General features: G+C 46.2%; 2 protein-coding genes across 15 annotated transcripts; both read right to left on the minus strand.

Moving 5' to 3' along the window:
- Nucleotides 1-2,206: 2,206 nt before the first annotated feature.
- On the minus strand, nt 2,207-32,628 carry SECISBP2 (SECIS binding protein 2). 14 transcript variants are annotated; one of them, XM_066257533.1, is made up of 18 exons: nt 32,474-32,628; nt 31,587-31,732; nt 28,489-28,738; nt 27,797-27,911; nt 26,293-26,522; nt 23,482-23,551; nt 21,336-21,544; nt 19,130-19,252; nt 17,460-17,549; nt 15,821-15,953; nt 13,827-13,993; nt 13,008-13,146; nt 11,144-11,294; nt 10,355-10,575; nt 3,938-4,092; nt 3,435-3,627; nt 2,923-3,032; nt 2,207-2,750 (listed from the first exon to the last, which is right to left on the minus strand). In XM_066257533.1, exons 1-17 carry the CDS (start codon nt 32,507-32,509, stop codon nt 2,929-2,931), a joined length of 2,532 nt encoding a protein of 843 aa, XP_066113630.1. In that variant the 5' UTR covers nt 32,510-32,628; the 3' UTR covers nt 2,207-2,750; nt 2,923-2,928. The 14 variants fall into 14 exon arrangements, with proteins under 14 accessions (XP_066113630.1, XP_066113634.1, XP_066113633.1 ...); XM_066257537.1 differs by having other exon boundaries at nt 2,207-3,032; nt 21,336-21,427; XM_066257536.1 differs by having other exon boundaries at nt 2,207-3,032; nt 21,336-21,430.
- A 2,772-nt stretch (nt 32,629-35,400) lies between these two features.
- CKS2 (CDC28 protein kinase regulatory subunit 2) lies at nt 35,401-40,248 on the minus strand. Its single transcript, XM_066254766.1, has 3 exons — nt 40,039-40,248; nt 36,986-37,113; nt 35,401-35,732 (listed from the first exon to the last, which is right to left on the minus strand). The coding sequence occupies exons 1-3, from the start codon at nt 40,095-40,097 to the stop codon at nt 35,680-35,682; spliced, it is 240 nt and encodes a 79-aa protein (XP_066110863.1). The 5' UTR covers nt 40,098-40,248; the 3' UTR covers nt 35,401-35,679.
- Between the last annotated feature and the right edge of the window lie 31,086 nt (nt 40,249-71,334).

Consider the following 71,334-nt stretch of genomic DNA (forward strand, 5'->3'; position numbering starts at 1 on the left):
TTGCTTTTCTATCTATGAGTTTGGTTTGTTCATTAGATTCCGCATGTAAGTGAAATCATATGGTGTTCGTCTTTCTGTGCCTTTTTAGCACAATACCCTCCCAGTCCATCTTTGCTGTCGCAGATGGCAAGACTTCATTCTCTTTTTAAATGTCAGCTTTACTAAGGTATAACTTACACACGATAAAGTACAATGAGGTGATGTTTAACAAATGCCCAGTCTTGGAACCATTCTAGACTCATCTGGGTTTTTTTTAAAGAACTTATTTATTGATTTTAGAGAGAAATAGGGAGGGACGGAAAGCATCAACTCATAGTAGTTGCTTGCCCTATGTGCCTTGACCAGGCAAGCCTGGGGTTTCGAATCAGCGACCTCAGCATTCCAGGTCAACACTTTATCCACTGTGCCACCACAGGTCAGGCCCTCCTTGCCACATGGAATGGAACCTCTCCAGTCCACATCCACCCCTCCTACTGGTCTCCATGTGGCTTTCTATCCTTAGACGATGTATATTCATCTAGTCTTCCGGTGATTGTCAATGATGAGAGTTCTGTAATTTAGTTGTAATTTTCATCATGGGAGGGGCCATCTCAGAGTCTACCTGCTCTGCCATTTTGACCAGAAGTCTGTTTGTTTATTTTTAAAGAGACAGAGATAAAGGAACATCATACTGCTCCTGTATATATGTGCTCTAACCAGGAATCAAACCAGCAACCTCTGTGCTTCCGGACAATGTTTCAACCAACTGAGCTATCTGGCCAAGGCTTGCTCCTTGCTTTATTTATTTGCATGAGAAAGGAACAGACAGGAAGGGAGAGAGATGAGAAGCATCAACTCGTAGCTGCAGCTGCGGCACTTGAGTTGTTCATTGATTGCTTTCTCATATGTACCTTGACTTGGGGGCTCCAGCTGCACCAGTGACCCTTGCTCTACCCCTTGACCTTGGTTGGGCTCAAGCCAGCGACCATGGGGTTTTGAACCTGGGTTCTCAGTGTCCCAGGCCGACACTATCCACTGCACCACCATGCAAGCCCAGGTTTATTGATTTTTAAGAGAAAGAGAGCAAAGAAAAGGATAGTGGGGAGGGGGAAGGGAAGCATTCATTTTTTAAAAATATTTTTTAAGACTATTCATTTGAAAGAGAGAGGAGAGAAGTGAGGGAGGAGCAGGAATGCCTTGACCAGGCAAGCCCAGGGTTTTGAACCCAGAACCTCAGCGTTCCAGTTCAACACTGTATCCACTGCACCACCACAGGTCAGGCAGGAAGCATTCATTTTTGTTCCACTCAGTCATGTATTCGTTGGTTGCTTCTTGTGTGTGCCCTGACTGGGGATCGAACCCGCAGCCTTGTCATTTCGGGACGATGCTCTAACCGATTGAGCTAACCAGCCAGGGCCCAGAAGTCTGTTCCTTAACTTTTTGATCTATCACTTTCCCTATCCTCAGCAGCTTAGTGCAGCTGGAATGCTATTTCATTTTCTCTATATAAATTAATTTGGAACCTTCATTCTCAAATAATCCACTACTCTCAAACCCAGGACAGTTGACTTGCTACCTGTTGATGTGGGGAGGGCAGAAAAGACCTTCTCGATGCTGTTCTTCCTGAGCCCAGAGAGATGTGTGGACAGAACTCAGGGCTTCGGAGTTTGGAGCTGATCGACCGAATCCTATGTCCCCTTAAAACGGCTCAGTATGTGTTTGGAGGGGCAGAGCGCACACTGGGAGTGACCAGTGTCACTGACAACAGGAGAGGCAGGTGCTACACACACACACACACACACACACACACACACACACACGACCTGTCACACATTGTCAGCCCCGCCCACACAATGCTTCTGACTCGTTAGTCTACTTTCATTGCTCACCACAGACCACCGGGTTCTCAGATACCACGTTGGTATGACTGGGCTCAACCACCAGTGTTTTCAGAGCCAGCAACACATGCTGGGCCTGACGAGCATGAACCAGGGACACTCCACCCAGCCATGTTCTCTGTGACTGCAGGGCCTGAGGTTGGGCCTGGTGACAGCAGGTTTCAGGCTGGAGACCTCAATGGTCACTGCTGCCAGCTGCAGGAGGCCTGGGTATAACAAACCTCTCCCCGTGCAGCCCCTTCCTTCCATTCAAAGTCCAAAGCACAGATGGGGACAAAGGAGGAACTAGAAAGAGCAAGGATAAACCCAATGACCAGATGACCAGAGTCTTCAGGGAAATTAAATAATCACTCTTTATTCAAAATAAATATGCCTTCTTACTTACAGAAAAATAGGAAAGTAAACCTCTTATCTCCTGGCCTCTGTGACAGAAACCATACTCAAAGAGTGTGTTCATTTACAAAAGAAAGATCTGTAGATTATCAAAACTGAAATTTAGCAACTTTAATATACATTGTTTCTTTAAAAATTAAAGACTAAAAGAAATAATTCCTGTCAAAGGTCACAGATTAGAAACTGAATTTTCTGCTAAGGCTCATTTTAGCAAACCCTCCACATGTCCCCAAATCTTCCCACTGAGAGGCCGTGTCCTAAGGAGGCTCTGCCCTCCTGAGCGAGCACTGGCTCCCGAGGCGACAGTGTCAGCCACAATGCTCCCACTCCACCAGCCCGCTAGCTGAGCTGACGCCTCTGCGATGTGCAGGATGCATCCTCCAAGCAGGGCACCCACCACGGAGGGCCAGGTTTCCAGTGTTGTCCAGGCTCACTGCTCCCGGGGCTCCCAGGAGAGGCTTCTGTCAGTATGCCCAGCGCCTGCTCACAAGACCCACAGCTCTGATGCCACAAGGCTGCCTCCCTCATGCCCTCCACGCTGCCAGCGCCCCAACGACAGCATCACAAATACATCAGGTCAGTGGAGAACTAAGAAGGGCCACAATGTTCAAATCTCCCCGTCCTTACCCCAAATACACACACACACACACACCTCTTCTTATAAATTCAAGTTCATCATCTGAGAGGTGGAAGCCTCCAGCGACGCTTCGAGCTCCAGGGCACCCTGATGGTATGCATTCAGGTGTTTCCTCCAGATCTCCACTGGGAAGGAGAAAGCAGCACGGCTGAGAGGGGGTGGGCAGCGGGGCTCTGCTGGGAGCCAGTTCAGCGCTATCTCAATGGCCTGCAGTCTCCACCCGCCACCCCCAGGGCACCCCCGCCCCTGTGCGCAGCGTTAGTCACACCTCACTGCTTGCTGACCTTGACAACCTCCCAGGACACAGCTGCCCTTGCAGCCACCCTCTGTGTGAGACACTCACTGACAGGTCCTTGCAAACTCCCAGGTCTGAGAACACACTCAGACAATGGCCGGGCCCTTACGCGGCCTTCGGCAGCCAGTGCTGCTGGGCAAGCCATCACTCCGCCAGGCACTGGACTTTTCATCCAAGTCCATGAAGACCCGAAGGACATTTAGCCCAGACTCAGACCCGCCCTGGCACTCACTGTAGTGCGGCTCTTCTGACTTTGGAGAAGCTGGGGGGCTGTCCTCTGCCAGGCAGCCGGGGCCCTGCGCAGGCTGGCCGGCAGGGGCCTGGGACCCAGGCTGTCCCGCCTGCTCCTGCTGCACGTTCTCCAGCATGGTCTTGTATGCTTCCCGCGCCGCCATCGTCAGCTCAACCATCTTGTGGAACTGGTCCTTGGACAGACGTGAGCATACAGGTGATGTCCCCGGACCAAAGAAGACATGGGTCTTCTACAAACCCCAAGGGCACCCTCCACAAAGCAAAGGGTGACACCCACCTAGGGTGCCGCCTCAAGAGAGAACAGGGCACCTTAGGTACCTCTGTAGCAGCAGGGAGCCCAGAACTAAATTTGAAATCACACTTCCCTTCTGTGTATTGAGGACAGCAAGGCCCCTGAAAGTGAGTGTGACTGACCGCCCACGACCTCCACCTCTTCTCTTCCCTCCCGAGCCGGCGGCCAGACTGGGCCTCTTCCCTGCACACCTGGGCCCCGTCGTAGCTGAAGATGCCCACCACACTGACAGGAACAGCCTTGTTCAAACTACGCCCCAGGGCTTTGCGGTTGAGCGCAAACACGAAGGGGATGTTCTGTTCACAGGCGTAGTTGATGATGGTGTGCAGGGTGTCATCCAACCCACCTGCAGAGGACAAGGACAGGACAGGAGATGTGTCACAGGGCACAGCAGGGTGCTGGTTGCCAGGGTTCCTTGCTACAGACAGCAACACTGCCCAGATACCTCCCGCCCCAGCCCAGAGGCCTGTGCCAGGGGTGCAGGGGAAAGCAGGTTGCTGCAGCACCAGTACAGGATTCCTCCCAGAGTGTGGAATAAGTCATCGCCAAAAGACCATCCCTCCGTGTAACAAAACAGTCCACGCTGATGCAAGGGTGGCCTTATACCTGTTGAAGTCTTTGCAAATATTTACCGAAGCCAGGCCGCTGCTTCAGCTGCCTCACACGTGCTATCATACACTGAAAAGGGGGTACACCTCACTTACACATGGGACTCTAGCAGAAAGCCCCCTCCAACCTGACCACCCACGGCACCACCCTCCATCAGCCACCAGGCTCCCAGCGCTGTGCGAGGGCACGCACAGGAGGGGCAGCATGAAGCAGCTCCACATGCATGGCCGACCTGCCTGCCAGAAACCCACAGCACCAGAGAACCACTGCCAACAAAAGCATCACCCACGGAGTCTGAGCAGATAACCCAGAAGCTGCTGCACACCACGCAGCCAGCTAGCGGGCACGACAGAGAAACAGCTGCATGCAGGACAGCACCCAAACACCGCAGCAGGCAGGAATCTACGTACCAGCACACACTCTCAGAGCGACTTCCATGTGCTACTACACACAACAGGAAACTCCAGCACACAAAAGACGTCTCTACTCTCAGCCAGGATGATCCAAAATTATAACAAGTCAATTCTACATTAGCCTAGAACTTTGAAACACCATGATTTACTACAAAATAGGACTTTTTTTTTTTAATGAAAAAAGTACACAAGTAGAAACCGCATTTTTTAATAAATTAAGTGAGAGGGTGAGAGGCAGGGAGGCAGAGAGAAAGACTCCCATATGCGCCCCAACCAGGATTCACATGGCAAGCTCACTAGGGGACAATGTTCTGCCTATCTTGGGCGTTGCTCTGTTGCCTGGCAATCGAGCTCTTCTTAGCAACCGAGGTGGAGGCCATGGAGCCATCCTCAGCATCTGGGGCTTGAACCATTTGAGCCATGACTGAGGGAGGGGAAAGGGGGGAGAAGGGTGGAGAAGCAGATGGTCACTTCTCCTGAGTGCCCTGACTGGGGATCAAACCCAGAACCTCCACATGCTGAGCGACGCTCTACGGCTGAGCCAACCAGCCAGGGCCAAAACAGCATTTTGAAAAAGGGAAATACCAGGGTAGCACCACCGGGCAGTACAAGCATGCTGTAAGCTACAAGAATGTAAATAAGGGGATGAGAGTGACAGAACAGAGAGGATCCAGGATGACTCAAATGCGTAGAATTGGCCTGTGAGAAAGTACCCGAGGCAGTGGAGAAGGGCCCAGCAGATGCCACCCCAGACACGGAAGCACGGAGAACAGGGAAAAACAGAACAAATCCATCACCATGGATGGAAGGCCGAGGGCTGACTGCCGTAAACCCAGCTGTGACTGATGTGGGAATAAAAAATACTCCCTGCACGATCAAAAAAGGTGAAAAGAAAACAGGCTACTAACAAACCAAGAAACATTTTCTACTCTTACCCAAAGGGCCTCCTCTCTTGTAAAAAAAAAAAAAAAAGGTAATAACTATATTAAAATGAACATCCCAAACGACAAATGAGCAAAGAAAGTGAACAAAAAATACCATGCTCTAAAGCAAATCAAAAGATGCTCAATCTCCCTCCCAAGTCAGGGCACCGGGAGGGCGAGCAGGGCCCGAGGAGGCGGTCAGAAGAGGGGAGGGCGCGCAGGGCCCGCGGAGGCGGTCAGGAGAGGGGAGGGCGCGCAGGGCCCGCGGAGGCGGTGGGGGGGGGGGGGCGCGCAGGGCCCGCGGAGGCGGTCAGGAGGGGGGGGGCCGCGCAGGGCCCGCGGAGGCGGTGGGGGGGGGGCGCGCAGGGCCCGCGGAGGCGGTCAGGAGAGGGGGGGCCGCGCAGGGCCCGCGGAGGCGGTCAGGAGAGGGGGGGGCGCGCAGGGCCCGCGGAGGCGGTCAGGAGAGGGGAGGACGAGCAGGGCCCGCAGAGGCGGTCAGGAGAGGGGAGAGCGCGCAGGGCTCGCGGAGGTGGCGGGCACACACTGTTACACAGGCACACATCTTCCATTCTCAACATGGAACCTGTGGAGATGCTCACACAGGTACATCCCAATGTGCAAGTCACCGACAGGCTGGGGTCTGGACACTACTGACACACCCATCAGTATGCATAGGGCAGCCTTTCCAGAGCAGCCGTGCAATGTGTCAGCATGACAGAGGACCCTGCGACTGAAGCTAAGGAACAGGTGCACACCGTGTTCACACCCAGGCGGAGAGTCGAGGACACAGACATCTGGCAGTGTGGCTGTCGCTAAGCAACTGGAGGAAATCTGCAGGGTTTACTTCCCAAAAGAAAGCAGTAAAACAGTGGGCCCCACCCACATGGTGAGCTGCCTTCACCTATCACAGAGAAGGGTCACAGCGCCTGTCACACTGCTGCTGTCCTCAGCACGTTGGCCACTCCGTACAGAATATACAATGTCTGCATGAGAGGAAGATTCCTCAGCCTCGTAATGACGATTCCTGACTTTCCTCGAGAGAGACTTTCCCAGTGCACACCACGGTGAGAATGGGAAGCACCTTCTGCAGCAGGTGACCAGGCAGAGTGTTAAGCCCCACACCCTGCTCCAGATCTACCAGAGGACCACAAGAGGTGACAAGGACACCACCTCTGGGGACATAAATTTCAAAGAAAAACAGCAATTCTGGCTGGACTGGGAGAAGGGGAGATGGCAGAGGTGGGGCTGAGAGTCTGTTCCTGACATGTAACTATGTGTCACTGAGTCCCCTAGGGCCTAGTCATCAACTGAGTCGTTTCTCCCCCATGTCTCTCTGCCCTGGGGCTCATCACAAGTGCTACTTCAGTGTGTGCAAAACAGAGCAAACCCAGCTGGCCAGCTGCTGGACTAGCCACAGAGGGGGTGTAGAGAGGGCCACCTGCCTGATCACAGTGGCCACGTGTCTCTGCCGCTGTGGGAACACTGAGGTTTATGTTGAGAAAGGCTCCTTCTGAGAGTTGGTACAGGCAGGCAGAGGGTGCCCACGTGACCAGACCCCAGTAAACACCCTGAGCGCTCAGTTTGTACCCAGAATCCCTAAAGAGAACAGTTAACGCGAGTTGTCTTTGCGCCCTGTGTGACCACCCAGGAAAAGATGCAGAGTGTGTGCCTGGCCCACGGGCTTCACCCCACACGCCTTCCCCTTGTCTGACCTGCTGCCTCCTTTCACTGCAGTAAACCCCAACTTGAGGAAAGCACTGCGTCCTCAGGTACTGAGAGTCCTCCCGGCACATTCCTAAACCAACGCGGGCTTGGGAACCCCAACACAGCAGCCATGTCGAACACTACTCAACCAACCTGCTCACCAAGGTCACTCGTGAGAGTTGAGAGCAGCCCAGTGCCCTTGTCACAGCTCCACACTGAGACAGCCTGAGACGGGCAAAACGCTGTCAGGGAGACAATCCCATGAGGAGTTTAAGTTCAAGTTCGAATGACCAGGTGAAAGGCCACACTGAGCAAATGCAGAGCTTTAACATAACCTACAACTTGTGATGTGGAATTTACCTTTAAAGTGACTGCAAGCATTAGTACCTTTCCCAAGAAATGTGTTAAGAGGCACAATCAAGTTCCTGATGCTGCCTGGCAAAACACGCAGGAACTGATGATGTTTCAAGTGCACACCAAATCCTCAAGCTGCCTGTCGGTGACATCTCAGCCTGGTTCTCCAGCATGGAGAGGAGGACCTGCACACCACTCGTTTGCTGCTGGAGCTGGAGCACCACAGGAGGTGTGAGACCAGAGCAGAAAACCACCAAGAAGTGGAAATGTACACACTTGACTGAGCTCACCAGCCTAAGGCAACAGGGAGGAAAGCCCAGATTAGACCCAGCTGTCTACACCCCAGAATTAACTCCCTAGAGTGCAGCAACTATCCACACTGGGCAGGCACCTCCAGAGGCAAGGGGTTCCGGTCAGGAGGGCCGGTGACAGTGTGTCTGTGTCCAGACCCACGTTACCATCAACACCAGGGCACTAGCCCTCCAGGGAGGTGAACGGCATGTCTGCAGGATGCCAGGTACCACTCCTCTCCTGGTGAGGAGGACAAACTCCAGGGGACGTCAAGACCCCGAGCCCTTCCTATGCAGGAGGTGGGAGATGGAGAGCCTTCCTTCCCAGTGACATGCCCCAGGAGTCAGGGACACCCCCAGAACACTTCCTACCCAGCTGTCCCAGAGCAGAGGGCTGACTGGGTCCTTGGAGCAGCAGCATCACCAAGAACTCACTAGGAACGCACACCCTGGGCCCTCTGGATCCAAATAAGCAGAACCCAGTTCCTGGAGACTCACATTCACCAGTTTAAGAACCACTGCCCTCCAGTGCAGCCCGTCCCCAGACGTCCAGTCAGCCTCTGAGAAGCTGCTCGACAAGCTGACCGCCAAGGAAACCTCCACCAGAGACCCACATGGCAAACCACCACAGCCAGGGAGGCCATGTGGGGATAAGGAAACTTCAATCCCCAAAGAAGTGACACACCCACGGGGCAACCACAACTGCCATACACACACAATCTCCAAAGAACAAAACAGCTCCCAGAATTTAAAAATAGTGGAAATGAAAAATCTGACATAAAGTTTAGAAAACAGAACCAAAAGAAGTGAAGAGTCAAAACTGGGTGCAGTGCAGGCAGCCCTGCAGGCCCGGCAACTGAGCAGCGGGGCTCCGGATGCCGACAGAGGAGTGGCTGGAGGGGTTCACAGCACAGACCCAACAGGGCGTCCCACACCTGAGGGCACTGGTGCAAGCTGTCCCACCTTCAGAACTGTGGACACAATGAAGTTCTCAGACACTTCCAGAGATGGAGAAAACAAAGGAAAAAAGGTCAAGAAGCAGAAAGACTGGATTTCGAGCACCATCTCTCACATGTGTCCCACACCATTTCCACACCAGCAACTGATGACAACGTGCTCAAGCTGACAAGGTGAGCCCAGGGCAAGGGAGTGGGCAAGAGTTAAGATATCACCTGTAACAGGGGTGTGGGGGCCATCCCCACAACTACGGGCCCAGGTGGCACACAGGGCATAGATGATTTTAGAAGACAAAGCCGCAGAATGCCCGATGTACCGACTGTCTTAGGAGGCTCCAGCAGCTGGCTGAGGGTGTGCAGTGATGACCGTTAGGCTGAGCTCCTGCCTCAGGATTGTGAGGGGCACTACCACCACACAACCAAGTGGGACGTCCCTAAAATCGCTGTGCTATCTACTCCAACCGGTAAAGATCAATCTCTGACCCGAGCGGGATACGGTGAGACTGCCAGGCTGGCACGGGCAGGTCCAGCTACTGTTCTTGGGCCTCTGGAGGCCGCAGAAAAGTTGGGAGCCTCAAGTCTGAGATGTGAAGTGGCCACTGGAAAGCTCAGTGTAGGAGCTGGATTCATCACCTGCAAGGGCAACCCCATGGAGTTGAACTGCATGGGAGGACAAAGGTCCAGGACGACCCAGCTGTGGCCTGGAGTGCTGACTCCAGGTGCAGAGGGACAGCTGGTGCCTGCAGTGCCCTCTCCTGACTGCCATCCCTGCCCTGCAAAGCCTGAGGACACACAATGGACAAGTTGGAGGCCACTGGAGCGAGGTCACACACCAGAGTTCACTGTCAATCACTTCACCCAGCATTTCATATCCCATGTTGTCAATCACTTCACCCAGCATTTCATATCCCATGAAACAGAGCCAACCTTCCACTGTCAGAAAGATGGCCATGTGCTTGGACAAACCCACACCTCTAATGAGTGAGTGGGCCCAGGAGTTAAGTCACAGAAGAAAGGGCATTTAAAATGGACAAAGCCCTCTGCCTGGCAGCCATTCACAAAACCTCTATGGTGTGAGTGACCAGTGACCCTCTGTAGCTCCAGGGCAAACCCACACCATGTCCAGCATGCTGCGTGATGAAGACATGTCCTTTGTGCTGCCAGAGGCCCGCAGGGCCACCCAGAGCCATGCCATGAAGACCACAGGGGCCAAGCTGCCCTGCAGGGTCAGGCACATGGTGGGCAAATAAACTCTGGAAACAAATCAGTCAATTAAAACAAAAGGAAACGAGCCACACTGCCCATGCTTAGTTGCTGGCGGCGTGTGGTGGGCCGTCCACCAGGGAGAAGGCACATTACCTTTCGACTGTATCTTCTCACAGTTGGGGGAGATGATGACGCACTTGAGCTTCCTGAGCCGCAGGTGTTTGAGCACCTCCCTCAGCCCCAGCACAAGCCGGCGTTTGGTCTTGGCCTTGACAGGGTCTTTCTGGTACATTCGGTCTTGGAAGCGGACCAGCTCCTTCAGCAGATCTATCACACAGGCGTCTACCTCCTTGCTGAGCACCTGGCTGCAGTAACTGAGAGAGACATCGAATGTCACCAGCTTCCTACTGACTGTGACTCTGCAGGGCTGCTGCTCAGGAGGAACGCGACGGCACGGTCCCTGAATGGCTGGATTTAATGAATGGTAGGAACCAAAGCACCCTCCCCCGATGCCACCTACAAGAGACAGAAGCTCTGTACCCCACCCCCCAGAGGCTGCCAAACATCCCCCACCATGGCCACTCCCCATGCGCCACTCCTGAACCACCTGGAGTGTGCCCCAAAGGAAAAGAGGCAGCACAGCTTCCCAAGAAATTCTGCAGAGAAGTCAAACCGCATGCTGTGCACTGTTCCTCACTGGCCATTCCCCCAACTGAGAACCTGGACCTACGGGCAGCTCTGCCACCACCAGCAGGACGAGAGAGCTTGTGGAAGCAGCTTCAGGAACCCTGTGTGGCATGACGAGACATGTGGCTCCCTCCACCAGTAGAGAAACAGACCCTCGCTCTCAGCTTCCCAGTGAGCACGCCAGGGTATATGAGAACTCCGCCCCCATAGCCAGAGCAAGCAGTGCCCACCCCAGGCCCCTAGGGGGTCACTCACTCCCTGAATCTCCGGCTGTGGATCTTGGGGCAGCTGGAACCTTCAGGGGCCAGGTAGCAGGTCTCTGCCTCCTTGTGGATCTCAGCTTCCAGTGGCTCTTCTGACTGGCTCTCCACAGCAGGAGTGAAGCTTATGGACACTTCTGCATCCCCTGGAATGTCACAGAAAAGTCACGGCACAGCATCCACATGGCAGGGGCTGGGGCAGGGTGTGCCCCACGGCAACATGCAGAGCAGTGTCACCAGGGCCCCAAAAGCGACCCAAACCCAACACATTCAAACATGGTTACTGAGCACCATAATGGCAGCAGAATGATGGGAATGGTCTGGGAAAAACAGAAGAACCTGGCAGCTTCCTATTCTGGCCTGCCAGTGGTGGCGCAGTAGACAAAGCATCGACCTAGGAGGCTGAGGTCCTGGTTTGAAACCCTGAGGTCACAGCTTAAGTGCAGGGTCACTGGCTTGATCCCAATGTCGCTGGCTTGAGCAAAGGGTCACTGGCTCAGCTGGAGCCCCCAGTCAAGGCACATATGAGAAAGGAATCAGTGAACAACTAAAGTGAAAGCAACTACGAGTTGATACTCTCATCTGTCTCTCCCTTCCTGTCTCTCTCTCTCTCTCTAAAAACACAAAACAAAAAAAATGATCAATGTCACCCCGTTAAATTTAATCTTCTAAATAAAATTAAAAACAAACAAAAAACCTTTCCATTCTAGAGTTATCTTCCTGACCCAATTTAGTTACTTATATTTACTACAGCAAAATATTTACAAAACCTATCATTTTAACCATTTTAGGTGTGTTCAGTGGCCAATTTATATTTTAATCTTGAAATTAATTTTTGCACTTAAATGCTTGAAACTATTCCTTTACTAAATAATCCTTAAATAAGAGCTAAAGTCAAATATCTAAACTATGAGAGCCTCAAGGGGTGTGTTAAACACATCAGACAGGATTCAGTAATCACTACAGTTCCCAAACATTCCTTTGAGAGACTTTCAAAGTGCCATGAGGTGCCAGCTCACCTGGGAAGAAATTCAGGGCATGCATCACACAGCCAGGGTAGGTGGGACCGGTCACTCCTGAGAGCCTGTCTGGCAGGAGCCTGTGAGGATGAGTGGCAGTAGACCCCAGCCTGCGCCCCGCCTAGGTAATGCCAGCAGGAGTGTGCTCACACCCTTGTGCATTCACCACACTGCTACAGTGACTGCACCTAATGGCTCCATGGCACACTGTACACCTGGACGTAGTACAGTAATGACAATGGGAACTGCTCCTCGGGGCCACAGACACTGCTGGCCAGCGAGGCACCCATGGCAAGACTGCCTGGGAAGGAAGCCCAATGCTCACCAGCAGGCTGTGGCTGGACCAGGACTTGGGCGGGAACTAGGGAGCCCTGGGGCTGCTCTGTTCCTGAGGTCTGTGCTGCGTTCACTGTGTGAAGTCCACAAGTTCCATGCTTATGACCTGTGCACTTTTCTGAGTGTATTACTCAATAAAAACCTTAGTGAACACGTCCTCTTTATAACTCTACATCTTGCACACTCATGGGAAAGCAGCTTTGCAGTTAGTGGGGTTAACTCTCCAAGATACTTCAATCCATGAGGTCCATCTAAGACCACACAGATCAAACCCAGGGGCCTCAGGCTCTGCCCCTCACAGACCCCAGAAGCAGGGGCATCAGAGGCCCACTGTCTGTTGGGACACATTCTACTGTCAAGTTGGCAATCTGAGAACTCTATTCTTGTGGTTTAGCACTGACTCGCTTTTACCACAAAGTGGCCAGAGGCTGGCAGAATTCTGGGTGGTGTGCAGCACACAGCTGCCCCCTGAAGGGTTAAGATGCAGCCAACAGAGACATGCACCTGAGGGCTCACCCTGCTCAAGTGCTAGGTCGTCCCCAACGCTCTCTCCATCTTGCACATCGTCATCGACAAAAGCTGGGCTCACTGTATTTTCTTGGAGACGCTGCTGCTTTCTTTCCTCCCGTTCTTTCAAAATAATCTTTAAAATTGAGTAAATGGTTAAGGCACCTAAATATTGTACTTACAAACAAGCTCTTCTGCAAAATAAACCACCCAGGTCAGCTTACTGGCAGTACGCCCATCTGTGCCTTCACAGCCACAACTTGCCCCACCCTGCCCAGGGGTGCCCAGGAGCCCAGGAAGAATGTGCCCCACCCCACCCCGGGGTGCCCAGGAGCAGCACTGCCCCTCACTCAGGTGCATGCAGCAGAGTGCAAGTAAAACCTGGATTCTGAGGCAACAGGGCAGCTTGTCACCTGGCCCTGGGTAAGACACTTAGCTCCCCACCCAAGCCTGGCCACACACCACAGGCTGCTAAGTGAAATGAAGGGGTGTGTGTGCAACAGCCATAAGGGAATTTCTCCAGGACATGTCCAGTACCCCCGAATCTGGGCAGCAGACACCTCACTGCAGGCAGGACGAGGCTGTTGAGTAGAGAGCATAACTCACTCCCCTACTTGTTTCCTGTCCCTGTCCCTGCAGCTTATAAAACGGCGTCCCTCTCTAGTGGATGAGGCCATCCCACTGTGCACACCCCAGGTGTCCCTTGGGGAGTAAGGGACTATTTCTCAGAGAACCCCAAGCCCATCCTAAAGCAGCAGAGACAAGAGCAGCAGCCCCACAGGCCCTCTGGCCCCTGGTGTCCAGGGCAGCACTCACCTTCTTCAGGGAGGTCGGCTTCTTGGCCTTAGGGACCTCCCTCTGCTTCCCCTTCTTCATCAGGGGGGCACTGGAGTCCAGTGGGTTGTGTGGGGTCTTCACCTGGCTGAAGCAGTGGCCCTTCTTCCCCGACATGGCTTCTTTAGAGAGAACGGGAACGGCCCCGACTGCAACACAGCGAGGACAATGCCTCAGGAGGGCTCCCCGTGCCGTCTTAACTGTCCCCACAACCTTACTTGTCCTCATGGAACTGTCCATCAACATCTTCAAATTGGCAATGACTGTAAGTGAAACTTAGAATCTTTTGGTAGAGACCCAAAAACATCCATTAACTTGGGAAGAACTCTCTTCCTGTCCTTATCCTGAAGGCTCCTGTTTCTCAGTAAGTCTTAATGTGCGAGCACATTTTTTGACTGAGGCCATTTCTGGTAGTTTGTACTTACGATGGCCCTTTTGGTTAAATCTCTCCCCACCACTTCCAGTGGCTCTACCTTGGTGGAAGTCAGCTACTGGTTTCTATATGCATGTCTTCTTGGAAGGCCCTTTTAACAGTCTAGCAACATTTATAGTTGATTCTCTGGTGTTTTTCACACATAACCCCACTTCCCAAAATCTCCTCGTGGATAGTGATAACAGTCCCTCCAGTGAGCACATGGTTATGACCACTCCTCAACACCTCCAGTCTGCCCTGACTTCTGCAAAGGTGGTGCCCACTGGAAGTGGTGGGGAGAAACTTAGCCTGAAGGGCCATTGTAAATACAAACTACCAGAAATGGCCTTAGTCAAAAAATGAGATCACAACCCCCCTCCCCAAAAAAAGAAAAAAAAAATGTGATCATTCACTCATAGACTTTACTAAGAAACTTCCAGATAGGGATAGGAAGATGGTTCAACTTGCACCAAAACAGCTGGATTGGCCCCTGCAGACCTTTCTTTACCAAAAAGATGAGCTGAGGAAAGACCATGTAAGGGGGCAGAGATCCCGAGCTTTGGTACACAGTAGTCCCTTGTCATAAAGTTTTCCTGGACCAGTGGTGGTGCAGTGGATACAGCATCAACCCAGAATGCTGAGGTCCCTGGTTACAAACCCTGAGGTCGCTGGCTTGAGCAAGGGATCACTGACATGATCCCATGGTCACTGGCTTAGCTTGAGCCCCCCAGTCAAGGCAACTATGAGAAGCAATCAATGAACAGCTAATGAAGCAACTACGAGTTGATGCTTCTCATCTCTCTCCCTTCTTGTCTCTCTTAAAAAAACCACCAACCTGTTTGTGGTTTTGCTTACAGCTACCAGAGTAAATATGAAGCACTACCTCATTGTGGTTTCAACCTTAATTTCTGATGACTAATGATGGCTATTTGTGTATCGTCTGTGGAGAAATGTCTTTTCTAGTGTTTCTATTTTTTGAGTTTATTATTAAGTAATAAACTGAATATTAAAGGTTTATCACATATGATTTTCAAACATCTTCTTTCATTCTGCAAGCTGTCTTTTCACTTTCTTGATGTTATTTGTTACACAAATGTTTTTAATTTTGATGAAATCCACTTCATCTATGATTGCTTTTCTCGCCTGTCCTTTTAGTGTCCTATCTAAAAATTCACTGTCTAATTCAAGGTCATGTGAGTTTACCTCTGTTTTCTTCTAAGAGCTTTATAGTTATAGCTCTTATGTTTAGGTTGGTGATCCATTCTGAGTTCACCTTGTTTATGGAGTGAGGCAGGGTACAGCTTCTCTCTTTAGCATGTGGAATCCAGTTGTCCCAGCACCAATTTTTAAGAGACTATTCTTTATTTTTTTAATGAATACATAACCTTGTCAAAACCCACAGGCCACACACGAGTTTATTTCTGAACTATCATTTCTATACCCTTAGTCTATGTCTATCCTTATTTCAGTACAACCCCCCCCCCCAAAAAAAAAACCCTGCCAGCCACAGAATAGTCTATGTGAAAAAGACATTCAAACATTTGAGATTAAAAGACGCTTTTACCTGAAAACACAACTGGCCCGGAGGACGGCTTTGCGCCCTGGGAGTGCTGCTTCCTCTCCAGCGCGGTCAGCATTCCCCCCAGATCCAGCTGCACAGGGAGCTGGCTCTTCTTTCCATTACTTTTAAAATTACTCTAAAAAGTTCAAAAATAGGAAGTTTATAAATACATCTCACAAACTGCCCTTTTCATTTTGTGACAAAAAATCATATAAAGATAAAAATGAAATAGACTTAGAGACTATAAAAATCTTAAAATGAAAAATCAATATAATTAAAGAGAAAAGCCCAATTAATCCCATGCTACCTGACAATACTGTCACCAGTGACTCACCCCCATTCTTTCACAACACAGGGTTCACGTTCAAGCACTGTGTCTCCCACCTGCACCGTGGGTAACAGTGCGCTTCTGCAGACAGGAACCCTTCTGGAACATAGTCTCTGTTGTATGGGAGGCTCACTGGTTAGCGTTACCGCCCCATTGGCCCCATTCATTGTCCAACTGCCTACGTGAACCAGCCGATTGCCATGAGACCATGGCAACAGGGTCAGAAATGTACACAAGCCCACGTTGCCCCAGCAGGTAAGTATTATGCTCAGACACTAAGTCTGACACATTGTGGACACATGTCAATGCTGACCAGCTGTGGCCTGGGTCTGCGGCAGTCTGAAGGCTATGGCAGGCAGGCCATGCGCAGGCCTCAGTACTCCCTCCTGCTCTCCTGCCCACAGCGCTCCTTCCTGGCATCAGAACCCCACTGGCTGGAGGCTCACACCAAGATGCAAGCGCTAAGGACAGCACAGGTAGGCGACATAGACTTCCCACCACCAGGGCGGAGGATGTCCGCATATAACACGACAATGCAAAGTTAGTTCACACCAGGGTTTAGAATTTTACTTTTCACAAATGTGAAAATACTCAAGTACCCTACTTTGAAAGGCAAAAATGACAATGAACATGCCCAATGTGCAAGTTCTCCATGTAGAGTATGAGCCATAAGTCCATTCCTGAATCCTCAGTGGGGCTGGGGTACAAGAACCATTTCTTCCGCTATTCTGACTACTCAAAGGGACATCTGAGTGACTCTGCTATTCTCTGTCAGACACTGCTGCCTCACAAAACAATTCTTGTTCCCTGGACAAACTGAATCAACACTTTCTCTTTAAGTCGAAGTTTCATAGGCAGTATGTTCCCCTTCTTTCTGATATAGCAGTGGTAGTCACCAACAGTCTTATTACAAAAGTGACAAAGTGAGCTCAAAAGTAGTCTGCTGGAACATACTGAACGTCCTCCTCCAAGGAATAAATAAAAACAAAACAAAACAAAACATCGGTCTCCAGGCAGGATGGGTCAGTGGATAGAGCATTGGCCCTGGATGCCAAGGTCACGGTTTTCACCTGGTTAGGGCACTTACAAGAAATGATCAATGAGTACAGAACTAAATGAAACAACTAAGTGAAACGTGTTGATGCTTCTGCTTCTCTCTCTTACCTCTCCCTCCCCTCTGAAATCAATGGAAAAATTAAAAGAAAAAAAAACACCAGCTTCCAAACACAAAGAAGTGTGGAAAGCAGGTTTATATCAAAGAGTTCAGTTTAGCAGGAAAAGTTAAGCCTAAAGTGGTCTCATTCTAAAATTTACCTGTGGCTGCTGTATAGATTGAAATTTCGGTGACTCTACTCTGTCTCTTCTTTCAGACGCAACTGCCAGATTGGGGAACTCCTCGGCATCCTAAGTAAACCACACACCCTTTAGCACGTCATGCATCATGAGACTCAGATGTGCCCAAGTGAGACCTCTCTCTGTTCATATTTCCAAGAAGAGCTTCCATAGAAGTGCTCAAAGGGAATACAAAATAGCTCCCCAAACTATAACATAAGAGCTTCAGCTTAACTTTACTTAGAACCACTTTAAAGACCCCAGTTCCAAAATCCTGCTCCAGAGAGCAACAGTGGGGCCCCAAAGAGTCTACAGAACTGCCCCTAATGGCAACATGAGTGTGTCCAAGCACCACCCTTCCTCATGCTTTGCATTAGGGAAACCATGTCCTGTCATTTGTGCTGATGGCAGGCTGAAAAATAGAAAGAGGGACAATGGGCCTCTGTACAACACTTGAACCATTAAAAAAGGTCTTATGTGGCCCTGGCTGGTTGGCTCAGTGGTAGAGCGTCGGCCTGGCGTGCAGGAGTCACGGGTTTGATTCCCGGCCAGGGCGCACAGGAGAAGTGCCCATCTGCTTCTCCACCCCTCCCCCTCTCCTTCCTCTCTGACTCTCTCTTCCCCTTCCGCAGCCAAGGCTCCATTGGAGCAAAGTTGGCCCGGGCACTGAGGATGGCTCCATGGCCTCTGCCTCAGGTGCTAGAGTGGCTCTGGTTGCAACAGAGCAATGCCCCAGATGGGCAGAGCATCGTCCCCTGGTGGGCGTGCCGGGTGTATCCCGGTCGGGCACATGCGGGAGTCTGTCTGACTGCCTCCCCATTTCCAACTTCGGAAAAATACACACACACAAAAAAAGGTCTTATGTGCTTGTCAGCATTTTAGGGGCTCTGGAGGTTACGTGAGAAATGGGGAAAATATGAGTTATTTATTGGCCCAAATCCAAATGCTGTGCCATGGTAACAGGCCTTCATATGCAGCCCACTATTCTTGAGAGACTGCTCCTAGAACCTTGGGAACGCCCAGGCCTGTGGGAAAGCCTCAGCTGGACCCTGGGCTGGACGCCTGGGCAACTCCACTCATCGCTGTGCGGGCACCAGAAGCTAGGATGCTGAGTCCAGCACTGCAGACCCATGAGAAATGTAATTAGAGTCCAGGACAGCTCCTTGGAGCACGGGGGCATTTTGAAGTATGGCAGGACAATAATTTAAGAGCGCTTTTGTGAGTCTGTGACAGTCATGACAAGGGCCCACGACGGCTCTCTGGTGTCCTAAACATCCCTCTAGTGAAGCACATTGGAATCAGGTTTCTGGACAGAAGAGGAGGCCCGACAGAGCCAGCGTGCAAAGCAAAAAGAGAAGGTGAATGTATGAGGGTGACATTAGTCCTGGGGCATGGACGCCTCGACTTCAACACAAGTTGTCGTTGCTTTGAGATCCATCACCCGCTCGGTCCAGCGTCACCGAGGGCTGCTGACAGATGGGCCTCGTGCCAAAACACCACAATGAGGATGTGGAGAAAATGGACAATGGCTGTTTTCTTTAGCACTGGGAGAATTCTTACTCAAGACAACGTTAAAGGTTTTAGGAAACCAGTCAGCCCACAGTGCTTTCAGACAGACCCGCACATCACACCATATGGGAACAAACACGCACCTCAATTCGTGGGGGCTCCTGCGCTCTCAGCACTTCATATTTTGACTTAGTCTTCTCTTTATTTTTCTTACTCGTTCTTGAGGCTTCATTTTGCTCAGGATGACCACCTTGTGGTGCTTTGGACTAGAATAACAAAAACATGGGTTTTTAGGACATTCAATAGAATGTTTAATTCCATATATCAGAGCAAAATTAAGATATCAAATCATATGAGCATGTGGCAACTTTATTCAGAGTTCCCCTTCTCATTCTCTATTTTCCAAAGAGCCAGCATTTGGGAGAATAATTCTGAAGGACAAAAACCTGTGAAAACAGTTGGCCTGTTCGATACTTTGAAACTGGTCGATGCAGACAAGACCCGGTTCTGGCCTGAGGAGGCCACATCAGTAAGTCTATTTCCGATGGAAGCCTCGTCATATGCCCAGTGTGCCAACTCTGCCACATCCTGGGCCTCCTAAAGCTGGCTGGCTGCACGTCAGACACCCCCATCGGGCCCTCAGCTCACCACGTCGGGCCCACCCGAAACCTGAGTCTGACCTCAGCACCCTCACCCTACCCTCAGCCCTTGACCTGTCCTCAGTGAGGTCTTACACACATGGCCCCAGGGCCTTCACACTTATACCGACACTGGACCAAGGCTGGGATGCTCCTCTTTTTGGCTCCAGAGCATCCACTACTTCCTGGCCCCTCCGCTGCCCTCCCAGAGCACTGACCGCTACCCGAGGGCTGCTGTGCCTGCCTGCACGGTGCGCCAGTGTAGGTTAGAGGCGGTGAGGCCTTTCCGTTGGGGGCCCTGCTTTATGCCCAGCAGAGACCAATCCTCACAGCTAAAACCTCAGCAGCCATTGAAAAGAGTGTTTCTCTACTGACCTGGAGGGGCTGTCCATAATAGTGTGTTATGTAAAAAAGGCAATTTTTAATGTGTAAGAATGACCAGTTTTGTTAAGGGAAAAAAGAAAAACAACAAAAGAATCCTATTTGTTTGTTTTCAGGAGCCTGATGCGGGTGGGGCACACACCAGGCTGTTAATGCAGGCTTCCCTGAGGCATGAACACCAAAGGGTGAGGGGAGAGGGCTTTTCCCACAGTCAGATCCTGGTACACCACCTTTGTCATTTCAGTCACAAAAATTTACAATATGAGAACTTTTAGACGAGATCAGGCGTGTTCAGGGTGGTATGGCTGTAGACACAATATGAGAACTTTTAAAGGAAAAAGCCGTTAGGATTCCCTACCATCCTGCTGAAAGCAAACTAGTTCGTCATCTTTTCAACAGACCCTTAGAAAATAAAAAATCTGTTAATTCTTAGTGTTACTGTCTATTGGGAAAACCACTTGGGACAGGACTTGATGGCTGCTGCCTGTGCCCAGGGGATAGTGGGGTCTCACAGCCAGCAGCCTCTGTGTTCTTAGATGGGTCTCACTGCACCTCCTGTGTTTTCAAATAAGTGCAAAGCTGTGCAGGACAGGACACAGGTGTCTCTCGCACTCACTGCCACTTGCACACATTCCCTTCATCAGTCCAGCATACACGCACAGCGCACATCTGCACAGGATGTCTGTGACACAGGACCTCAGAAAGTATCCTCCGACCTGGAAAGACGGGAAACCACTGCGCTAAAGGGACACAGCAGTATCTCAACCTACAGGAATGTATCAGTACACTGATAACGAAGAACAAAATCTAGATGAGAAAGGCCCTTTAAGATATAATCTAGGGATCGACACAAATGACAGCCTGAAATGACCTGAACTGAGAGAAGATGGACTCTGATAGGCCATCTTACAAAAAACATAAGCAGCGTTACCCAGAGTCAATAATATGCACCAAATGAAAGCAGAATGTGGCACTGACCGACTGTGCTTTGAGGACCCTCGCAGGGTCCTCAATTTAAATTCAACAGACCAAAGACTGAAAGAACACAGCAAAGGAGCACACACATCTGCCAGTCTCTCTCTTGTAAAGAATTCAAAACAACCCACAGACATGTTAGGAGCCCCGGTCTAGAGCACACGTCACACACACACACAATGCCACCACTCAGATTCCATGACTGAGGCCCCGTTCTTTCTCAAAGTCTGAGCACAACCAACTCAGAGAACTGACCACAGAACAGGAGGAAACACTGTCAGTCAGGACTCGAGGGAAACAAACACAAGACCCACAGCAGCACAGAAGACCCACAGTGTGCACAAATGATGCATACCTTTCTAGGTGAGTGGACAATGGATTTCTCTGTGTTGCAGGAAGGATCCGAAGACAAAACTTGAGAAGATGATACGCTACCATTTTTAGGATCTGCTGATGAAACAACTGTCTTTAGGTTTACCATGGAAGTGGCATTTCTAGGGGTTGGTGACGGTTCTGTAGGGAACATCTGACGGACAACATAGCCCATTGGCGTCCAGGACAACTCTGCTCAGAGATAATCACAATTGGGGAACAGTCTCAACAGTAAAAAGAAAGTCCTTAGAAATTCCAAACATGCACCATGTGAGATAATTACTCAGAACAGTGAAATTTAGGCTATTGTTCAAAACATTCTTTTGGAAACTACAATATTCACTAAACTTGTGTTTTCCTTGGAACCTGCATGCTGAATTGACTTGTTAGATTAACTGGTCCTCCTAGAAACTGTTTTTCACTTGGGGGCGTTCAGTTAAAAAACAGCAATCCTCAATTACACCCACTTGGCAATCACACAGAATGAATGAGCTAAGGATCAATGTTTACCCTACTAACCTTAATGTGTATCTTTAAGAGCAGAAGTCAAAGGTCACTAGACTTCAGCTATGACAATAACTGGATATTTATCTCTGTGTCAGAACACAGGAATAAGCACAGCCACACTACTCCTTAGGTGCCCATGAAACTCTACATACACACAAAAGGACAGTCATCAGGATGTAGGTAGGTCATGTCAGCAGCCTGTGGCTACCGCAGATGAGCCAGACTATTCTTGTCACCATAGAGTGGAACCACACATCCTCAGAGTAGCCTCGGATGTGTTCTTTCTACCAAACATGAGAATGCAAAGAAAAACACACCTGTAGATAAATCTGAAATAATTTTATAAAAATGGTCTTGTTAAGACAAGCTACTTATAAACATTTCAAAAGCAGACTCTAATGAACTCTCTGTAAATACATATATTACTTCTTGGCCAGGACAGGACAGATCAGTAGTTCTGAAAGTGTGGCTGAGGTTCCCAGGACCCTTGAAGTCAAAACTGTTTTCCCGACAGTAATGTGTTACCTGCTTTCCCTATTTTCTCTCTCTCTCTCTCTCTCTCTCTCTCTGAGTTTTCCAGACTCTGCAAAGTAAGACAGTGAAACAGCCAAATGCCAAAGCAGCTCTACTGGACCAGCCACTGAAGAATTGCAAAAAATGTAAAACAAGGCTGCTCTCCTGTTTTTCATTTTTAATTTATTGGTTTTAGAGAAAGGGAGGGAAAGAGAGAGAGAGAAAGAGAGAGAGACAAACACTGATCCATTGTTCCTCCTATCCGTGCATTCACTGGCTGATTCTCGTACGTACCCTGACCAGGGATTGAACCTGCAACCTTGGTCAATCGAGATGACACTACTGAACTATCCTACCCAGCCAGGGCTCCTTACTGTCTTAACTTTAGAAAATAGTTACTTTTTCATAAAAATGCTATGGTAATATATAATGGGTTTATTATTGTTACTTTTAAGTGAATTAATAAGTATTTTAAAAATCTGTTTAATTTCAAATACAGTGGTACCTTGAGATACAAACAGACCAACATACGAATTTTTTAAGATATGAGCTGCAACTCGGTCCGTATTTTTGTTCGAGATCCAAGTGAAATTCCAAGATACGAGCTGTGATTCAGGAAGCCGCCGCTAGTTGGCGCATTGGCACACGGGTCTACTATAGCAGTTTGATATACGAGTTGATTGACGTAAGAGCTCGGTTACAGAACGAATTAAATTCGTATCTCAAGGTACCACTTTATTCCCAATACTGACAGTTGTCTAAATAAACCTAAGTTCTGTGGGGCTGTTTAAATGGTATTGAGGGGTCCTGAGATCAAGAACTCTGGGAACCTCTGGTACAGGTAATGTGTAAGGAAAGCATCATGTTGAGTTGATAAACACTCCCACTGCACTGGCTGAACATCTCATTTGGAGTCTGCTGTCTCACCCCCTACACAGACCTGTAGGAGCTTGTCTGCTTTAATCTAATAGCCACATAGGTTTATCAACACCCTTTCCGCTGCCTTAAAGAAGGCTTCAGACAAAAACATTTCAGTTGCACTGAACTGAAAATAAACTTAGAAAACAGACAACTCATTTTTTAAAGTAATATTTGGTAGCCACTCTTACCTCTTGTACACGAAGAGGGATTGGCAGCAGCACTGACAGTCGAATTATTATTTTTCACCACTATTCCACCCTAAAAAGCAAACCAGTTATTTTCTTACTATTTTAAATTGAAAGAATCATTTAGTTTCTAAATACAGCTTCCCTTGCCATTCTTAAAATCTTCAAAATACATGCTAATTAAAAATTCCAAGTACCTAGGTACATAATGTGAAAAGTGAAATTACTTCCTTCTGTCAAACCTCTCTCCTTAGCCTTGGCTGGCTAGTTTGGTTAGTTAGAGCATCATCCTGAAGCACATAAGTTGCCAGTTAGATTTTGGTCAGGGCACATGCAGGAACAGAGCGATGTTCCTGTCTCACTCTCTCTCCCTTCCACTCTTGCTAAAATCAATAAATAAAAATAAAAATAAAAAAATTCACTAAAGAAAAACAACCACCCATTGCCCAGAGCTTAGCTTGTGTCTCTGCCTCTCGGCGCAGATGAACACCTCTGTGTCGTTTTTACGTAGATCCCAGAAAATGGGATCCTACCACACACCTCACGCAACCCCGAAGACCCGCTTGTCACAGAGGACTCTCGCAGCAACACAAATATGCCAACACAGTGCCCGTAGAAATGCTAAAGCCTCGTTTACCAAGCCCACACACCCAAGTTCTAGTCCCTTGAAACATCCAGAGATGACAAGTATGAGCCCTGTCACAAGTGCCCACTATATAAAGACAGAGCTGCCACGAGCACATATGTGAGCCCAGAGACCCTGGCGGCAGGGGACACAAAGCCATCTCAGAGTGATGGGCAGACCAAAGGTAAAAGGAAACTGATCAGTTCAAATTTGAATAGTTTGAGAATACATTATAAAGCTAATATACTTCACAAATTTACCGATTTTGTCATTTCATATATCTGAATCCAGTAATAAAAAAATAAAATTAATAAGCCTGATCAGGCAGTGGCATAATGGATAGCACGTCGACCTGGGACGTTGAGGACCCAGGTTCTAAACCCTGAGGTCGCCAACTCGAGTGCGGGTTCACCAGCTTGAGCGTGGTGTCTCTGGCTTGAGTGTGGGATCATAGACATGACCCCATGATTGTTAGCTTGAGCCCAATGGCGCTGGCTTGAGCAAGGGGTGACCTGCTCTGCTGGAGCTCCCCCAACCCCATCAAGGCACGAATGAGAAAACAATCAATGAACAACTAAGGTGCCGCAACTACGAGTTGATGCTGCTCATCCCTCTCCCTTCCTGTCTGTTCCTGTATTGTCTGTCTCACTCGCTAAAAAAAATAAGAATAAAATAATTAAAACACAGCCTGTTCTGTTAGTAAATGTAACTTGTATGCTCACCAAAGCCAATGAAACACTAGAAATGGCTTAGCTACTCAAAATTGGCTAAATCAATTACGTTCTTATCAATATTAAAGATGCAGTGCAAGTCATGTTTTCAAAGGGTATTTAAGGACATAGAAAAAATGCCAAAAACATTTTGAAAATCCCTCCCACAAGCACACATAGGTATATCCCCTGCATGTACCATGCCCACACTGTACCACTAACTTCTGTTAAGTAAGAAACATGGTCTTCTCTTAGCTAGATAAATTCAGATAATTATTTTCTTTGCTTTTCTTTTTGTGTTCACAGATACTACTAGTATAATAAGGAAGAAAGGTTTCTTTTAAAAGGAAAATGAAGAAAATACTGCCCACACAATTCACAAGTGGGAGTCTATACCAAGGTAACATGTAAGTAAGTTGCCTCACATAGCATGATGTCCACATCAACAGTTTCCACCACTAACAGGGGGCCATGATGTGATGTCAGTCATGCTCCCTCTCTGTTTGACTTCGGTGCAACACTTGAATTATCCACTGCCTGCTGTGACCAAATCACATAGCTGCTCACTGCTCAGCATCCACACACTCCACTGAGCCCCGAAGGCCACATGTCTGCCAAATGAGAATGAGAGTCTCCTATATGAGCAACATTACTCATCATGCCCACACACAGGAAAACACTGTGGGAATGGCTAACCCTCTGCACACTGTGAGCCACCATCTCCCAGCCTCAGGGCTTCAGTGGCCCAGCACCCAAGACAAGGAGAGGAAGCAGAAACCCTCTCTCCAGTCAGGAGAGCAATCAGGCCACTGTTCTCTTCGCAGTTCCTCTTTGTCCTTGGACCTTGTCCTCACACCAGGAGGGCCCCACCCTTCCTGTACTGGAAGCCTGTCAGAAGTGATTTTAGGGCCTAGTAACCTGGTGACATTCTTTCACTGAAAGTCTCAAATTAAGCTGGATGAGAGGAAAATAACTCGAACTGTGGACTACAACTTTAAGATCAAATGGTGACTGTGGTGTAATTTAAAATTACAAAGAGATAAATAAATAAATAAATAAATAAATAAATAAATAAAATTACAAAGAGATAACCAAATGCACATTAGGTTTAAACACTACTATACTGCTCATAAAAATTAGGAAATATTTTATAGCTTCATATTCACTTTTAAATATCCCCTAATTTTTGTGAGCAGTATATTTCAGTAAATAAAATCTTTTTGTCTGTATTGAAAATGTGCTGTCAGAACACAATTATAGACGTGAGATGTTCACAACGGGCTGCTAACCAGCTGGGTTCACACTCGACTCTTCTCTACCTGTCAGCTACAGGCAGAAACAGGGCATTAGGTGATTCTTGGAAAACAGCACTAGGTGTCACAGACCCACTGTCAACAGTTCACACACACAGAGAGACAGAGAGACAGAGAGAGAGAGAGAGAGAGAGAGAGAGAAGCAACGGAAGGTGCCTGCACTCACCTCTGCTCCCATGGGAGTGGGCTTCACTTCTCTCCTGAGAGGAGCCTCTACTATGGAGGCAGAGCGCAGAGGCCCCCACTGGGGCTGTTTTGGCATCTCTAAGATCTCACTGTCCTCTGCTCCCTGCAGTTTAGGAAAATCCAACCTGGTAAATTCAAACTCAGGCTTGGAGGCAGGTCCACACTTTTCAATGATTCTGGATCTCCTGTCTGCTCGTTTATGAAAACCATCTGCATTTACAGAATTAAAAGTAGGGGAGAAATTCAGATATTTGATGACCTGTACTCATGCTTAAGGTGCGGAATAGAAAATCTATTACTACTGATGCACCAACATGCTATTGTCCAAACAGCCTAACTTTTGCTAGTGTTGTTAACCTTCTGTGTAGCAGTGGAAACACGTATGATCAGAATAGCAATTGTTCTGGCTGAGCCACTAAGCAGGAGAACCAAAACAGTGCACATTTTAGTAAGAATTATAATGCTGATGAAATAGTTACCTTAACCTGACTGCACACCTGGGCATTTTGATTATTTTTTATATACATTTTAAAGTTTTGCCAATTTAAGGAGACACTAACATATTTCCTTTAAGTAAGAAATGTTCCCTATTTTAGTTTGCTAGAACTACGGGAGGACAGCAGGTAGAACTGAACTTATAAACCTCTGTCCTGTCTTTGTCTTTCAAACGCAGATGAATGACAATGTAGGCTACAATGCCATAGGGTCCCCGTATGTAATTACAAGGCCAGAGTTATAGTGTTACTGCTCAACTTTCCTCACCTTTCCATATAACAGTTTATAAGTAAAGCCAATGCAAACAGAAAAACTTATATACCAAGTAACATAAATTATATCTGTAAATAAATGATAACCCTTTCCCAGTAAGTACTCTATTATAAAGGTCTTATGACATTATATAAATAGGAGATGGCTGTGATCAAACTGCACTTGTAAGTAAATTAGAGTTAAAAAACAAGACACCATGTTGATTCACTAACTTTCAGACACGGACCAGAATGGTAGCTTTCAAGTCCAGAGCAGACAGGACTTTTGCCACGAATAAAATCAGTACCCTCTGAGTAACTATACTGCCCCAGGTTTGGTGTTAAGACAGAACTGAAGTCATAGGCAAACTGCCCCACCTATTAAGAAGTGTCCTAACAGTATACAAAAGAAGCTGGTCAGAAATTAACATGGCCCAACATAGCACAGGGATTGGTTGTGATCTGCTTTTATTCATGGACATGTTTTGAGGTATGTGGTCAAGACCAACTTGCTCTGTGACCTTGGACAACTTCTTGTGTAAAACAAGGTAGTAACACGTTAAGGGCATGTCCCAGAGCCATAGCCAGGAGGTCCCATCCCAAGAGGAAAGGACTCCAGGACTCCATAGGAAGTCTGATGGCCTCAGCTTTTCACAGTAAACCCACAGAAACAGCTGTCCAGAGAACAGTAACACTTGGATGAGTGGAGCAGGCTGGCATAGAGTTTGTTATTTTTACCTTTAGTGTCTGCACGAATGGACATATGATGTGAGCCTTTTACTGATTTTATATTAGATGATATCGTTCCATCAGCCTTCTTACTGTCAAACTTTTGCTCATCATGCATTTTTTTCTGCAGAAAAAATTAAAAAGTAACACAAACTAGGAAAACTACAGTTGACCCTTGAACAAGGGAGCTTAAGGGTACCAACCTCCAGTAATTGATAACCTGTGTATAATTTCCAACCCTTTAAAACTTAATAGTCAACTACTGACCGGAAGCTTTACGGATAATATACACAGTTGATTAACACATATTTTGTATATCATGTGTATTATATGCTATATTCTCACAATAAAGTGAGCTAGAGAAAAAAATGTTAATAAGAAAGTCATCTACACTTTTTTCAAATTGTCTCAAATCTCCTAAAAATGTTTCAATATATTTATTGAAAAAGTCCATGTACAAATAGACCCAGTGGTACATTTCAATCTCGTGTTGCTCAAGGGTCAACTGCACCACTATAAAACAGGTTTAAAAATGCAAATATGTAAGTATTCAGAAGCCAACCATTTTAAAGGTTAGCTAGGCCAAATCAGTTCTTAAGTGCCACTAAAAAGACAAGCAATGCTTAAATCAATGCATGAATGAGCCAGTTCTTTACAATTTAAATGCCACAGTGACCAGCAGAAGTATAGCACTCACTAACCTTAATCAGAGTTTTTGTGTCTGGTGGGAGAGTGCACATGTGCCCATACTGTGGCCTCCCTGTCTGGAAACCTCGGTGACGGTGGGGCGGGGTGTAATCACGCTGGGAGCCCAGCATGGGGCAGACACTCTGTGTGGACTCCAGAGGGTAAGGAGAGTAGGTGTACGGGGGAAGAGCCATCTCGGAAGACAAGTACTGATGTGGGAACACTGACGCTGTGAAGGCCACGTCTTCAGGACAGAGCTTCTGCCTACACAGAAGAGTAACTTTAGTGACAGATTTCATACCATAAACCAAGGCGCTTAATAGTTTGTAATAAAAAAGTTTTTAACTTTTATTAGTTTTGAGGTTGTTCATTCTACATGGAAACAACTCTAATTAAAAGCAAAAAAAAAAAAAAAAAAAAACCCAACAAAAAAAAAACCCCAACAACCCTCTGAGCCTTTCTTTCTGAACCTGCAAAGACAGATGCTGACCTAGTTTATTCCCACTGCTGAGTGGAGCAGCCTCAATAGGACCCCAATATCCTGAGCATTGGGAGAGCTGACGATGCCCCAGCAGCTCGCCACCCTCGAGGTGTCAAATACATGGGAAAGCTGCTCAACGACCCTGGCTATCCAGACCAATTGCAGAGGCCCCTACCACCCAAATCTACCTCTACCCTCTAACCTGCAGCGCACCTCTGGGCACCCGGAGACACCCTGCTACAGCCCCTTCCCTGCTCCAAGCCCACCACCACATCCTGTGCTCTGCTGACCTGCAGAGCCAAAGCTGCAAAAGGGACGCTGGGTGCACCGTGGTCGGGGAATTACACACCCTACTGACCAGATGGACACCATCTGTGAACACTGTCATTGCTCCAATTTGCTTGAGCTGCTAGGTTAAACCAAAACACAAGACAACACTGACATTTAGCAAATCTAGTTGGCAGTCAGAGGATGCAACCATTCTGCCATGAAACTTCACACGCTGAAAAATGCTGAAGAGTGTTCAAATACAAATCACCACCTTTTCATTCCCACAGAGAAGCACTGCATGTTTCTGTCAATATCCACAGTTTAACATTTTCTTGTAGCAAATCAGTGAGATCCCAAAATGTGCAGGAAAACCCACAGCTAATAGTCAGATGGACATCTCATACGATCTTCCAGCTGTGCTGCATCAGGCACCAGGCAGCAGCATCCTCACCAGAAAGTCCCAGTTCTACTCTGCTGCAAGAAGAGCCACGTGGAGAAGGGACTGGAGACACCCATGGGGCTGCCCACTGCACTCATTTCCATACTGGGCTGAACCACAAACTGCCTGGAATCACTGCCTGTTAATTTTTTATTCTTTTTCTTTGTTAATTCATGATATTTTATAAAAGTTTGGATCTTGTAAAATCTCTAACTTATAAGCAATTTATTCTAGTAATGAAGTATTCCTAATTGAAAACCAAACCAAACCCATGACTGACCTTTTTCTGACCCACCGACCAAATGGCTAGTGCCGCTCTTGGCAGAGAAGAGGGAGACTCAGAGCTGCCTCCTGCTCCCCAGAGGTACGCCTAGCTGTGACTCCCCGGTTTACTTTGATACTCAGAAAGTCCAATGGGGGGTCAGATGAAGGTGAGAGGAATCTGTGCCTCACAACATGGGCAGAGAAGATGGGTTGATAGGAATAGACTTTCAGCATATACAGGTGAGTCTTCAACTTTTGTCAAAAAATACAACTTCCAATGTTTTCTAAATATACCAGACAACTCAATTTTCTTATTCACTCCAATTGTCATTCTTGTGGATATAATTCTAGAATTTATATGAAGTATAAAGTATTCAGTCACACCATGCAGGTATGAAAAAAAAAGACAAAAAGCAAAAAGAAAAAGCAGTTTGATGCATAACAAAAAAAAACAAAAACAAAGACAAAGACTCTTACATAGCAAAAAGCTGATTCATACCTTAAAAATAAATCTACGAGTAATTTACACAATTATGTGAAAGGTTTAACACTTATTTTTCTAAATTCAGCCAACAGTGGAAACAGTTCTGCAAACACCTTAAGAATGTATCCTGAGAAGAAACGACTTAAAGGATAACATAAGCGTTCTTTCAACTCCAATTCAGAAGAATTTATAACCAAAATTTGTAGGAACCACCTCTACAAGATGCATTTTCTAAAAATAAGTTTGATGCAGCCTACATAATTTCTTTACTGAAAATACCTGAGTAACTATGGAGAGAGGAAAGGACAGTTAAGAGCTTCAGTCTCTGCTGCAGGACACACATAAGTTGTGCTACTGGCCAGATCTTCCCTGGCTAAGGAGCTCTTCTCTCGTCACTTCAAGAACTGTAATATAGCCTGACCAGGTGGTGGCACAGTGGATAGAGCGTCGGACTGGATGTCGAGGACCCAGGTTCAAGACCCCGAGGATGCCAGCTTGAGCGCGGGCTCATCTGGTTTGAGCAAAAAGCTCACCAGCTTGGACCCAAGGTCGCTGGCTCGTGCAAGGGGTTACTCGGTCTGCTAAAGGCCCATGGTCAAGGCACATCAATGAACAACTAATATGTCACAATGTGCAATGAAAAACTAATAATTGATGCTTCTCATCTCTCCGTTCCTGTCTATCCCTCTCTCTGACTCTCTCTCGGTCTCTGTAAAAAAAAAAAAAAAAAAAAGGAACCATAATATATTAGCTGCAACATATTTTAAAGTCTAAAAATGATTAAACTGAAGACAAAGTGCTCAGGTAAGCAAGGCATTTATAAGAATATGTACTCCAGGCCCCAGCAGCTCAGTGGGCTAAGTGCTTCTTCCCGAAACAACAAGGTTGCAGATTTGATCCCAGGTCAGGGCACACAGGGGAAGCAACCAATGAATGCAGACTGAGTGGAACAACAAATGAATGATTCTCTTCCTTCCCCTTCCCCTGAATTAAAAAAATAAAAATAAAAATTAAGCCCTGGCAGGATAGTTTGGTTGATTGGAACACTGTCCTAAAGAGCAGAGCTTGTCAGTTCGATTCCCCAGTCAGGACAAATACAATGTTCCTGTCTCTCTCTCCCTGCTTCTCCCCCCCGCCCAAAAAAAGAAAAAAAGTAAAGAAAAAGGATACGTACTCCTGCCCAGGCAGCTCCTGAACACAAGGATAGTAGGGGGCCGCACAGCTAGGAAATACGTGTGCTTCTGAGGACTCCAACCACGCCACACTGAGCCCAGCAAATTTGGGAATAAACGGTTTGACATCTGCTGACAACTTGATGCCCTGGGGGGGGGGGCGGAGGAAGGAGGTTTTTAGCCACAGGCATTATGACCTCAACCAAAAGTAAACAAAAGAGAAACTCAGAGTGACTCCGCTCCAGCAGTCCCGGAAATGCTAAAACCTCTGCCCAGTAAAGACGAGCATTTGCCAACAATCCCCGCCCCAACGCTTCCTTTAATTACCGAATATGACAGGTGAAAAATGAGGACTCCGATTACCCTGGAAATAAAATTCAAGCCCACTGCGCAGCCAGGCCCGCCACGGACGCGTCCTAAGCTGACCCTCGGAATCGGCAGCAGCCAGGATAGCTAGCCTGCAGAGCCGTGGGTAATGACGAAGCTACCCTGACCATGTGCTTCCCACCCTGTTAACCACTGAGAGTTGTTTTGCCGAAAAACTCAAGTGTTGCTGGAAATCCCGTCGCCGCGAGCGCCTGGGATACGGGAGCGAAGTATCAAACGCCGGTTCTGGGACCCGCGTGGGAGGCTCCCGTCCACGGACAGCGCGGCCCGTCAGTGTGGCAGGAAGCCCTCAGACTCCACGGCCGAGGCTCGCGCTTCGAGAGGCGACGGCTGGGGCTACGGGAACGAGCCCCTCCCGCAAGGAGCGCGTAACGGCGCGGGAACCCGGGTCTCCGAGGGCCGCCCTCCTCACCGGAGCCGCGGTGTGAGGTGGGCGCCGAGATGAGTCCCGGGCCGCCCGTCCCCGTGCTCCACCGCCCAGGGCCCGCGCCGCCGTCCTCACCTCGCCTGCGGGTTTCCGCGGCCCCTCCGACGCCATGGCCCACGGCTCCGAGGCCGCCCGGCCCGGAGGCCAGCGGCCGTCCGGTCGGCTGGCGGGACTGCCGCGAAACGCTCCACCTCCTGGCTCCCCCACTTTCGGAGCGACGCCAGGAAGTGCGTCACAGAAACGCGCCCGGTTAGCCCTGCTTCCGGTGGGCAGCGCCAGCGGCCCTAGCCCTGGGCACTCAGCACCGGCGGTGGGCGGCGTTCGGGCCAGACCTGTACAAGGAGTCCCCACCGGGTCGGGGGCACTGGAAAGGGGTGGGTGTGGCCGCTTCGGGACTTTGACCTGGAAAACCAGCAAGACTGGGTGCCCTGTTTCTGATACTTAAAGCACTTTGGAAGTAAATACAGAAAAGGATTGCAAAACTGCTCAATCCTTTCCAACAATTCGCTAATGACTCTAGGAAGGATGCTGGAAAAGGTGCAGATGTGGAAATAGCCTGGTTCTCGAGGGGGGAACAGAGCCGTCAGAAGAGAAGGGATCAGGTAGAGGGAGAAACGGACGTCGGGCCGGGGCACGCGGAGGAGGGCGAGGCCGCGGGGTCCGGACGGCAGAGCGGAGACCAGGAGGAACTGTCTCAGAGGAAGGTGCAAGCATTAGATTTAAGGCTTGCTGACAGTGGAGGCTGTTTGACCCATAGGGATGGATTAGGTTGAAAATCCTAGGCTGGAGGTTAAGTCTAGGAAACCTGCACCTTGCACCGTGGGGTTAAGCCACTATTTCAGGCAGGTAAAATGTAGGAAGCTCCAGTTTTTTTTTTTTTATTTATTCATTTTAAAGAGAGGGAGAGACAGAGAGAGAGAGAGAGATAAGAGAGATTGAGACCTGGTTAGGGGGGAGGAGCTGGAAGCAACAACTCTCTATGTGCCTTGACAGTCAAGCCCAGGGTTTCGAACCGGCGACCTCACCAATTCCAGGTCGACACTTTATCCACTGCGCCACCACAAGTTAGGCAGGAAGCTCCAGTTCTTTGTTTCCTTCTGTGAGGGTCCCACTGGTTAAACGGATGTGCCGGACACACCCAAACCTCGAGTCTGGAGAAGCCTAGGGTCTGGCAGGAGTCAATGCTGAAGGCTGTGGAGGACGACGTTGCCCTCTCAGTCTTCTTTGGTCTACCTTAAACGCAATGAAGTTTACTTGGAAACTCTGGCATCTGTGTTGCTTTGCTAATCCTGAAGTTCTAGCTGAGAGCAGGAGTCAAGTTTTAGACCGCTTCAGTATTGTGCTCATTATGTGTAAAGGGATCAGTTTTATAGACTGATGTAAGAGGATCACCAAACTGCGTTGTTTACACTAAGCTCATTAAAAAGAGTTCTCCAGTATACCAGTAGAGGTGGACTGTTTGGATTTACTTTTTGTGAATGCTTGCAGTAGTTTTATTTGTAATAACCAAAACTGGAAACACAAATGTCATTTATTTGGTGGATGTATAAAAACACTAATGGAATTATTCGTTTAGTGGAATGCTACCGAACAATAAAAAGGAATGAATATTCAACATAGAGCAGTTGTTCTCAACCTGTGGGTCGCGACCCCAGCGGGGTCGCCTAAAGCCATCGGAAAATACATAATGCATATCAGGTATTTACATTCCGAATCATAACTGTACAAAATCAGTTATGAAGTAGCCACCAAAATTATTTTTTGGTTTGGGGTCACCGTAACATGAAGAATTGTATTGTGGGGTCACGGCATTAGAAAGGTTGAGAACCACTGACATAGAGGAATCTCAAATGAGTCAAGTGAAAGGCTACATGCTGTACGGCATTTTGACAAAGGCAAAATTAGATGGAAAGAACAGATCTGGCCTGACCTGTGGTGGCGCAGTGGATAAAGCCTCCACCTGGAATGCTGAAGTCCTGTTCAAACCCTGGACTTGCAGAGTCAAGGCACTTACCTGAAGCAAGGTGATGCTTCCTATCTCCACCCCCCTTCCTCTCTAAAATCAATAAATGAAATCTTAAAAAAAAATCTGTGTTTTCCAAGAGCTGAGCATGTGGATGAGGGATTGACTACAAAGAGAAAGCATGAATGTTTTGGGGTGATGAAATTTTCTGTATCCTGATGGTGCTTATATAACTATGCACTTGTCAGAACTCAGGAATGTTCCAAATATTTTACTATATGTAAGCTAAATTTTTTAAAGATTAAAAAATAGGGTGACTAGACTATAATGAGAGAAATTAGGAAATGTTGACTCTTGACGCTTAAAATATTAAAGGTACCTTCAAAATTGACATTAAAATTAGCCATATATATGGTTTAGGTTGTGTGAATAAAATGTATGTTTATCAATTTTTAAAATTCATAAATCCACAAGAAAATGTGAAAGCAGAGGAGAAAGGGGGCTTTATATTTAATTGGCTGAGAGTTATATTTAAGGTTAGGATTTCCCTCCTTTTCCTTTACTCTTCCCATGTGGCTGCCTTCAGGCATTTAGACACAAAATATACATATGGCATGAAGGGAATTTTTTTTTTACAGTGCTTTTCAACTTTTAAAAATGATGCAGTATTTTATAGAAAATATCCCCACTGGGAAAATGGAGAAACAGGGTTAAGTGGTTTCTCCTGAGGCCACTGGATATAGTAGTTCTCAGTAGGTAGAAGAAGCCCAAAAAGTATTAAAATGGGTTTCTTTCTGTTCAAGTGGAGATTCTAGACAATTCTCTAGGAATTACACTAATAATAAGAGCTACAAAATCTACTTTAGCTCTAGTAAATTTATCTCTGGTTCTTGGTTTCTTTGTAAGTAAATTAATGGTACCCTCAACATACCAAAAGCTATTTTAAATCCATTTAAATTAAATTCCCACCATTAAAACCATCCAACACTTCTACTCATGAATTGACCTTATAATAAACTTCAATAACTTCACACAGTGATAATGCAACATAAAAACTTTAATAACAAAATAACAGGTAAAGTCAAACAGGCACTTATATTAAGAGAAAAAGTAACTCTAGAAAAACTTTATCTTAAACACCTTACAGTAACCTACTTGCAGTTGCATTTAACTGAGCTCTGTTGCTGTGAAGAATACAGCTCATGCACAGGTCTGGATGAATGAATTGTACATTTTTCAAGTATTCACTGAATACTACCTTATATACACATATACATTAAATTTGAAAAAGATTTAATTGATGATTCCCAGATATACTTCATTTCTGTTGATCTTTTGGAAGAGGTCGTCTAAAGAGAAGAATATGTGGTTCTGTGGAAAGAAAATTTTATATCATTTTAATATAACATGGTTAATAGTCAAACAAAATTCAAAGAATTCTCAACTGAGCCAAAATAAAGCTATTTTAGGGAGAATGGTTCCTACCTTTAGAATCTCAATTCCAGTGAGGGAAAAAAGAGAAAAGTTATCTCTTTGGGGGGTACACATCTAACACCTCATTCAGAAACCCATTCAAAACCAAATGGAAGTCCCAGAGATCCATCCCAGTAGACTGTTTCATTAGGGAGGGTAGCCCAGTAAAGTTCCTCGTTTTCCTTTGTATTATCTAGAGCAGGGGTCCCCAAACTTTTTACAGAGGGGGCCAGTTCACTGTCCCTCAGACCGTTGGAGGGCCGGACTATAAAAAAACTATGAACAAATCCCTATGCACACTGCACATATTTTAAAGTAAAAAAACAAAATGGGAACAAATACAGTATTTAAAATAACAAGTAAATTTAAATCAACAAACTGACCAGTATTTCAATGGGAACTATGCTCCTCTCACTGACCACTAATGAAAGAAGTGCCCCTTCTGGAAGTGCAGCGGGGGCCGGATAAATGGCCTCAGGGGGCCGCATGTGGCCCGCAGGCAGTAGTTTGGGGACCCCTGATCTAAAGAAACAGGTCTTGAACTCTGATACATGCCCCAATCCCAAGAAAGCTTTGAATCTTCAGAGCTTTTGTTGCTGCTGGTGCTTTAACAAGAGTGGAAAGCAAGATAGTTTCTTTCACCTAATGCAGACTTCTATATAGTATTGCCTTCAAATTTTGCAGAAAGAAATTAAAAATCCTTGAAGTCAGATTTACTGATAACCCGTAAGTAGAATTTAACCCCACAAAGTTTTAGTTTAGTTGACTGTGTTAGACCTGGAAAACTGATAAATACCACTTAATAACCTAAGCACTCATAATGCACAAAACAGGAAGCACATTTATCTCATTCAATCTTAAATATGGTTGAACCAATTATCCTTTAGTAGGCCAAAGGAAAAGACAAATCACTTCAAGTCAAATGAATTTCTATACATAAAGCTTAAAAAGACATTTAGGTTGCCTTAAATTAAGTTCTTAATTTTCAGAAAGGCAATACCAGAATTCTAAATATATTTATGGTAAAATAGTTTCAAACTTATCAGTTACTTTAAGTTATACCACATGTCACTATTGCTAAAAGAATTTTCAACAACCACAACAGCTACTATTTTAATTTAGTAAATGCTTTCTCAAATAGCAAAACTTACCTGGCTCATGAATCATGTAATGAACCCAGCCTAGACTCTGTTGGACACCAAGTCTCCTCCACTCCTCTTCTGACATCAGATGGGTTTTGGGTACTTGTTTGGAAAGTTCTCTGGGTAACATGACATGCCTGTTGAAAGACAGCCAATTACTAAGGCCTGTGTGTAAACATGCCTTTTCTACAATTATGATAAGTTTACACATGCATGTTTCAATACTTAAATCTGAGATCCTTTTATCCTCAAAGTTCTTTAAACCAACTGCCTTATTATGTCAATTAGGTTCAACCTTGAGAACCATAATTTCCACTACCTTTAATTCTGCTTTTTAAACAAATTTGGAGGTTAAGAATATGCAGTCTGAAACCAGAAGGTATCTTATTTCAGATTAACTTTTTTCCCCTAACAGGGCCTGCCAGTTGTCTCAATCTTCTTCAGGCATAGGACCCTCAAAGCTAAGTTGTACATACAATTATAAACAAGCAAACAAACAAAAAATCCAGCCTTCCCTGCAGCCAATTCCAGTCATGTGACTAAATCTTTGGCAATAGCATATAAGCAGAAAACAGGTAATTTATGGAAAAAATTAGAAGGAAAGAACATGCCCAATTCTTTTTTCTCTTTTTTGTTGATTATTAAGATTGATCTGACCAGGGAACTGGAGGCGTCACCTCAGACCACAGACCCTAATGTGAACTGCAGACTGTGCAGCTGTTACCCCCCCCAGTTTCACAAGGCCTTTTACATAAAAATAGACTTCTTTTGTCAGTTTGAATTTCCTATTATTCAACACTGTAGATGTGTACATACAACTCCTTGAATATTCCAGAAGTTACTTTATACCTCTGAATCAAAAATAAAAACACTAATTACACATATACATGTATCCAGAACCTTGAGTTTTCCAAAAAGGCACTAAACTATACCCAAAACTTCAGTTTTTTTTTTAAAGGCACACAATATTCTTCAATGTCAAAACAGCAAGAGCACATACAATTATAGCTTTGTTAAATTCTTAAACATAAACTTGCACCCCCTCCCATTCTTATTTAATTACAATAAAAAGATCTTTATAAAATCACAGTTCCTAGCCCATTTTATAATCTCCAGTTAGGAATGTAAATTTTATAGTCATCCATAACCACCAACCCAATTTTTCACCAGTATAGGATTATCTACACCTGTGTATCAGCTTGCTGGGGGTGAAAAAGGTCTAATTTGGTTACTTTGTTACACAGGAAAAGTGAATAACCTAGTGTGTGGCTGGTTAGTTAAGTACCAATTTCATATTTGCACAACAAAAGTGAGCCTCAGAACAATTTCTTATGTTGCTGGAATGATGTGAGGCCATGTCAAATTATGCTTACTATTACAGTTGGTTAAAACTTCATCAATTTCCATGAAACTAATATGGTTAATTCTTTGCAACACTTACCAGGTACCTCATTCACTCCTGAAGTGCTGCTTTAACACCTACTTTTAAGGTTCTGCAAATAACATGTTATCTTATTTCTGTTACATTGTTTATTAGCCTCAAAGAGAAATGTATCGCTTACTAGATTTGTACTTCATTCTGTATACCTACAAAAGTGTACCAACAGTTCAGAAATCACAAACCCTACCTTCTCCAGAAATCATGGAAACAGGCTCACAATCAAGGTGTCGACTCTAAAGGAAAAATTTATTTTCAAGCTCATATGAAAATTCTACCTGTATGTCACTGCATGGAGATAGTTTTCGACCTACAACTAAGGAAAATTATTTCCAAAACTTAACGTCTATTCAATACTATGGACTTGTCATGGAAGGGAGGAGCAACAAACCACAAAGGAGCTGCCAGATGCCATGAGGGATAACAGAAGCAGTTGTGGACTGAATCTGTAATATATACAATTTTTAGACTTGAGGCCATATAATCCTATAATGCTTGTCCAAGATATTACTTAACAGAACTACGCACTTAAGTTCATTTACAGAAGGGTCTAAGCTTCAGTAAAGGGAATAGGTAATTAAGTTAGCATTTACAAAAATATATATAACAAAGATGTGGATAATTGCACCTGGCATACACACTTTTCAAATTCCCATCGCTGCTGCACCATCAAACACAAACCGCCCTGGACTCGCACCTCGGTGATTTATCAATTCTCGATCTGCCTTCAGAAGCATCCCTGGAGATTAATCACTACCCTGACTCTCGAAGAGCCCGCGGTTGGTCAAAAGACCATCACGTTTCATTTTAATGATGGGCTAGAATATGTCACTGCAAGTATGACAGTACTTTCTGTTCTATCCACTAACGCGCACAAGCCACTGCGGAGACCCGGCTGAACTTCCGACAGCGCGGTCCACTTACCCGGTGCCCACCAGTGACGGCGCCGCCCAGACCCGGAGCCGCCTGGGCTCAGCGCCCACGCGCCCAGACCCTCCCGGCCGCCGCGGTCACCCCGGCTCCCGTCCCGTCGCACAGTCGTGCGCGGCCCCACGGGACCCACGTGCACCCGCGCCCTGCAGGACAGCCTCTCCGGCCGCGGTGTGGACGGGGACCGGGTCCCACGGCCCCCCGGGCAGAAGGCCGGCACTTGACCCCCAGGAGCGCTGCTGCCACCGCTCCGGGCACCACCGCGGGCCCGTCCCCCCGCGCTCCCGGAGACACGTGCACACGCCCCGTCCTCACAGCGAACGCCCCACAGGCTCCAAAACCACGTTAACAAACCGCACCACCCTGCCCGCCCCACCTGCGAAGGCCGGGGCGCCCACGAGTTCGCCGTTCGCGGGCCCCGCGGAGCCGCGACTGTGGTCACTGCCAACCCGGAGCTGGAGGGCCGGCCCGGGGAGCCGAGAACCGGGCCCGCGGCGGCCGGCGGCACAAGCGGCCCCTTCCGTCCTGGCCGTACCCTTCTCACAGACGAACAAAGAGCAGGGCCGGTGCGACCCGCGCGCTTGGCCCAACAGGGAGCCCTCCGACTCCCGGGGGACCTCGGACCCGACTTCCGGTCCCACCCGAACCGGCTTCGGCCGGAGGAGCCCGCCGGCGGACCATTCCCGGGACTCACCGGTACTCGTAGTGCTCGTCGAAGTATTTGTCTGAGTAGTAGATCTGCTTGTGAGCCATCCTGCCAGCGGTGTGCGGCGCGGAGGGGGAGCGAGACACAAGAAGGGCAGGTGCAGCGAACCGACGCTCCGCGGCCAAACAAGACGACCAGGCGACTGCAAACAACCGACCCGCAGGCCCAACGATCTCGGTTTGAATCCGACAGCCCGCCGCTGATTGGAAGGAGACGCCGACCAATCGCGTCTTGCGCAAACTACGGGAAGGCGGGGCTAGTTCTCAACCTATCGTCACCGCTCTCCGTGAAGTTCATTTCCCAAGAGCAGCCACTCAGAGGCCTGTTGCGGGGTTGCCCGAGGGAAGACGTGAATGATTGGCATGGCGTAGAGACGGGCAGCTCCCTTACGTAAGGGACGTGACGTCGAAGGGCAGAGCCGGGACGTTAGGGCCGCAGAGCGCGTGCGTAGACGTTTAGAACGTTCCAGGTTCGCGGAACCGTTAGGGAGACGAACCTGGGAGACGAGCGAGATATCGCGGGGTTTGGCGAGACCTGGGAGGGGCTGTCAGTTGAGCGACCGCTTGTACGCAGGCGTAAAGTAGGCGGGTGTGTTAAGTATGTGAGGTGTGGAAAGCGGAACGGCCCCGTTATAGCGAGGAAAGTCCACGTTTGGGAAGGATGAAGGCACAAGCCCTGGTTTGAAGAGTAGGGACTCGTGGACGCCGAGTTGGAGGCCTGGTCCCTGGGAATGTGACATTGGGTAGAGCGTGTGCTCCCACGCCGTGCGCACACGCGGGTAACAGCCCTGGAGGTGCGCGTGTAGACGCGTGCGTTTCTATGTGAAGAAATGTAAAAGGATTCCTAAAAAAAAAACACACAAAATACTACCGCATATTGAGATTAAAAGTGGTTTGAAAAACTTATTTTGGTTCAGTTTTGAACTTTAAATAAAGTTCCTGGAAGAAAATATGCCAAGGTGTGTAGTTCTTTTTCAGAGACAGAAGTCATCTTTTTAGTATTTTTCACATTTCCTCCAATGAGCATGCGTTCCTTTTGCCGTAAACTGAGCGTGATGCAGTGTTTGTTGCCGCATAAGACAGGTGGGGTCATAGGCGGGCCTTTCGCTCGGTCTCACCAAGGGGCTCCCTCATCGGTGTGCGGGACCCCCCCTCCGGGTCCCGCTCCCCACAACCCGCGGTCCTGGCTTTGCTGCAGCCCCACCTGTGATGCCTCAGACTCGCCACATACCAGCGAAGCCTCTCGCTCACGGCTCTAACCAGAACAGAGGAGACCCTTGCTCATGTAGGCAGAAAAGGGGCCACATGCTAAACTTAGCAGGTTCAAGGGGGACTGCATGGCGGCCTTACAAACTCAGAGACCTAGACATGGGATGGGCTGAAATAAAAACTTTCTAACTAGCCTGACCAGGCGGTGCGCGGTGGATAGAGCGTCGAACTGAGACACGGAGGACCCGGGTTCGAGACCCCAAGGTTGCCAGCTTGAGCCCTAGGTCACTGGCTTGAGCAAGGGGTCACTCGGTCTGCTATAGCCCCCCCCCCCCTCCTATCAAGGCACATATGAGAAATCAATTAATGGACAACTAAGGAACTGCAACGAAGAATTGATGTTTCTTATCTCTCTCCCTTCCTGTCTGTCTGTACTACTCCGGACTCTCTCTGTCTCTGCCACGAAAAAAAAAATCTAAAAAATAGACCAAAAACTTTCTAACTAAAAGCAGTTCATGGCAGGTTGTTGTGTCCTAGGGGGGTATTTTTCTCTTAACACAAGTCAATGCTCACCTTAAGGGAGCCTATCTGTTGTCTTTTGCATCTGTAATAACGTACCTGATAACTTCCCTTTAAAATGTGAGGGTAATATTTTTCTTGTTCCCCTCAGGCATCCACCTACCAGAGCAGGAACCAACTGTAAGGCCAGTAGCCACAGCCTCCATCATAGCCGCCTGGCCCATGCAGGTTCGCATTTGATTAGGACAGGCGGTAAAGAAACAACGGAGCCAAGAACTGGCGGGCCATTACCTTTAATCCTAGCTTGCACCCGGTGAGCAAGAAATACACACACTGGGCTCCAAAACCCACTCATTCAGTGCTCACAAAGCTACTGACTTATCCGAGTTTCCTAGAATCAAAGGTTTCTAGCTCACTAGCCTATTCACCTGTTTCCCATCTCCTCTCTGTACAAACTCTGCACAAACTGGCTTCTCCCTCAGCACTCTACCATCTTGGCTGCTTCTCCTCTCCTCCACGTGGTCTTTCTCTGCTCTCCTCTCTAATGCTAATCTCAGGAACCAAGAGAGAGCCAGCTCCCTGTCTGCCCCACTTTATAGTATAGAAATCAAAACCTTTTAATCCAATGTACAGACAAGGAAGTCTCTGATAGTCACTTAGCTGAGGCATAATGGGATTCCTCATGAGAGTGCACCACCCACATCATGCAATCAGTCAGGGTGTGGAGAAAAGCTTAGTCTTAAAACTAAGCCTCATGCTATAATGACCCAGCCTGCTTACAGCCTGTCCCCCACACACAATGCAAACTATAAGCGAGCAAACATATATATCATATTTATAAACTTATTTAACCAACATAGACATACCACAGAGTAAAAAAAAGTCTAAAATAAGACTCTAGTGTTGATTTCAGACTCACAAATAACTAGAAAAGCTCCATATTAAGGAGGAATTTTTAAATATTTATATAATGAAAAAGGTAAATATATTAATTGCTTTCAAAGGCCCCTAATTCTATTGCAATATGCCAATTGACTGAGAGAGCCTATATGTACATTTTTTTCCTATGTTGTGTAAGAAAAAAACATGTAGTCCTGTCACAAATATTCTACATGCCATGGGGCTGGACTCAGAGAGGAGGGGGAAGAGAGGTGTTTTTCACTAACTCATTCTATTAGGCAAGAATAGTGTTGATTCCAAAACCAAGTAAGGATGACAGAAGGAAGTACAAGTCTCCTTCACTCAGATGAATGTGAACAGCCTAAGTAAAATGCTGGCCAACCGAATCTAAGTTTATTTTTATAAGAAATGAAAATACATTTATACCATCCTATAAATGCAAACATAGCATAATGTTAGAAAATCTGTAATGTCATTCACCACATTAGCAGTATAAAGGAGAAACAAAAATGACTCCACAGATGCAGGAAAATACATTTAATAGAAACACCACTCTTTTATAATATAAACCCTTAGTAAATCCACCACTCACTGCCAATACCACTCTTAGTAATTAAGAATAGGAGGAAACTTTAAGTTCACAAATGTATCTATATAAAGCACATCCAACATAATTCTTATAGAGAACACAGATTTAATGGAGCAACTTTAGACAAATATCATGTACCATGATGTGAAAAAGATAGCAAGCACTGCTATAAAGTATCTAAGACTTAACCTAACAATGACTGCACAATGCCTTTATGAAGACAAAGAAAGAAGAGCTATACAAATGTGTTGGGGACTGAAAATCAACAAGGTTTTTAGAGTTTTTTTCTGGGGGACAGAGGTGTGGGGAACTGGCTGCTGCCCAATTCCCCACCTCGCTTGCACAAAGCTAAGCTCTTACCCACACCTCCTTGTTAGCTGTGATGCTCATCCTTACCCCTATGTTCTCTGGAAGGACTGGTTTCTTTGTGTAAAGTTAGGATGTTAAGTATTGGTGGGGGTTTTTTGCACTTCGTGGAATTCTTGAGTTGCCTTGGAAACTGTTATCAGAAAAGTCATTGAGTTGCTAATGGCCACTTTGCCCTATAATAAAGGAGGATGTGGTTTCTGGGAGCAGCCATGTTTTCTCTGCTAGGGTGGTCTTTCTGCCAGCAGTAATTGCAAAGCCCTCCCAAGCCCATCTTTATATTCTTTAATTCTTTAAGTCTATTTTCTTAATTCCGTACCGTTCCCGCTCGGGACCTGAATATACTCATTGCGGCTGGCCCGCGACACAAATGGAAAGATATAACATCTATGGTTATATCTTGTCAATGCAACATTGTGAGAAGTTAGTGCTGTTAGGTTCAGGTTCAGGGCCCCTTATCAAAAAACCTCAATTAGCCAGGATAAAACTTCAAGTGATCCGGCACCAGGGCAGTTCCCATAGTGCCTAGTGCCCCTCCCATCACTTATCAAAACGTTCTGTTACTTGGTCATTGATCTCCAACCCTCAGATCTCCTGCCAGTTAGTCGCCTCCCACCATTTATCTAAACATTCTGTTGCTTAGTGATTAACCATCACCCTGCTCCAGGGTTCCCCATAAAGGCTAACCTCCTGGCTAGCCTTGTTCACTAAACTTATTTAAAAAAAGGGTTTGAAGCTGCTCTGGGCTGGTGCCACTAGGGTCTTAGCCCATCTGCTTGCTGATGCATAAATAAATTCCTTATAAAACTCATCAGGCCTCGTGACTCCCTCCTTTGGCAACCTAACAAGTGCTCCCCAAATAAATTTATAATTTTATTGTAATCCCAATAAAAATTCTCAGAGTTTTTGAGGAAGTTGAAAAACTTATTCTGAAATTACATGGAGGAATAGAGACCCACAAACTGCTAAGTCAACTTTGAAATGAGGACCTGACCTGGTTAAAAAAAAAACACAAAACATTGTAACAGAATAAGGAATGTAGAAATAGAGTCATGCATAGGTGGGGAGTACATATTTGACAAGCACTAATATAAGTACCATGTATCAGTGGAGAAAGTACATAATTGAGAAACTTTCTTTCAAACATGAAAGAAATGTGAAGAAAATAACCTAAGCTTAAGGTTCAAAATTTGGAGAATATTTTTGTGAACTTGGGATCACAAGAGGCAGAATATGTGATGTAACCATCAAGCAAACAATAAATGATTTGAACTACAAGAAACTAAATATTTCTGTTCAACCAGGACACCTACAGTAGACCACCATATTAGATAGAAGACAAAAGATACAGTACTTGCAATAAACTCTATCACGTGCATAACAAAGATATTTGAAATATAATTTCAACACAAAATTAATATCAATATTTTACCAATAACTTCTACAAAACAGTAAGAAAAACCAGAAATCCATAAGAAATTTGGAAAAAAATATAGATATTTATATAAGTAAGTAATTCACAGAAGGGAGAATTCTAACAGGCTAACTAACAGTATACAAAGAAATACTCAGTCGATAGAATGTCAGCTTGGTGTGCGGATGCCCCAGGTTAGATCCCTGGTCAGAGCACACATGAAAAGTAACCATCTACTTCTCTTCCTCTCCCTTTCCCTTTTATCTCTCTTCCCCTCTCACAGCCAGTGTCTCAGTTGGTTTGAGCTTCAGCCCCAGGTGCTAAGGATAGCTTGGTTGATTTGAGCATCGAGCCCAGATGGGGACTGCTCGGTGGACCAGTCGAGGCGCATGCAAGAGTGTGTCTATCTTCCCTCCTCTCAGTTAAAAAAAAGAAAAAGAAAAGAAATGATCACACTTATTTGTTTTTTTTTTAGATTTTTATTTATTTTTTCATTTTTATTAGAGAGAGGACAGAGAGATAGAGAGAACAGGGAGAGGAGCAGGAAGCATCAACTCCCATATGTGCCTTGACCAGGTAAACCGGGGTTTCGAACTATTGACCTCAGCATTCCAGGTCGATGCTTTATCCACTGCGCCACCACAGGTCAGGCCCTGATCACACTTATTTGTAAACAGAGAAATAAAATTAAAACCACTGTGAGCTGCTTCTTTATAACCTATCAGAGTGACCAAACTTAGGAAGTCAGATATTATCAAGTGTTAGGACATTAGGGCATGGGAACCCTCATGGTCTATTGATAGAATGTAAGGTGTTTTGGCCTGACCTGTGGTGGCGCAGTGGATAAAGCGTCGACCTGGAAATGCTGAGGTCGCCGGTTCGAAACCCTGGGCTTGCCTGGTCAAGGCACATATGGGAGTTGATGCTTCCAGCTCCTCCCCTCCTTCTCTCTCTCTGTCTCTCCTCTCTCTCTCTCTCTCTGTCTCCCCCTCTCCTCTCTAAAATGAATAAATAAAAAAAATTAAAAAAAAAAAAAAGAAATATTTTAAGAATGTAAGGTGTTTCATTCCTCTAGAAGCAATCTGACAGTACTTAGTAAAATTAAGTCTGTGTATTCCCTATGACACAGCAACCCACTAGTGGTTCTACATCCAAAAATAGCTCACACTGCTTGACCAAGTGGCACAGTGGATAGAACTGTCACCTGGGACACTGAGGACCCAGGTCCAAAACCCCGAGGTTGCCGGCTTGAACTCAGGCTCATCCCACTTGAGCATGGGCTCACCAGCTTGAGCACAGGGTTGCTGGCTTGAGTGTGCGATCATAGACATGGCCACATGGTCGCTGGCTTGAGCCCATAGGTCACTGGCTTGAAGTGCAAGGTCTCTGGCTTGAACAAGGGGTCACTCATTCTGTTGTAGCCCCCCTCCATCATGGCACATATGAGAAAGCAGTCAATGAACAACTAAGGTGCCGCAACAAAGAATTGATGCTTCTCATCTCTCTCCCTTCCTGTCTATCTCCTTCCTTCCTTCCTCCCTCCCTCCTCCCTCCCTCCCTCCCTCCCTCCCTTCTTTCCTTCCTTCCTTCCTTCCTTCCTTCCTTCCTTCCTTCCTTCCTTCCTTCCTTCCTCCCTCCCTCCCTCCCTCCCTCCCTCCCTCCCTTCTTTCCTTCCATTTTTTAAGTGAGAGGAGGGAATAGAGAGACAGACTCCCGCATGTGCCCCAACATCGATCTACCTGCAACCCCCATCTGGGGCAGATGCTCGAATCAGCCAAGCTATCCTCAGTGCCTGCAGCTGACCTGGAACCAATGGAGCCACTGGCTGCCAGAGGGGGAGAGATAGAGAAGGGGGAGAGAGAGGGGAAGAGAAACAGATGTTCGCTTTTCATGTGTGCCCTAACTGGGGATTGAGCTCAGGAGGTCTGCACACCAGGGTGATGCTCTATCCACTGAACCAACTGGCCAGGGCCAAAAGTTTTTTCAATACCTGATGTTGACATAAAAACATGTAATAGGTTTTCCAAGGCCAGAGTTGTGAAATGAGTCTCTGTGCCACCTTACTAACGGCTTCAGAACTGAATGGTCATAAATAACTAGTCAAATACTAGCTCAAGGTGTTTTTCTAGCTCAGCGTCTGCCAGGTCATCACCAGTACTCGGATGAATAGACCTCTGCGTTTCCATTCTGTGATCACCAGCTTCGTGAATATAAGCCTCAACATTCAAGTCTGGGTCCACGTTGTAGGCTTTATAAACAGGAATGCGAAGTACCACTAAAGCCTCCATGGAGTCATCCTGTGCACGTGTCGACGTTCCGGTTCCCGGAAAATCATCTCATGATCAAAATAGTCCATTCGCCCAGAAAAACCCCATATCTGGTCATTTACAAAGGAGACGTTGGAAATGTCATCTTTATACGTCTTGTTGGTACTTTCCAAAAAGAGGGTTTCATAGGGGGAAATCTTAGGAAACATCACCTTCTGGGTGGAGGGTCCACCGCTGCGCGAAGAGCAGTAGCAAAACCAGCTGGGAGCCGTCAGCGCTAGGTCCCCTCCCCGAAGCCCCGCCCCGGCCCTTAGGCCACGCCCTCGCTGCCCCGCCCTGTACCCCGAGACCCTGCAGCCATGGCCACTCATTTGTATTTAATTTTACTAGTTTTGTTGTTCTTAATTGTTTAAAAGATAGAAGTTTTATTCTATTTGTGTGTGTGTGTGTGTGTGTGTATATATGTAGCATTATGATGAAAAATGTAGGCGTCACTCTCTCCCCATCGTGGATGTAAAGCTCACACGGGGTGTGGTCACACGGGGAGGGGAGAGCACAGGCTCGAATCTGAGACTATCCCTGGGCGAGGACAAGGGTGGCGCTGCTCCCAGCGCGGTCCGCCCCCCAGCGGCCGCGCTCCCAGGGCTGCAGGATTCTCTGCGGCCGCCTCGCGCCCCTCTCTCGGGAGGGAAGACCTTCACCTCCAGTCCTAACCTGCGGAAATGTGTTTGGTGAAAAAGTCAAGTTTAGCAGAGCAGCGAATCCCATTTAAGGATATAGTTTTCCTGCTTGGCCACCACGCACTGGGGAGGAGGTGGCTTGCAGAGGGACGGGTGGGGGTGGGGGGAGCGGAATACATTCATATCACCTGGAGGGGAGTGGGACGCCCCAGGTAAATGTCCTGCAGAAAGCGGGCCTGCACCTGGAGCTTGCAGAGGGAAAAGTGGGGAGTTGCCTAAGAGGATGGAAATTTGGGACCAAGTTCTTTTCCAAAATTCAAAAAGAGGTAATCCTGGGCGAGACCAGCAGATTTGGGTCGAGGTCCTGTGAAGTTCTTTAGATCCCGGAGGGACCGAGGTCCGTTTATCCCAGCTTTGCAGGGTCCCCCGCAGTGCAGAGCTGCAATGGTGCCCCTGGGAATCCATCATTTCTGTATGCTGAGTTATAGGCAGAAAGTTTTTACTCTGTTTTGTTCTGACAGTTTTGTAACATGTGTAGTCATTTCCCACACGAACTACTTATCAATTGCATAATTATAAAAGGTTACTAAGGATCCGAATAATTATGAAGAGGAGGCAATAGACAACCGGGTTAACCCAGTGATCAAATGCCCATCACCATGTAAAGCCCAGGCAGAGTCATGTGCCTTGGGACCTGTGTCCCTGAGGGCACACCACCATTGAAACTGAAAAAGCATGACAGAAAGCCATACCAGTGAGAACACCACGAACAGAGACGAAGGGGCAGTCTATAAAATAAACAGACGATGGTGGTGTTAAAAATGTCAACATTGTGAAAGGCAAAAAGCTGAGGAAGGGTTCCAGATGAAAGGAGGCCAGAGGGACACAACTAAATGCAGTGAGTGATTCTGTCCCCCGGAAAGAGAAAAATCACTGTGAAGAACGTTTTTGAGACATTTAAAGCATAGTAGATTGTAGGAAAGTATCATCGTTAAGTTTTCTGAATTCTGTAAGTGTGCTTTGATTAGGGGAACAGAATGTCTTCATGCTTAAGAAACCCACACTTCAGTAATCAGGGTAAAGCTGTGGGATGTCTGCAACCACCTCTCACATGGTTCAGAAATGTGCACCTATGCCCTGGCTGGATAGCTTGGTTGGTTAGGACATCGTCCTAAAGCACAGAAGTTGCACAGAGGTCACTGATTCAATCCTTGGGTTAGGGCACATACAGGAACAGATTGATGTTCCTGTCTCCTGCGCTTTCCCTTCCTCTCTCTAAAATCAATAAATTAAGTGTTTAAAAGATACAAAGTTTCTTTAAAGAAAAATGTGCATGTATTACTTATAAGCCTTTAAATCTTGCATATACTATGTGTATATTTTACACACAAAGCACTATATGTGTATATACACACAGTTTATTTCCTAAGAATGAGGATCTTCTCTTACCTGTGTCTTTGTGTGTATCGAGAAAGATAGAAAAAAATGATTAAACAAATATTGCAGAATGTAAAAATTTAGAGAATTTGGGGTAAATAGTACCCAGGAGTTCTTGGTCTCATGCTTGCAATGTTTCTGTAAATTTGAAATGATTTATTTACAAATGGAAGCATGGTATTAGAAATTTAAGTTAGTGGAGGTACCATGAGAAGTCCCTGCATGAGAGCTGGAGTAAGACTGGGGGAATTACCACTGCAGCCCTTGGCAAGTAGACCATGATGGGTGCAGGCTGCAGGCCGTCTTCCTCACCAGTGGGAGCTGAAAATTGTGCTGCACTTTATCTGTTTTTATACTTGAAGGTAGAGCTCACAAACTCTCCCTGCTGTCTCACAATAGTTTAAATCTAAAGGAATGAGGAGGCCACAGGCCAGAATGGTGTGAGTCCTCCTTTCCTGTATCTCAGGGGCCTCTCTGTGGATCCTTAGTAACTCTCTGACAACCAGAGCCCCAAGTTGGTGTCCAGGTGAGAAGTGACACGACTGGGCCCTGGCTAGAAGAACCTGTGCTGACTGCAAATATGCCAAATACTTGCCCCCTACACTGAAGGGGGCCAAAACCTCCACTCAGTCAGTAGATGTACAACTATGTGGTGTGCACCCTTGCCCATAACTGGTTCAGATCACTATCTCAGGGCTGACTAAGACACATGGACACTTATCATTTTGGCTCCCCAGGGTCTCTTCCTTTGGGGACACTTGATTCCATGTGACTCATATTGGTTGTGGAAAATGAGACCCTAACTCCCAGCCACCTGAGCCAGTTGTCCTCTCTTCTAGACGTCTGAATGTTGAGAGGGACTGAGGCGGCTGAAGCCAAGTCGTTGAATGGCAGTGTCCTCAAGAAGTGTGAGTGGAGGGGCACAGGTTAATCATTTATATGTTTATACAGGGATTATGTATAACCAGTGGTGGGGTTCAAATAATTTAACAACTGGCTCTCTGCCCTAATGGCTGTCTTAAGTATGAAAAAAGATATACTGAAAGTTTATTATTTCATGTAATTAATACTTAAATAAGAACAATAAAAGAGGTACACAAGACTATATTATGTTATAAAAAGTTTTATTATTAATGAAAAATATTAAATAATACCTGACAAAAAACAACAAAACTGTTATTTAAGATATTTCTGTATTACTTCTTGATTGGTATCCTCACTTGCAATTTTTTTCTCCTATGGATGAAATGAACATTATTACTACCAGAGGTGGATTTAACAGTGAGCGTACTGGGCGCGCACCCTGGGAACCGACTTCTGAAGGACCCCGCAAAACCCCAACTTGACACTTTTTCTAATGACACCAAGTTTGGTTTCATATGTGCAATTTTAACATTAATAGTATGTAATATTTTTTATTTATTTAAAAATATGGTTAACATGTATTTTTATTTTCCCTGTCTCTCTCTCTTTTTTAAGGGGCCCATTATTTTCTGAGCCTGGGGCCTCAACTGAACTTAATCCGCCTCTGATTATTAGGGGTGCTTAGAATATGCTGTTGCACAGATGAATGTTAAAAAGAGTAAGGAATGTAAATTTGTGATTTCCACATTGGTGGCTGCCCAGGCGCCCACCTTAGAGAGAACTCTGATGACAAGTGCCTTTTTAACAATCAGTTTGTCGAACTCAACAAAATATTAGGTATCGGTTCTGTGGAACCGTGCAAACCAGCTGAATCCCACACTGTGTATAACACGAGGGCAAGTTCAGAGTCTATACAGTTTTGTCTCCTCAGGGTTGTAGTAGGTCCTGTGTGGCACCTGTTTTTACTGTGCCTGATCACTGAAAAATTCATTTGTCCGTTAGCTAAGATCCTCATCTATCCTTGTACCTCTGATGCCACTGTGATCAGCAAGGATACCAGAAAACCAAATGAGAAGTTCTCGGAGGAAGAATTTCAGGGACTGATGAGGTCAAGTGCAATACTTTAGTGCAATTTATTTTCACTGTTCAGATACCTTTGACTCTGAGTTTCTACCAGTATGCTGGTTAGCTGGGATTTGTAAGATGAGAAACTTCCCAAATGGTGGATTATTGCTGGCAGGCAGCTTCAAGATTGACTGGTCAGCATGAAGGTGAGTTTGTGCACAATTCACACATCACACATCTGCCCAGTGGCTTGTCATCATCTGTGTTCCAGGGAAAACCAGGCTGGAGGACAGGTGAAGCCCATGTTCTGCACGGAGGATAGCTGTGTGTGCTGTTTCCTTTGTGATGTTTCCCACAGATGGCTGCTCTTTGCTTTTCAGGAGATGAGGCCTGAGAGGCACTTTATTTCAAATCCGCAGAGAAGAATGTCAAGAAAGACCGCCCCATTGGCATGTCCAGGGTGGTGGTTTAGCCTGGAAAGATGTCTTTTGGGGAAAGGGCTTGGAATTACAATAGTTATGCTCTGAAATCCAAGGGTTCCCAAGGCACAACTCTTGTTTACACCAAAGCCAACAGAGGATTTGTTCTAAATGCAGGTTTCTGGGTTCACCTTGGGGATGCTGATTCAGCAGAGCCCAGGAACCTACATTCTTAAGCATGCCCTGTGATTTTGGGGTCTGTGACCTAAAGGGGTGACTTCATAAACTTGTACAGACTTGTATTCAAAACTTGTCTAGCAAACCTTGTGTTGCCTTGGCAGTGAATTCCATAGGTAGTGTTACCAAACAGAAAGCTTGTCCACCCGGCACTACCAGAACCATACACTGACCACTTGAGAATTGCAGAAATACTGGCTATGTTATTATGAATGGTGTCACTCAGGAGAAGGGCAAGCTAATGCTAAAAAGCCCAAACTCCCCAATGGCATGTAGGTTACAGATTATCGTATTTTTTGCTCCATAAAATGTACTTTCCCCCAAAAAAAGTGAAGGGGAAAATGCCTGTGTGTCTTATGGAGCGAAAAATATGGCATATAGGGCAAAATCACAAGACACCACGAGTTAGAAGTTTGGGGTCATGTTGGGAGCTGAATTAGGGGTGAGGTAAGGGTAGTAAATCATTTCTTCAGGTCTTGAGGAAAGTTCTGAGGTTTGTTCTGGTGTTCTTCTGTCTGGTTTCATGGGAGATTAGCTGGGGGTCATTCTACCTTAGGGCTCAGGAGCCCAAACATACTTTAGGTCAAGATGTTATCTTTAGCCTGCCAGAGGTCCTGTCCTTGTGGTCATTAGTCAGGTCCCTACTGTTTTCTGCTGCCTTGGGGGTTGCAGATTACCCAGGGTATGTGTATATAGGAGGGATATAGTTTCTAGAGCTAGGATTTAAAGCTCAATTTAATCAAAGCCCTAAGGAGCCCTGGTTTTAGAAGGGAAGGGAGGTTGAAGGGCTCCGGTTCCTTCTGCAAAGTCAGTGGTCAATGTGGGCTGGTGAGGCTTACCTGCTGCCTCTGCTCCCTCTCCGCACAGCTGGCTCTTCCTAATTTCAGGGGGCAGGTGGATGTCCTGCCACCCTCAGGTCTCTCTCTCCTCTCTTCTCATTGACAAGACAATACAAACAATGGTCAGAAGTATCTTGCTGGCCTCCAACGCATTTTCAGCAACATAACAGCAAGCACAAGCTTAGGGGTAGTTTCCGACTGCACATGGTTACATTATATACTTCTCATTTTAAATAGTTGGTACCTTTGGCCCTGGCCGGTTGGCTCAGCGGTAGAGCGTCGGCCTGGCGTGCGGGGGACCCGGGTTCGATTCCCGGCCAGGGCACATAGGAGAAGCGCCCATTTGCTTTTCCACCCCCCCTCCTTCCTCTCTGTCTCTCTCTTCCCCTCCTTGCTCCACTGGAGCAAAGATGGCCTGGACGCTGGGGATGGCTCCTTGGCCTCTGCTCCAGGCGCTAGAGTGGCTCTGGTCGCGGCAGAGCGTCGCCCCCTGGTGGGCAGAGCGTCGCCCCTGGTGGGTGTGCCGGGTGGATCCCGGTCGGGCGCATGCGGGAGTCTGACTGTCTCTCCCCGTTTCCAGCTTCAGAAAAAAAAAATACAAAAAAAAAATAGTTGGTACCTTTAGCAAGTCATTCTAATAAATGTAAACAGAAGGCTAACAAACTCCTTCTCACCCTAGATGACTTCCACAGTTTAGCAGTGACATCAGCACACTTACCTTGTTCTTCCTGCCAATTTCAAGGAGATATAGAAATGTTAAAGAATATTTCTTCTTTTATATAAAAATTATTGATTGGTTGATTGATAGATATTAGAGAGAGAGAGAGGAAAGGAGAGAGAGAGAGAAATATCATTTGTTGTTCCACTTATTTCTGCATTTATTGGCTGATTTTCATATATGTCCTGAAGTGGAATTGAACCCTAACCCTTGGCTTATCGGGATGATGCTGTAACCAACTGAGCTACCTGATCAGGGCTGAAGAATATTTCTTTTGAAAATAAAATGTGAACTTGGGGTGGTGAACACACAATATAACATACAGATGATATATTATAGAAGTGTATACATGAAACCTATGTAATTTTATTGACTAATGTCATCCCAATAAATTCAGTAAAAAAGATTAAAAAATGAAATTCATACTCAATAAATCAAATACCCCAAAATAAAAAAATTAAACTTATAAAAAGAAGACACAAAAATCTAATATTTTGAATTCTTATCAAGATGACATAATATGCCTGACCTGTGGTGGCGCAGTGGATAAAGCGTCGACCTGGAAATGCTGAGGTCGCCGGTTCGAAACCCTGGGCTTGCCTGGTCAAGGCACATATGGGAGTTGATGCTTCCAGCTCCTCCCTCCCTGTGTCTCTCTCCCTCTCTCTCTCCTCTCTAAAATGAATAAATAAAATTAAAAAAAAAAGATGACATAATATGAGAAAAATACAGGAATATACTTGTTCTGGGAATCAAAGTGACTTCATATATGATGTTTCTACCCTGCAAGCAGCGAGTCATGCATACAGTGTCTATAACACATTGTCCTGCAATGACATTTAAAAGTAAAGACACTACCTGCAGAAAACAAAAAAAAAGAGAGCCTGACCAGGCGATGGTGCAGTGGATAGAGCATCAGACTGGGATGCGGTGGAAAAAAAAAGAGAAACAAAACCAAAAAACAACAAAAAACCTAATTCCAAAACACAACAAAAACCAAACAGAACAAAAGATACAAAAAATAAATAAAATTAAAAACGCTACCCGCAAAATGCAATATGATCCTTTTATTTATTTATTTTTTATTTTTACAATATGTTACATATGTATTTTTAGTGCTACTGCAAATACAAATGAATCCGCTAAGATAGGTTAATTCTGCTAATTTAAATACCTTTTCAGAGAGTGTTAAAGGATAATCTGTAAGCTTACTCCATTTTCAGAGGAAGCTTTTGTATTTAAAAAAATATATGTTAGTGTCATTTAGGTTACTTTTCACAATCATTCCAGATAAATATAGATAAATATATGAGGGGCTTCCCAGGCTTTTAGTGACAAGTCAGGGACAGCCCTGGTCCATCTGCATCCAGTTGGTCACCTACACCCAGGAGGGAGGTCGGGTGGGTGCTTGATCCAATGTCTGTTGCCTTTCTGATGATTTAAGTCAGGGTCATGTCATGGAGAAATGTGATTGAGACAGACCAGGGCATTCATCACACAGAGCTTCCGACTTCCATTTCCTGGGCAGTCAGATGGCGACCACAGGAGCAATTGGGTTGATTCAGGTGGAGGCAGGTGGTGTGTGTGTGTGTGTGTGTGTGTGTGTGTGTGTGTGTTTATTCTGTGAGAGGAGGGGAGGCAGAGATAGTCTCCTCTATGTGCCCTGACTAGGATCCACCCAGCAAATCAAGTAGGGGATGATGCTCTGCCCATCTGGGACATTGCTCTATTGCTCAGCAACTGAGCTCTTCTGAGTGCCGGAGGCAGAGGCCATAGAGCCATCCTCAGCATCCAGGGCCACCCCACGGCCAACTCACTCCAATTGAGCTATGGTTGCAGGAGGGGAAGAGAGAGAGAGAGAAGTAAGAGGGGGAGGGGTGGAGAAGCAGGTGGGTGCTTTTCCTATGTGCCCTGACTGGGAATCGAACCTGGGACATCCATATGCTGGGCTGACACTCTATCACTGAGCCCACCAGCCAGGGCCCCAATTTTCTTGTAATTTATAATATCTTCATTAAAATCATATGATTCAGTCCTTCCTTCCTTCCTTCTTTCCTTCCTTTCTTCCCCCCCCTTCCTTCCTTCCTTTTCTTTTTTTTTTTTTGGTAAAAATGTCTGGTGCTCAAACAAAGACTGATAAAACTAGCTATCCTGGCATTAAAAGTTAATGTGTTCTTGTTTCATTTTTACCCACATATCAGGAGCTACCATGGTTACTGATAAGGGTCTAGGACTAGGTAGTGCTAACTTGCAGATGTACTAGTATATTTTCCCTGGCTCAGTCTCTCAGTTACTTCAACATTATGGTAACTACCATATTTCCCCATGTATAAGACGCTCCCACATATAAGACAAACCTCAATTTTGGGAACCAAAATTTGGAAAAAAAATATTACATAAAGTTATTGAACTCAAGTTTTCTTCATCATAAAATTTATACAACTCTTCATCACTGTCAAAATTCCCATCCATTAGCTTGTCCTCATCTATGTCTGATGACGAATCACTGTCTTCATATATCTACATACAAAGAGCGCAAAAACAAGTGCGAAAAAGCAGTAAATACAAGGAAAAATATCTACAACCACTGTATAAGATGCACCCAACTTTTAGACCCCAAATTTTTCAAAAAAAGATTTGTCTTATACATGGGAAATATGGTAGTTTCAGGGAGAACATTTCTTTTTTTTTCTTATCCTAGATTAATTTGGGAACTTATATCTTTTTCACTGATTTAACCAGCTCACCAAGCACAATTGTGGTTGCAGAGGCAGACCAAGGTGACTGACAACAGAGAAGCACTTATAAAAATGAAAATCCTTCTTCTCCATTTATTACTTCTTATCAGTAATCACCTCGTTGCAGTGGTGAGATAGCACCACGTTCTCCAAGTCCTTGTGAATTCCTTTGATTTGCAAGCAAGAGACACTGGCTAGAGAAGCCAACGTTCCATGTAGCCCGGTGTCGGGATCTAGCTGGAACCAAGGACTTGAAGGCTCCAGAACTTTGTCCATTCTTTTTTGTTTACTATGATTCTCTCTGTTCTTGCAGTTGTGGTAAATGTACATGACATAAAGTTTACCATTTTAACCATTTTTAAGTATACAGTTCTGTGGCTTTAAGTCCATTCACACTGTTGTGCAACCATCATAACCCTCTGTCTCCAGAACTTTCTCCTCTTCCCAAACTGAAAAGTTATGCTCATTAAACACACCTCCCTCTCCCCTTTCCCCAGCCCCTGGTGGCCACTCTTCTATTTCAGTCTATGAATTTGATACTCTAAGTACCTCATATTGTTGTACTTGAACAGCGAGAAACAAACATCTTGCCACACGATCAATCAGTCAAATTAAGAAATTAAGGAGTCTTTAATTAACCAGCTGGCAGACCACATGGAGACCTAAGTCGTTCAAATCAGTGCAGCAGCGAACACAGTTTGGGGCTGGCTTTTAAAGGGAAAATTGCATACTGACTGAGGGATGGGGAGGAGAGGAAGCATAGCAGTAAAACAAAGCAGTGAAACAAGCTTTCTTACAGTGTTTTATCTATAGGGTTAATTCAGGGAGAAACATTCTGAGAACACCTGTAAATTTGCAAAGCTAGCCCGAGGCCACAGTCTGGAGAACTGGCCTCAAGGCCAGGAATAGGGAGTCTATTCAGAAAAAGTAAGTTCTGCTAAAAGTCTCTTTGTTTTAGAAAAAGTAAGTTTTTGTCAAAAATTATTCATGTTAAGAGTCTTCTTTTTTACACTTCAATGTAACTAAACTCAAACAATATTTGAACTTTTGTGATTGGCTTATTTAACTTAGCCTAGTATCCTCAAGGTTCACCCATGTTGTAGCCTGTGTCAGTATTTCTTTCTTTTTTCAAGCTGAATAATATTCCATTGGGTGCGTTATACCACATTTTGTTTATCCACTTCTTCCACTGGTGGGTACTTGGAGTACTTCCACCTTCTGGCTGTTGTGTGTAATCTGCTGCTGCAAACATGGATGTCCAAGTGTCTGTTTGAGCCCTTCCTTTCAGTTCTTTGGGGTGCGTACCTAGAACTGGAATGGCAGGATCATAGGGTAATTCATTTTGTGCTGAATTTTTTGAGAAATCACCATACTATTTCCACAGCACCGGCACCATTTTACACTCCCAACAGTAGCGCTCAAGGGTTCTGTTTTTTCTTTCTACACTATTGCCGATAACTGTTAATTTCTCGCTCTCTCTATTTTTTTTTTAAATAATAGCCATCCAATGGGTGTGCAAAGTGGTATCTCATTGTGGTTTTGATTTTCATCCCCCTAATAATTAGTGATGTTGAGCATCTTTTTGTGTGCTTATTGGCCATTTGTGTGTCTTCTTTGGAGATACCTATTCAAGTCTTTTGCCCATTTCTCAATTAGGCTGTTAGTTTTTCTTAATGCTGAATTGTGGGAATTCTCTGTATATTCTGGTTATTAATCCCTTATCAGATGTATCATTTGCAGATATGTTCTCCCATTCATAGGTTGGTGGGGGCCAAGGCATGGAGGTGGGATATCTTGGTGAGAGCTAAGAGAAGTGGTGCAGGAGAGCCACCTGAGTAGAACAGGTGGGGTGTGGGCTTGGGTCCTGTGGTCCACCATCCTGTGGACTTGGTGAGGTTGAAAGTGAGATGTGAGAAGAGCCCCTTGGCTTGTGGCTGATGAGGAGCTAGGGATTTTTCTAATAGAGCCAGGAATTCTAGAGGATCAAGATTCAGGATTCTCCAAATTGTTCACTAGGATGAGAAGTGCAGGATCGGGTCTTCCTTTAAGATTAACCAAGATATCAAGTTGGTTAGTGCAGGTGGTGAGAAAGATTCTGAGCATGTGGGGAATTTTGAATCCTTCAGTCTGATGACCTTGAAATAGTTTGTAAGGTCAACAGTAGTGAGGACAGAGGTATAGTTCTCAGAGTTGGCAATATTCTTATTTTAAAGTATTAGACCATCTCAATATGACAGAAAGTAAAGGTAAGGAAACATAAAAAATAAATATTACCTGTATTTAAGTGTTAGTTACATCTGACCATCCTTCCATCCACACACACAACACACATACACCCCCCTCACATACACACACACTCACCATTTACATCAAGCTTACTATGTGTGTTCCCTCTTAAAAATGTTTCAGAATGTTAAATAGTCTTGTGTAGTATCATTTTTAATGGATACAAGGAATTTCAGTAAAACAGATGAACCACCATTTATTTAACCAACCCTCTATTTTTGAACATTACACTTTCTAAATTATTACTTTGAAAAAGGGTCTCTGAATATTCTTTTTTTTAAATTTTTTTCTCCTTTGTCCCAAAGAAACATGGAGCATGTTTTTTTGTCACCCCATTTTGGCTGCCTCTTTGTGTTTTTTTTTTAATATTATTAAATCTAAATGTTGAGTATGTCCCTGATTCTTCCTAAGAATACACTTATAGAAATAAAATAGCTATGGGGCATTTGATATCAAATGATAAATTAGTATCCACATGGTTGCATTAGTTTATATTCCCATCAGGGGGCATCATACTGACAGTTTCTCAGCATTCTTATACCATTACTTAATAATATTAAAAGTTTATTTTCATTTAAAAATTTGTTTTACTTTTATTTATTGATTTCAATGAGAGAGGAAGAGGGCAAGAGAGAAATAGGGAGAGAATAAGAGAGAGAGAGAGAGAGAGAGAGAGGGAGAGGGAGAGAGAGAGGGAGAAAGAGAGAGAGAGAGAGAGAGAGAGAGAGAGAGGCAGACAGGAACATTGATCTGTTCCTGTATGTGCCCAACCAGGGATCCAACTGGCAACCTCTGTGCTTCCAGATGACACTCTAACCAACCAAGCTAAGCAGCCAGGGCAGTTTATTTTCATTTTTATTACAGAAAAATAAATGATGTCACTTTGTTATGGACTTTGTTATCATGTTCCACCAAATTCCTATGTCAAAGCTCTTAACCCCCAATGTGACTGTATCTAGAGATGGGACCATTCAGAGGTAATGACAGTTTGGTGGGGTCACTGGGTGAGGTCCTCTCCCAGGAGGGCTCTGAGACCTGTCTGTATAAGAAGAGAAAGAGAGAAAGAGAATGGGCTGTCTCCACACACAGAGAAAAAGCCACGTGCGGATACAGTGAGAAGGGGGCACCTGCAAAATCAGCAAAAGAGTTCTCACCAGACATTGGCCCTGTGACACCCTTATCTTGGACTTCCATCCTTCAGACCTGTGAGAACATACATTTCTGGCATTTTGTTTCGGCTGCTAAACTGACTAATACACACCTCTTTTAATTAGCATATATTGTTAGTTCCACCTTGTTCCTTTTTCATACTTTGCTTGGTCACATTTAGTTATGATTGTGTTACTATGTGAATGGCCTTTGCAGACTTCTTCTGGATTAAGAATTAGAGGACATGCTGGTCTACCTAAGAAATCGCCACAACTTGCCGAATTCTCATTCAGTTTATGGAATAGATTTGCACTGAAAGAACAGGAGTTTGGAGCATCTTGGACATAAATGTGGATTTTGGAGAAGGACATATTTTATATAGAGGGTTGATTGGTGTCTTATAGAGTAGTGGGCTCTATGGGAGGAAGTGACCATGGTTCGGAGGTGCTTGATGGGTGACTCCTAGAGGCTGGCTTGGCATGAGTGAGTCTAGAAGCTGGCTCTGCCCAGGAGGTGAAGAATGGTTCTGCCATCATCATAGGATTGAGGCCCGTGTGCAAAAGCAGCCCTTTCTGGGGTGATCAGGTCACAGGGAGCCATTCTGAATGAATGTCTGGAGTCCTCAGTTGTCTGCCAGTGCTGGGGCCAGGGAGAAATTGCTGTGAATATATAGGCTTTAACAAGAATGCCTTGTAGATCTCATGCGAGGACTGGTGGGGTTCTTTTTTTTATTTTTTATTTTATTTATTGATTTTTAGAGAGGAGTGTGTGCGAGGGAGAGAGAGAAGGGGGAGGAGCAGGAAACATCAACTCCCATATGTGCTTTGACCAGGTTTCAAACCAGCAACCTCAGTGTTCCAGGTCGATGCCTTATCTCACTGCGCCACCACAGGTCAGGCACTGGTGGGGTTCTTGACTTAGTCCTGCCACTGCTCCTTGTGCTGCTGTTCATTGAACACAATTGTCTCCTCCTAACCCTGTAACAGAACTGGTACGTGACAATATCAAGAGCATACCTGCCCCTCGACCAGCTGGCCCCGTCTCTCCCAGCCCTCTGATCTCTGTATCTGTGCTGGGGCTTTGGGCATCAGCCTCTGATTCTCCCTGGTGTGGCCATCTTTCTGAAAGGCGTTGTATGGGACACGAGTACCGTGGCGAAAAGTGAATCCTCACTGCTCACAGTCATGTGTATCAGAGCAGCAAGGGCTTGGGGTCTGGGGTTTCAAAGGAAAGGTGTTCACTTTTTTCCTGCAATTACAGGAAACCTATTAAGTTGTCATCAAATGATGTGTCAACTTTCAAGGTAAGTACATGATGTGCTATCCTGTGGGGCCAGCACAACCTTATCTTTCCTTTTCTTCCACTTAAAATTTTTTGGATAGTACCATATAACATAGAATTCACCCTTTTGAAATGTACAATTCAGTGAATATTTTAGTACATTCACAGGTTGTGCAATCATCATCAGTGTAATTCCAAAATATTTTCATCATCAAAAAAGAGAACCCGCAGACCCATTAGCAGTCATTGTGTTCTCTACCCCAGCCCCTGGCAGCCACTGATCTGGTTTCTGTCTCTGTGGGTTTGCTTATCCTGAACGTTCACATGCATGAAATCATAAAACGTGTGGCCTTTGTGTCTGGCTTCTTTTACTCAACACAGTGTTTTCAGGGTCCATCCATATTGTAGCTTCTTTTCTTTTGATGGCTGAGTACTCTTCCCCTGTGCAGATGTCCCACATTTAATTATCCATTTATCAGTGGAGTGATATTTGGTTTGTTCCCATTTTCTGCTTATTGTGAATAATTCTACCACAAACATTTGTGTATAAGTTTCTGTGTAAACATGTTTTCAATTCTCTCGGATATATCGCTAAGAGTGGAATTGCTGGGTTAAAGGGTGACTTTATGTTTAACTTTGGAGGAACTTTTAAATGCTTTCTTTTCTTTTCTTTCTTCTCCTTTTTTTTAAGTGAGAGGAGGGAAAATAGAGACAGACTCCTGCATGCACCCTGACTGGGATCAACCCGGTAACCCCAGTCTGGGGCCGATACTCAAACCAATTGAGTCACTGGCTTTGGGAGGGGAAGAGAAGGGGGAGAGGGAGGGAGAGAGAAGCAAATGGTTGCTCCTCCTTTGTGCCCTGACTGGGAATCAAACCCAGGACATCCATGAGCTGGGATGATGCTCTATCCATTGAGCCAACTGGCCAGGGCTAAAATGCTTTCTCAAAGCAGCTGCACTATTTTCCAGCTCTACCAGTAATGTGTGGGTGTTCCGCCTCCTCCATTCCTAGTCAGCACTGGTTATTATTTTTATTTTTTAACAACCGATAATCAATTTATTAAAAAGTTTGATTTAAGTGTCTGCAAGGGTGACTTCAATCTCGACTCCTGGCTCCATCCTGGTGTAAGTAATCTGCTTAATCACCTCAGAAGGTCTGTGCAGGTCAATGAGTCACTGTGGGTCCTCATCTGAAACCAACCCCAAGTGGTAGGACGCTCCCCACAGGGAGTTTTTCTTGTAGTGACTCCCAAAGTCTTGGGAGGCATCCAAGCTGGTCCTTTCACTCTGAGGTTCTTTTCCTTTGTGCCTATGATGAAACAGCACACATTTTCTCCAAAGATTTTGCAGTGCAGCTGATTAAAGTTGTCGACGTAAGAAATGTCCAAACCTGTAGAGAATTTGTATGAGTTTATTTGAGCCAAACTAATGACAATTGCCGAGAAGCAAAGCCTCAGTGGATTGAGAAGATGCTCTGAAGAATGGCAGTTTTGCAGTTGTGTGAAATAGACAATTTATAAATCCTGGGCAGGGTTGTGTTCCAATAGACTTGAATTTACCAAAAACCAAGCAGGCGGCTGCACTCGGCTGATGGCTCTAGTTCACCAACTCCTGCACTGCAGTCTACTGTAGTTGTCCGTTTTTAGCACCTGGAGAAGAGTTACGAAAACTGAGCCCAGGCAGGTTGCAGGGAAAGACTAGCAAGCACAAAGGACCAAACTTAGGAATGACAGACACCTTCCCTGACCAGGACATGGCTCTGCGCTGCGTGTGGCCAGTGTGACTGCTCTTATACAGCTGGAGTGGACGTTCTCTCACAGGAATATAGGTAGGGGTGGAGTTCTGAGTCCTGCGGCATACGCATGTCGAACGCTTCATCAAATGCCACACTATTTTAAGAAGTAGAAGTCCTGCCAGTAACAGTGTGTGAGCATTCCCGTTCCTCCACATCCTCACCAGCACGTAGTATGCTCACTCTTTTTATTTCTTTTAAATTTTTTGAAAAGATTTTATTTATTGATTTTTAGAGAGAGGAGGGAGAGAGAGGGGGGGGAGAGAGAGAAAGGGGAGAGGAGCAGAAAGCATCATAGTTACTTCTTGTATGTGCCTTGACTAGGCAATCCCAAGGTTTTGAACCGGCGACCTCAGCATTCCAGGTTGACACTTTATTTGCTGCTCCACCACAGGTCAGACTCACTCTTAGACATTTGAACAGGTGCCAACTGACATCTCATTGTAGTTTTGTTTTGCATTTTCCCAATGATGAATAATATTGAACATCTTATTACGTGCTCATTGGCCACTTCTACATTTTCTTTGGCAAAGTATTCATTCTGATATTTTGCTCATTTTGAATTGGGATGTTTCTAACCTCCAAAATTGTAATAGGATAAAATGGTTGTTATCTTTTACCACTCAGTTTTGAGGTATTTTGCCATGCAGCAATAGTGACCAGGACGGCTTGCCCAGGTAAAGCACCCAGGCCAATGTCCAGAGGCTGCTGTGGGTAAGAGTGCAGGAGCTTGGAGCACATAACCTGGGATGGCTGTGGGCCTCCCCCTGGTGAGCCTCAGTTTGGGAAAGAGAGGCCTGGCCTCCCCTGGGGAGTCGCAGCAGTAGGGACCCAGCAGGGGGCACTGTGAAAATGCTCATGAGAGAAAAGCTGGCATTTGGCAGTCACCCAGAAAGGGCAAAGCATTCTGCTGCAGTGTCTATCAGGTGAGGACTCTGAGTGTCCACTTCCAGTCTGCACTGAGCCCAGAGACCAGAGGGAGCATCTAGCCAGTGTGTGTGTGTGTGTGTGTGTGTGTGTGTGTGCGCGCAAGAAAGAAGAGGCTGGGTGGGTTTTCCCCGCAAGCCCCACTTGGCAGACCAGGGAGCTACCAGATGGAAATCACCACTTTGAATGACATAAGATTTCTTTTCATTTCTTTCTTTTTTTTTAATTGGGCAAGTTTTAGGCCTATCTGAGTAAATCTCCTGCTGGGCACATTTTTGAAGAGGCAACAGGAAAACAACATAGAGTTGCATTTTGTGTTATATTGAGCCTGTTGTGGCTGCTGGGAGTATTTTATAAACATGGACAACACATACATTTTAAGAGGGTCCCTAGTATTTATTTCACACACAGAGAACAGTGGGCAAGTGTTGCCTGTCTGTCTAGGGCTGGCTGGGTGATGCCCACTGTGACTGCTTGGAGACTGTTTTCCTCTAATGATTCTCCATGACTACCCTTTCTGTGCAGTTTTTATTTCCAGATGACCACAGGGCATGTATCTGCAGTGATAGGGTGCAGGGAGCCACTTCCCATCATTGGATGCAGGAGTGCAGGTATGTCATCGGGTCCCTGGAGGGAACCAGGGAAGATGTCCTCAGGGAGAGGCAGGCGATTTGAGAAGACCTCTAGGAAGACAGGAGGAAGTGACTCAAGAAAAGTGACACCTATCCTGGGAGCCTGGACCCATAACATTGTGTGTAGGGTAACACCAGCCCTCCATCTGGAGCTAAGCTGTCAGAACTGCTCTCCCCAACTCACCACCTGTATTTCCTGTTCCCTAGACATTCCTGCTGACAAAGCCCACCTCTGTTCCCTGAAATTAAGGTGAACAGAGCCAACACAGGTAATGTGGGGACAGGTGCAGTGGGGACCAGGAGCCCCAGGGAGTGTCCAGGAGGGAGAACATTGGACTGTAGTCTGGTGTGTCAGTGTAGCAACCCCCATCCTTCCCTCCAGCTGCGTCCTGGCTGTCCCTGTCTTCTCCCACCCTGATGTCCCACCTTCGAGGCTCAAAATCCCAAGGCAAAAAATGGTTGTTCTTAGTATCCACCCACTTAGTTTTGGGAAGCAGTATCACCATTTCCTCAAGCACTGGCTGTTTATATATTAAGTCCGTGAGGTGTTTAAAATTAACGAGATATATGGTGCCGGGGATTCCTATGATACCAATCATAGCAGTCCCTGGCACCATAAATGGTCCCACATCCCAGGAGCCAGTGTGCTCACCTGCTGAGCATCCTGGGCACAGGGTCTGCCCTGGGGACTATTTCATGGGTTGTCTGCCCATTCAGCAAGTTAACTTACCTGGGCGGCTCAATTCCTATAGTAACTCAAATCAAAGCACATCTGGAGGTGTGTGTGTGTGTGCGCGCGTGCACCAGTGACACAAGTTCCCCATTGAAGTGACAAAGACTGGCCTGACTTGTGATGGCACCGTGGATAAAGCATCGACCTGGAATGCTGAGGTAGCTGGTTCGAAACCCTGGGCTTGCTTGGTCAAGGCACATATGGGAATTAATGCTTCCTGTCCCCCCCCCTTTCTCTCCTCTCTAAAATGAATAACTAAAAAGAAAAAAAAAAAGATTAAAAAAAGTGACAAAAATCCGGCTGAATTGAAATCCTATACAAATTGGATGAGCTTCTCGGTGGTATGAAATTAAAACTGATTTGATCCTCTACTAATGGTGAATGATAAGCGCTGAAACATTTTATAGCCTGCTTTGCACAATGACATGAACGGTGACATTTCAAGAAGATAATAAATAGCACAGTAATGAAGAAAAAAAGTCAAATCTCTCCAATGACATATGGCCTTAATTGGCTGCCATGGGGTGGTGTGTATTTGCAAAGACTAGGAAAAATACAGTACAGACATAGAACTTGACCCCCTCCCCAACTCCTGCCTTGTACCAAATATAATTAGTACACTGAAAACCAGTGTATGCTTATACAGAAGGAATAATGCTGCTATGAGCAGGACTAGACAGGCCACATTTCTTACAATTAATTTAACTATTTCACAGCCTCAGATTTTTATTTTTTCCTCAGAAGTTTAGTAAAACCATATTCAACAATGATTTAAAATGGAGGCAATTGTTTTGTGCATGTATTTAAAACCGGGCAATGTAACAGTGTTAGAAGATATTGCAACTAAGTTTCTTGAAGTATTTGTAATTTTGAAAAACATTTTCACTTTAATTATGAAGCTAGTTTGTTGATTTGAAAGAAAATAAGTGACATGTTAAATAAAACGAGCATAATTCACATGAAATTCAGTCAGGGTAAGGAGAATGTGGAAACCACGCAGCTTCCTTTGGCTGGCCCCTTATCTATGATTAGGATCAGTATCTATTGAACGGAAATTGCTATTCTTTTCTCTTAATTTTTGTTCATTTGTAATGTGAGAGAATTCAAAAATTCTTCATATCACAAAAATCTTACAAATAAGGTAAATCATTTTTTTAAAAAGGAAAAACATTTATAATGTCTTCAAATGTGCTATAGAAAAGTGTTAAATTTTAGCTAAATTTAATTTTTCAATACTACCCTGGCCAAGCTCTTCCCCAATTGTTTTGCTTCTTTGCAAACACACTTGTGTGCACAGAGGCTGTTTCTCTTTCTTTTTTCTTTTTTTTAAGTGAGAGGAGGGGAGATAGTGAGACTGACTCTTGTATGCGTCCTGACCAGGATCCACCCCTGTCTGAGGCCAATGCTCAAATCAATTGAACTTTTTTAGTGCCAGAGGCTGATGCACTTGGACCAGCTGAACTATCCTCAGTGCCCAGGGCCGATGCTCAAACCAATCAAGCTACTGGCTGCAGGAGGTGACAAGGAAGAAAAGGGGGAGAGGGAAGGAGGGAGAGGCAGACGGGCGCTCTCCTGTGTGCCCTGACTTTCTCTGAGATCTCCATTACCATTCTGTTCCCACTTAGTGCGGCCAGTAGGCCTTGCTGCTGGTGTGGCTGTCCTCGTGGCAGTTGGCGGACAGAGCACTTGCAATACTGCTGTTGGTTTGCCTCATCCCTGCGTCTGCCAGAGATTGCACACACGGCTGCAGCTGCCACCTGCAGGGAGAGAAGGCTCTTCTGTAGGCTCCTGGTGTTGCCAGGCCACTTTCTAAGGTCCAGGGATAACTTTGCTGTGACTTTTAGGTGTCACTTGATACAAGTCAGCCGGCTGGTGGCACAGGGGTCCTTGTTGGAGGTCCCCACTAGGTCTCTGTTGGGCTTCTTTTTTCCTGATCCTTTGGCCAGAGAGAATGGGCTTTCCTTTTTATTTTTTTCCATCTAGGATTGTTGATTCAGCTTGCAGACTTCTCAAGTGTCCGGTCTGCGCTCTGGATGATAAACCCATGGGACTGCTGGTCTTGTCATTCCTTGAGTCCTGAAGTCCACTGGCAGTGGCTTTTTTTAATTTCTGCTTTCAGTATCCTTTTATCATTATTTGTTAAATTATATCCAGAGTTTTCAATTGTATTTAGAAGAGAGAACCTGGGGAAAGTGAGTCTAATCTTGTTCCAAAACCAGAAATCTGCAAGAGATGTTTTATAAACCTTGGCTAATAACTTCAGTGATATGTGTCCCATATTTTTCCATTTAATGAACTGCGGTCTTCAAAAAATAGTGGGTTTCTCAGAATGGCTATCAGAGCTGACTCCTAGGCTCAAGGTAGACTAGAGGGCCAGGTCGGTGTGATGCCTGGAGCCTGCCACCCAAGGAGTCCCTGTGGGTGGGATGCACGGCTCTGGTTCTGGAGGCTGGTGCTCTCCTGTTTCCTGACTCTTCAAGAAAGAGAGGCAGCAGTGCACTCACACATACTTCTCATTTGAAGCTGTTTTATTCCTTAACTTTGTTTTCTTGTTATTAGCAGTGCTAAGCCTGTTATCGAGAGGTCAGATTTCAGTAACTTTATTTTTTCTTTTTTATTTCAGTGAGAGGAGGAGAATAGAGAGACAGACACATGTGCCCTAACCAGCATCCACCTGGCAATCCTTGTCTGGGGCTGATGCTTTACCCATCTGGGGACCAAGTTCACAACCAAGCTATTTTTAGCACCTGAGGTGGTGGCTCCATGGAGCTATCCTCAGTGCTGAGGGCCAGTGCATTCAACTCAACTGAGCCATGGCTGCAGTAGTGGGAGAGAGAGAGTGAAGGGAGAAGGGAGGGATGGAGAAGCAGATGGTAGCTTCTCCAATGTGCCTTGATCAGGGATCGAACTTGGGACTTCCACATGCCAGATTGATGCTCCCTCACAGAGCAAACTGGCCAGGGCCGGTAACTTTCATGAGTTAGAAAAGCAGGGAACTTAACGACTGGGCTGGTTTCAACCAAGCAGTGTACATCTGATGGGGATGCACTGTGTTGATGGAGGGATTCCAAGCCTAACTCAGATGGGGTCACCAGCAGATTTGGAAACATGCCTATAGACCAACAGTCTTTGGAGAGAAGCAGAGGAAGATGGAAGTTGAGGAGAACTAAAGGTTTTCCAGGACCACAGGGGTGATGAGAACCAGAGTGGGTGAGGGGCTGAGTTGAGCAGGCACTTGCTAGGTTTCTCTGGCAACAGGCCCTCTCTCATGCTAAAGGTCATAGAATTTGAAAAACTACGAGCAAATGAAGAGCACGCCTTGCTCTGAGCCCCTCAGAGGAAGTCCTGAGAAGCAGCATTTCAGGAAGGTTGGGATACAGCAAGGCTTGGGGAGGCCGCAGAGCGCACACTTGCCATCTCCTCGGTGTAGATGAGGTACCAGGGGTTTAGGAAGCCACCTTGCCTTGTTTGTCTTTTGCTGTGGGATGGGAACAAGGGGACAGGGCGGTGAGCTTGGTCCCCTCACTTTGTTTACATGTTTCCTTGAGTCACAAAGCTGCCTGCTGAGGCTGGGACCACTGTTTCCTGACTGGAAATCAGCTGGGGCAGGTCGCCTCCCCAGGGCTGCTCAGCCAGCTGGCCACAGGAGGAGGCTCCCCTAGACCTGCAGGCCTGCCTGCCACCGGGACAGTGGTGATCCAGGGAAGAGAGAAATAACACGTCCGTATTCTATTCTGCTCTGGAGGGAGGTCCTTTGTGGATTCAACACACCGAGAAGTACTGGCTGGTCAAGTGAGGGGGTCTCAGGCTCCGTGGGTTGAAGGTGAGGGAGAGAGGAGGCAGCTGGAGGCCAGCCCCATTGCTGAGAGGTGAAGACTGCCTCCAAGGATTAGAAACACAGCAATGACGTGTGTCTGTGCATTATAAGTGTTCGCAATATCAAAGAATCTGCTTTCTGTACTGCCACAGAGGACTGTTAACTCTTTCAAATATTTCAGAAAGACTTGCATCCTTATACAGAAAGGACAAAGTAGATGAACCCATTGCTCATGCCTGAACATTTTCCTCCACTTTACAGTCATTTTGGGGGGTAAATAAAAAAAAAGTCTATTTTCTTTGCTGAAAATATGACAAATCAATGATGAACTTATAAAAGTAAATTCCAGGAGCCTGTTGAGACTATCCAGTTAGTGTGGGAATATGGACTCTACCCACTAGCGTACCAGCCCAGAGAGGGCTAGAGGAGTGAGGCTCAGCGTCACCTCTGTGGGGAAAGTTCCCTTAGCCAGGCTACAGTCATCCTGCCACAGCCACGTGGTTTGTATGGCACTGGCCCGGCCCTGGGCTGTCAGAGTGTTGGCCTCTGGCCACAGTGATCGGTTTGGGTCTGGCCATCATGCATTCCGGACCAATCGTCACTTTCTCCAGGAGTGTAGCCAGGAGACCGCTCTGTCCCTGGAGGAAGATGATGGAAAGTACTTGACAAGTCAGGAGCCAAAGCAGGGGGTACCCTGCTTCCACAGCACATGGCCAGTGTGTGTGTGATGTGTGTGTATATGTATATGTGTGTGGTGTGTATATGTCTGTGTGTGGTGTGTGTGTAGTGTGTGTGTGTGTAATGTGTGTGGTGTGATGTGTCTGTGTGTGGTGTGTGGAGTGGTGTGTGTGTCTGGTGTATCTGTGTGTGGTATGTGTGGTGTGCTGTGTGTATGTGTGTGTACTACACGACCATGTGAGTGGCCTCATGCCCGTCTGTGGATTCAGGAGTGCTGTGATTCTGAGCTATGACCTGGGGTGTTTGGATGAGTTGTTCATAGCTGGGGAGCAGCAGGGAGTGTCACACTGTCTCTGCATCATTGCACAGAATGGGACGGAGATGGCACCAGGTGCCTGGCACCCCCTGAGCATGGGTCGGACCTCTAGAGCGTTCAGCCCTTTCTGAGCAAATGTCTTGATTTTGAGGTGGTCCTGGGACACAGCCCGAGGCTAGCGTCTCCTGAGGGGCAGTAGCCAGAGGCAGAGAGGCCTGAGTTCACAACCTGACCCACTCACCAGCTGCCTCACGGTCCCATGGCTCCTGGGCTTCCGTAAGCCAAGTTTTCCCAGTGTCCCGAGTCCTGGGGACTCTTGGGGTTTGTGAGAATTCCGTGAGGTAGGCCTGGCTAGTGGTGACTAGCGTTAGTTTTCTTTCTAAAGTTGATGACATAGAGACCAAGAGGCCCCTCAATACAGCCTTCCTCCCATCAGGACATGGTTCGTGCCTCTCCTTTGTCCCTTTAAACTCTGCCTCCTGATCCCTGACCTTTGACTACTCTGCTTTCAGACCACTGAACAAGGCTGATTGCATGGTTTTCAGCTGTGCCAACAAATGACCCCATGCAGCAGCGACCAGCTAACCACAGTGGCCTCCCCTGGTGACTTTTTGGAAGCTGCAACAGCTGGGGCAGGGAATGTCTGTTGGTGCCCCTAATGGCATCTTTGTCTTTGTCTTCTAAGGACTTGTTTGTGTAACATGGTTCCTACAACAACAACTTGAAAATGTTTTCCTTCCCTATGTAACAGGGACAGTAAATTAAAAGAGAAACACATGAACGACTCGTTCCCACTTGTATCTGGGCTCATCTCTCCTCTGCAAAGTGTGTGTCTGTCTAGGCAGGTGTGCGCCCTGAGATGACACCGTGCTGTGGGGTCAGGGTGACTGAGCTGAGTAGAGGGGTCAGGCAAGGGTGAAGCCGTTTGCCCGCCGGGAACATGCTCATCCACATGAACACAAGCAGTGCTGGCTGGACTGGCTTCAGGCTGACCGGGAGGGTTGGTCACCCCGAGGCAAAGCCTTTCCATCCTGACCAGTGTTGTGCGTGCAGGTGTGGGTCCTGCTACGGACTGAATATGTGCTCTCCAAAGTCACATGTTGAAGTGGTCCCCCCACGGGGGGGGGTAATATGTGGAGGAGGGGAGTAATTACGGTTAGGTGAGGTCCCGAGGCCCCTCCATGGGGTTAGTGTCCTGGAGCGCTCCACCCCCTCCTTCATAGGAGGACTGGGCTCACCAGGTCCCCAGCATGTCGGCCTCCAGACCCATGAGAAATGAACATCTGTGGTGTCAGCAGATGGGTGCTCAAGCTGACTGTCCCAGGTCCTGGGAGGGTGGGCAGGAGCGGAACCCCCAGGCAGTGGAGTTCCTTCTGGGCCTACCCGAGTCCTGGTGTTCACACCCATTGTG

Source organism: Saccopteryx bilineata, chromosome 2 (assembly GCF_036850765.1).
Source record: "Saccopteryx bilineata isolate mSacBil1 chromosome 2, mSacBil1_pri_phased_curated, whole genome shotgun sequence".
In the NCBI taxonomy this organism is placed as follows: domain Eukaryota; kingdom Metazoa; phylum Chordata; class Mammalia; order Chiroptera; family Emballonuridae; genus Saccopteryx; species Saccopteryx bilineata.

Excerpts from the sequence above, each read along its gene's own strand:
- SECISBP2 (XM_066257533.1), bottom strand. The coding sequence starts at position 32,509 with ATGGCGTCGGAGGGGCCGCGGAAACCCGCAGGCGAG. Across the intron at positions 31,733-32,473 it reads CGCGGAAACCCGCAGGCGAG|GGCATCAAGTTGTCAGCAGA; the intron begins GTGAGGACGGCG and ends CCCCCCCCCCAG. Across the intron at positions 4,093-10,354 it reads TGAGAAGATACAGTCGAAAG|GTGGGTTGGATGACACCCTG; the intron begins GTAATGTGCCTT and ends TGTCCTCTGCAG.
- CKS2 (XM_066254766.1), bottom strand. The coding sequence starts at position 40,097 with ATGGCTCACAAGCAGATCTACTACTCAGACAAATACTTCGACGAGCAC. Across the intron at positions 37,114-40,038 it reads GACGAGCACTACGAGTACCG|GCATGTCATGTTACCCAGAG; the intron begins GTGAGTCCCGGG and ends GTCTTTCAACAG. Across the intron at positions 35,733-36,985 it reads TTACATGATTCATGAGCCAG|AACCACATATTCTTCTCTTT; the intron begins GTAAGTTTTGCT and ends TTCTTTCCACAG.